The sequence below is a fragment of the Salvia hispanica genome, chromosome 4 (genome assembly GCF_023119035.1).
Source record: "Salvia hispanica cultivar TCC Black 2014 chromosome 4, UniMelb_Shisp_WGS_1.0, whole genome shotgun sequence".
NCBI lineage: Eukaryota > Viridiplantae > Streptophyta > Magnoliopsida > Lamiales > Lamiaceae > Salvia > Salvia hispanica.
This window is the reverse complement of record NC_062968.1, coordinates 18,637,743-18,709,361: the sequence shown is the minus strand read 5'-3', so window position 1 is coordinate 18,709,361 and position 71,619 is coordinate 18,637,743. Positions and strand designations below refer to the sequence as shown.

The window sequence follows — 71,619 nt, the reverse complement described above, 5'->3', positions numbered from 1 at the left end:
AGGATTTTATTTTAGAAGACACAAAATTAGAGGAAAATTTTATGCATTTGAGGTAGGAAATAACTATACATGAGTAAGTATTTAGTTTAGCTAGTTTATATGGAGTATATAACTGGATTTTTATATTCGCAACAATACATGAATGAGTATTAGAGCATCCACAATGGATATCCGATCTCACGCCCGCTCGCCCGAGATCGGGCTCGGGCGTCCTCGGGTATCCATTGCAGACGTCGGGCATGCCCGAGCGTTCAGTCGCAACCGATCTCTCGCCCGATCCATCGGGCATCCACTGCAGCCCCATGCCCGAGCCCGATCGGACGATTTTCCTTTTTTTAAATTTTTTTTTTTAATTATTTAAACCCTAAATTAAACCACTATAAATACCCAATTTTTCTTCACTTTTCACACACCAAGACCACTTTCTCTTCTCTATTCTCAATATCCACACTTCCAAGAATGAATCAGAGTCAATTTCCAAACCCCCATAATGTCGACGACGGTATGCCCATGTTTGGCGGCGGCGGCGGTGGCGCCCGGTGGCCCAGCCACAAAGACTACCGGGTCGAGACGCCTGGATCTGTAGGATCCACTTTCGTTTCGGACTCTGAGTTCGATCCGTTCTTCGACACCGAGGAGTATCGGGTTGAGGACATGGAGCCTAGTTGTGGGCAACCTCCTGCCCCTGCGCCGCCGCCGTCGAGGAGAAGGAAGAAGATGGCGCGGAAAGAAAAGGCGTCATCGGTCCCAGTCCCACTCCCATCCGACGAGCCTACGAAGAGTATGCAATAGGGCGTACTGACTACGAGTTCGAGGAGTACGTGAAGGTGGCTCAGTGTTGGGTCAACATATCAGAGGATTCGATATCCTCCAACAACCAGACTTCGGCAAGGATGTGGGATCGCATTGAGGCATGCTACAACGAGATGAAACAGAGGTGGGCGTTCAAGCGGAGCAAGGTTCAGCTGCGCAAGTGTTGGGATCGGATCAAGCTCCAAGTCAACAACTTCTGCTATATCTACAACAAGAACAAGGACGGAAGGCTAGCGTTGAGAGCATGGACGATGTCCTCAACAAGTCGCTGTCCGAGTACCAACGGCGGTTCGGACAGTTCAAGTTGTACAATGCTTGGCTGATCTTGAAGGACAAGTCGAAGTTCAACAGAGGGATATCGCTTGGATCCTCGGCTACGAAGTGGACGAAAACCACCGCCACTGGCGGTTACACGAGTAGCGACCCATCTCCTGTGGATCTGAACGCTGAGCCGAAAGAGAGTTCCACAACGCCTACGTCTACTTTTAGACGTCCCATTGGCACCAAGGCTGCCAAGGCCCAGGCCAAAGGGAAGGCGAAGGCGGGCGCGTCTGGATCGGCGGCTCCCCCGCAGGCTGCGCCTCCTACATCTGCTCAGCTCATGGCCTCCGCGATCGAGGAGTTCGGAGGTTTTCACGAGGTGGTTGAGTATAAGTTTATACTTGACGCCCAAAACAGCCTTCGTCAGGAAACCTATCCGGACGCCCGACAGAGGACTGAGAAGATGATCCAGAATTTGAGACAGAGAATAAATTGAGATGACTAGTTTGGTTTTTTTTTTTTTTTTAATTTAGTATTTTAGTTTTAATGTAGTTTTTTTTAGCTAAGTATGATGTAGTTTTTTTTAAAAAAATTAATGTAGTTTTTTTTTTTTTTTTTTTTTTTTTTTGCATTTGTGGTGTTTAATATAATATATTTTGGTATTTTAGTAATTAAAAACAAAATTAAAAAACAATGATTTAAAATTGAAATGAAAAGTGGATAAGAGATATGGCATCCACTAGGGCTCCACCATTGCAGAAAGTTAGGACATGCTGATGTGGCAACCACTAGGACTCTCATTAGGGCTTTTACTAGGGCATCCATTATGGATGCTCTTATATAGTGGATAAATCTGTATCATACTACCCATATAGAACAATCAAGGAATATTACTACTAATCACCACAAAATACAATCATATCTAGTTTATCCAATTTCCAAATAGGGCCATGTTTGGTTGCTAGGATTCTGTTTGGGAAAGTAATCTAATTCCTTAAATTTTAAATTTATGTGTTTGTTTCGGTTTTTAGTCAAATTGTGAAAGTAATCAGAATCCGAGAACAAGGAAAGTTAGTACAAATTTCCAGGATTCTGAATCCTAACTTTTTTTAAGTATTCTTTTTCTCAGTTTAAACAATATAGTATAGTTTATTATTATTATTATTATTATTAATTACAATATTTCAAAAATATTTTAAAATTATAAATCATACTCAATTTCACTATAATAAATAACTATAATTAAAATTATCATTATTATAACTATATTTTGTAATAAATCATAATAGTAATTAATAATTAAAATATAATTAAATAATATAAATTGTATAAATAATACTCCCTCCGTCCCAATAAATATGAAACGTTTGCTTTTTGGCACAAGATTTTATGTAGTGTTGTTTTATGAGTTAAAGAAGAGAGAGTAAAGTAAGAGAGAGAGAAAAGTAGAGATGAAGTTATTTCTATTTTAAGAAACGTTTCATTTTTAATGGGACAACCCAAAAAGGAAAACGTTTCATTTCTAGTGGGACAGAAGGAGTAATTATTACTCCCCCCGTCCCACAAAAGATGTCACACTTTCCTTTTTAGTTTGTCCCACAAAAGATGTCACATTTTTCTTTCTTTTTAAAAATTCTCTCTCACATGAATATAAAAGTTATATTTTCTCTCTCCAATTAACACACAAAACAAAACCTCCTAAAATCTCATGCCGTCCCACAAGTGTGACATCTTTCGTGGGACAGAGGGAGTATATTTTATAATTTAATAATGAATCAATAAAGTCATATTGCAATTTTAATTTATTATATTTATTCAATTAAAAATTCGTAAATTAACTTTTTTAGAAATAAAAATGCATAAATTCCCGTACGTGTGTCTAGAAAACCGATCAACTTCTTAAAATAAGAGTACTAAAAGATTACCGACATGTATATATGTACATGGGCTTCTATTTTAAGAGCCCACACCAACCTTATATCCAATAGACTTGGGGTGGACCCACCTAAATCGACAGGATTAGATCATGTTAATATTAGTGAGGGATACTTTTGGTCAAATTTTGATATTTTTCAAGAACTTTAAAATTAATGTACAATATCACAAATTTTGTATTTTATAGTGTTTTAAAAATCGGACCGGTTCGGCCGCGAACCGATGAGTGGTCCGGTCCGGTTCCCTCTGCAAAGCCGCCAGCATGTTGAGCCGCCGCGAACCGCCGAAACCGGTCGGTCGAACCGGTCTAGCCGGAACTGAAAACCGGTTTTCTTCATTGTATAAATTTTTTGTAAAATAAGTGCTTTTGGAAGGGGTCGAACTCATGACCACTCCACCACAAGCTTTTCTTGTTAATAACATGAACATTAGTTATTATTATATTAAAATAATTTTTTTTATTTACTCAAACTAATCATTCAAGTTTAAATTTATATTCTAGTGACTAGGTATTAATATGATAATACTTATCATCTAAAATTTACTCTTTTTTACTAAAAGTAACTATTATTTGTATAATATATGTACTTATGTAATATAAGTAGTTATACCTAAGGTTTATAATAAATTATTTACTATATAGTATATTTTCATCAAAACTAATTAATAATTCATATTTATTTATATATTTTGTCATATACTACCTCTGTCCCTGAAAATTTGATACAGTTTACTATTTCGGTCCGTCCCTGAAAATTTGATACACTTCACTTTTACCATTTTTGGTAGTGGACCTCATATTCCACTAACTCATTCCTACTCACATTTTATTATAAAACTAATACTTTAAAAGTAGGACCCACATTCCTACAACTTTTTCAACTCACTTTCCATTACATTTCTTAAAACTCGTGTCGTGGTCAAAGTGTAGCAAATTTTGGGGGACGGAGGTAGTAATTTTTTTGAATTATTATTAATTATCTTTTTTTATATCTAAAATAGTAAAAAGTTTATCCACACTAACTTGTAATTTGTACATTTAATTATATTTATTGATAAAAAATTTAATAAATTTTATCATTCATTTAAATTGAATATATTTTATATATTATATATAATTTGTAACAGTAAAACAGATCGACCAGTGATTGAACCGGTCGGACCGGTTGAACCGTGAACCAGTAGCCTCGCCGGTTCACTGGCTGGTCCGGTTTTTAAAACATTGGTATTTTATTTGTTACTTCCTATCTTAACTCAAATAAAATATCTTCACAGAAAAACTAATTCTACGTGGACAGCTGTGAAATATTTACAATATTTTAGATAACTTTTTAAGTTCTTGGTAAGTACTCATTCCGTCTGCGAATAGGAATATCATTTTTTCCATTTTAGTCCGTCCGCGAATAGGAGTCCCAGTTCACTTTTACTACAAATGGTAATAGGTAGAGGTGCCCACGGTTCAGGAACCGGCGGTTACGGTTCGGAACCGCTAGTTCCGATTTTGAAAATTGTTGAACCGGAACCGAACCGCGAGGGTGTTTCGCGGTTACGATTATGGTTCCAAAACCACCGGTTTCGGTTTCGGTTCCGAACTGAAGGTTTTCCGACGGTTTTTTACGATTTCACACGGTTCCGAACCGTCGGTTTTTTTGCGGTTCCGGCTTGATTTCACGGTTTTCCGGCGGTTTTTCGCGGTTCCGGTTTGAAACCGTCCGGAACCGACGGTTCCGGCACGCTTTCGGTTCGAAAATTTTTGAACCTGAACTGAACCACGGTTCAAAAATCGACGGTTTCGGTTCGGGTAAATTTTTACGGTTTCGGTTCAAAACCGTAACCGGCGGTTACGGTTTCGATTTTAAGCGTCAGTTCGATAAACCTTGGGCAGATCTAGTAATAGGTTCCCACCTTCCACTAACTCATTCCACTCACATTTCATTTAAAACTAATATATACAAGTGGGACCCTTATTCCAGTAACTTTTTTCCACCCACTTTTCTTAACATTTATTAAAACTCGTGCCACCCATGAATGAGATTCCTAATGGCGGACATGATGGAGTATGATAAAAGTCACGTAAAAAATCACGTTGATCTAGTGATTCCAAGTAGGATATTAAATGTACGTAAGTTAGTCGCATATGATGATTTAACTGCATGAGAAATATCAAACACAATGTAAAGTTTGTGATATTGTAGCCTAATTTTAAAATTCATAGAAAATACCAAAATTTGGTAAAAATTTATGATTTTAGGAACCGATATCTTTATTAACAATTTTAATTCAGCAATATAATATGATTTTAGGAACCAATATCTTTATTAACAATTTTAATTCAGCAATATAATGCCCCAATTTTATCTATATCTCATAGTATGCAAATAGTCGCCAATATCATAAACTAAAGGATTTTCTATATTTTTTTTATAAACTTCAAAATTGATTGCTAAAATCATACTCCTAACATTTAACCGATTGTGTTAATCTTTACAGCTCATTTTTTCAGCTATGAATCAATATTACCTGTCATTTTAATAATCCTATGTGGATTTGAGTCGATGCTAGATGTTCCGTGGCTAGATTAGATTGTCCTACTTTTATTTATTGTTTTTCTTTCCTAACTACGTTTCGATTTTGCAAATAAATATTATCATTATTTAAAGTTAAGTTTGTACTTACTCTGACCTCTATTAAATGTCGCATATTTTATAAGTCATAATTCTAATAAATACCTCATTCTACTTTTATAATTTTTTACAAATATTGGACCTAAGTTCCACTAATTTATTATACTCACAATTATTATAAAATATATAAATGTATGGCTCAAAATTCACAAACTTTTTTCCACTCAATTTTTTTAACAAAGTTAAATAATATTTTAAAAAGCGCAAACAGATTTATATAGAAAGGAAGGAGTATATATCAAACAGATTTATAGTATCTCTTAATTTCAACATTTCTGCAGGACAATCGATGCGTGTGGGCTATCGGGATATATTGACCTCCTCAATCTATATGTCACAAATGAAGATATTGTTTACATTAGAGTAGTATATTGCACAATACAATAAGGCATTATTTGAGATGACAATTTTATGGATTAGAACCAAAATTATTTGTTTCATTATTCCTTGACTATTTTTAGATGAAGACATATTATAAATTACGTGATCCTCGTGGTAGGGTGGCGACTTTGTGCGGTTTATTTATACTATATTTTAATCGGTATCTTCTTCGTGGCGACACAATCAGTTTTACTTTCATTTCTTAATCTTTCTAATAGTTATCAATAATATTCCATATAAAGTATACTCCTCTCTTCAATCCAACAAAGTTGATGCATATATTTTCGGTAAGTACACAAATGTATTAATTTTACTAATATTTATTAATTTTTAACAATATCAAAATAAGAAATTAAAATTTAATACTCCATCCGCCTCATAATAGATGCATATTTTCCTTTTTAGTTTGTCTAACAAAAGATGTTAGTTAGATTTCCTTTTTTACAAAAAAATTTCTCTCTCATTAATATAAACTAGTATCTCGTCAGATTAAGATATTTGAAAACATTTATTTTAGATTGTAAATTAATTAATAAAATTAGAAACAATATTATTATATAAAAATTGTGAACAAATATTATTATTATTATTATTATTATTATTATTATTATTATTATTATATAAAAATTATGATGTAGAAAACAAACTTCATATTTAAAGTAATAAAATTAAATATGAAGAACTGGGAATGTGAACAAACATTATTATTATATAATAAAAATCACGTAGAAACAAACTTTGTATTAAGCTAATAACCATAGAGAGTAAGAGAGTACTTGAAATTTGATCAAATCTCTGTTAAATGTTCAACAAAGAATATAATAAGAAAAAGATTGAAATATATGGATTATAAGCTATCAAATGCCATATATTTATAGTAGAAAAATAGAAGTTAATTTCTTTCAAAACCTTTCTCTTCCACCACGTTATAATTTAAATAAAAAGAATTAATTTTCTACAATCAAAACCTATAAATATGAAGAATAAAACCTCTCACTCACTCCACTTAATCATACATTTTAGCTTTTAATCAAACGTATTTAAATGACCTTTAACTATACATGGTAATCTTGTAAATTTCTCCAAAACTCCCCTTTTATATATTGTATAGATTACTATTTTCTCTCATCACTTAACACACAAAATAATAGTACTCATAAAATTCTGTACTATGGAATGAAGAGAGTACTATTAAGATTTTATTTTAGTAAAAAAAAAATTCCTTCATTTGTTAGACAGTTTTTATTACTCCTTGTATGTTTTTTTTATAAAATATTTATAAAAATTTTAAAGTGTTTTTTATCTACCTGTTTTTCCAACGATGCCTCAAAGAAACTGAAAATCAGAATTCTTTGTCTCATTAAAAACGAAAACAACGGTCCAATATTACTATATTAGGTGATCAATAATCCCGACTCTTATCTGTCTTAACTATATACATTGTTCGTAGACTCCATACTACCTTTTTACTCCATCTCTTAATAAAGAAACAGCATCCGCAACCCTTCATGTTTTAACCATTTCTTCTTTTAACTATTTATGATTCCCAATATTTTTCAATTATAGTAGACAGAATGATAGACTCATGATTATAAAAGATGAGGGTTTTAGCAATGATGTGATCGGAAGGTCGGCTTTCGGAAGGAAGTTGAGCGATTCAGAAAATGGGAAGAAATTCTTGGATGGCATGGCGGATTTGGTGGAGCTTTTAGGGTTGATCAATATAGGAGATTTTATACCGTGGCTTGGTTGGACTGGACGTCTTAATGGTATTGATAAGAGACTTGATGACACTGCTGAAAGGATTGATCAAGTTATTGAGAGTGTGATTCAAGAATGGCTGCATGAGAAGGGTTTCAACAAAGAAAGTGGACAACATTTTTTGGATATTTTGCTCGATATCTCTAATTCTATTGATCGGGATAGTCTCAAAGCGATAATTTTGGTAATAATTCTATCTTGTGCATTCTTCGATTCTCAATCTAAGTTTTTTTTTTTTTTTCATTTACAATTGAATTTTAACACTCCCTTTATGACTCACTTTGTGGTGTTAATTTTCTTTAAATTAACATTGGATTTTCATTGTAATTTTTATTGCGTCATTCAAAATTTGAATGACAAATCATAACTTTCAGAAATCGCCACTATTTCACTATGATTTTTTCAAGAAAAGCGATATTTAGTTAGCGTATATGTAAAATTTGGATAATATGGATGAATAGTGATACCGTATATGTACTAATACGACGATGTGTATGATTGAACGATTTTGTTTTGAGCCAACTTGCTTATCTTGACTCTCTCTCCACTCATTCATATCTTTCTCACCTACACGTTGGCACTTCTTGGTATAAACTTTTCTGTTCGTCAACTCATCTGCAAATGTCCCCAAATTTTATATTGAATAAAATAATTGTGAAGTTTTTCAAGGTTTATTAAAAATGCGCAAGATGTATAAATGGCATATTCTTCGTGAGTTTATATATATACAATTAGTCATTTTAATAATAAGTGTTGTAGGTCCATTACATTATAGTGTTTCTTATAATTACTCATTTTAGTAATAGTTGTTGATATGTCATTTTAATAAGAAGTGTGGATAGGTACATTATATTATAACTGTATTTTATAATTAGTCATTTTAGCAATAAGTGTCGATAGGTCTATTATATTATAGTGTTTTTTATTTATATATATAATAATTTAATCATTTTGCAGGATGTATTCGTCGGTGGAACTGATACAATATCCACAGCTATGGAATGGACAATGACAGAACTCTTACGAAACCCCAAAGTTATGAAAAAGTTGCAGCACGAAGTAAGAGGTATACTCAAGCATAAACAAGAGATAACAAATGATGATCTACAAAAAATGCATTACTTGAAGGTTGTGATCAAGGAAGCTATGCGTTTGCATCCGCCACTCCCACTGCTTGTGCCTAGGCTTGCAAGCAAAGATGTACAAGTGAAAGGTTTCGACATTTCTGCAGGAACAATCGTTATGATCAACGCGTGGGCTATAGGAAGGGACCTCGTCTCATGGGACGAACCAGAAACGTTTATGCCTGAGAGATTCTTGAATTCTTCTATAGACTTTAAGGGCCTGGATTTCGAGCTGATTCCGTTTGGGGGTGGACGAAGAGGCTGCCCTGGGATCACATTGGCTTCTGCTGGGATGGAGCTTCTTTTAGCTAATTTGGTTTGGAAATTCGACTGGAAATTGGCTAATGGTGTTGAACCGAAAGATTTGGACATGAGTGAGAGTCCCGGGATGACAGTCCATAGAGTTGTTCCACTTGTCGCACTTGCCTCCCCCACTACATGATTTGGAACACTATAGTATATCATTGGCGGTTGTTGCAATGAGGTTTCAATCAATACAAGCATATATATGTAGATTTTAAGTATTCACAAGTTTTATGTGTGGTTTTTGTCAGAGGGCATGCAATGTTTGTAAGTTACAGAATAAAATTAGTACTATTGACGTGTGTTTCTCTTTTATATATAATTGGCTTTTTTTCCCATCTATATGAATGATGCTTGCTAACAAGGGCGTAGCTAGGAATTTATAGCTATGCCTATGCTGCATAGGCATAGCTATAAATGTTTGCATATGCCAATACATAGGGATTTATAGCTATGCCTATGCCTATAAATGTTTGCCTATTTCTAGTTCATAACTATATTAGTACTCCGTTTTACGTGTTATGTGTACTGTGATTACCATAATTCTTCACAAAAATTCTCGCTATACTGGCTACATATTGCAAATATTATAAGAATAAAATGCATTATGCATAGCATTTGTCAAATATGTATAAGTATAATGATTTAAACGCCAATCTGCAGATCGTCATCTTCCTCATGATTAAATATCAAAAACTATTGCAGAAATTGACATCTTTCAAAACGAAAACAAGTAGAGAATCAAGCATATTGCATCAAATCAAATTGAAATAGAACAAAAAATCAAGCAGATCGCATATTCAAAACCTGTCTAGATTAGCTCCTTAGACACAATTCAAAACTTTCAATGATGATTGAAGAGCTAGCTCCTTGAATCGAGCCTAAACTTAATAAAGAAAAAACAACTCCTTGGTACTAGTCTAAAGAGATTGAAGGACTCCTGGATACGAGTATAAACTATTTTGTCAAAGTGAAGATCGTGCATGTTAAGTGTCGAAAAAAACTCGATACTCAACTTGATGGGGTGTTGGAATGGCGAAATCAATAAATTGGAGAAGAGGAAATCAAGAGATGAAGTTATGGCAAGAATAATGGAGGAGGTCAATTAAAGATTATGAAAAATTAAATCAAGATGATACTTGTAGAATTAGAATATACTTTTCATGTATAGCGCTAGAATTGGAGTCTATAAAAGGTTCTATAATCATTGGGAGATTTATTCTAGTTTAATATAATGTAGTTGATAAAGCTTTTCTTCTTTTATTTTCCGCATTTTACTTTTTAACAGGTATTCTATTACGGTTTGGGTCGAGACAGTCACCGATCTCAGAGATCGACACTGCTCTCTATTATCATGTTCAATTAGAATATATGGGTAAAATAAATATATTTCATTGCTTGATGATTCTTATTACTGATCAAGTCCCCTTTAAATGGGATTATAAAATACTAGTTATACAAAGAAAAAGAATAAATCTGTTCTTGGAGTATCATAGAAAATATTCGAATGAGATATGTTTCCTTTTCTAACAATCATGCATCATTTAACAAAGGAGTATACCGATTCTTGAAACGATCTAACAATGGCATCACTTCGTCTTCTCTAATGGACTTCATCTCTTCGGAGAGGCTGAAATGCATTATGATCGGCATGCACTTGGAAATGCGGGAATTTTTTGTGTCGATGGCCTTATTAATGCTAGTGTCAATGCTGCCTCGAACATTTTCGAGAGCCTCCTTTAACAGTCTCTCTACTTCCTTGAAGAGGTCATCCTGTCTCTTTGACTCCCAAATGTCCTTCACCATGGTTTCGAGAGAATCTAGTTCCTTAACCATCTTATCAATCTCAATTTTACATCGAGGTGAGAAGAGATCCTTATGCCCTTCCAACATCACCTTCATTTGCCTGATAAGTGTTTCCACTTCAGTCTCTTCCATCTGATCACCGGATATATGAGAGAGATTAAAAATGTTGTGTTGGTATTTATATATGTAGCTCTAAAACGAGATTTTGGGGTTGAAATATTGTATTAGACAATATTTTGTGAATTATAAATCGATATGTAATCGAGTTACAATGTGATTTTAGAGTCCGAATACTTAATTAGACAATATTTTGTGAGTTATAAATCGATAATCGAGTTGCAATGAGATTTTGGAGTTTGAATACTCTATTACACAATATTTGAGTTATAAATCGATTATTGAGTTACAATGAGATTTTAAAGTCCATTAGACAATATTCTGTTTTATAAATCGATTATCGATTTACAATGAAATTTTGGAGCTCGAATACTCTATTAAGACAATATTTTGTGTGTTATATGTATTAATAATAGAGCTACACTATTCGACAGTATAATGTGCGTTACTGCGTTATGCATGGATAATAGGGTTACAATAACATTTTATGGTGCGGATGATGTGTCTAGAAAATATTTGATCACAATGAGATTTTGTGGTTCAGTTTAGATACATGTATTTATAAAATATTTTATGTGTTATGCTTCTATAATAGAGTGATACGAGACATACGAGACATCAATATCTTCCATATATTTTAATTAGTTACCTTTTGATTCATAGTATCTTTATATATTTGTTTCTTATTCAATAAGTTAGGTAGTAGTATTCTTATATTATAAATAGGAGAGATTATATCATTTTATCGGCAATTAATGAAAGAAATATTATTTTGAGCCTAATTCTGCACCCTTGTTTTGGTTCTGAAGTTGCTACCCGACGGGAAGCTCCCGCGCACAGCCGCCCAGATCTTATCTCCTTCGACCCTCACGTGCGCTGGATTTCTCCTTATCATCTCCGCCGTCCCTCTCTGGGCACCGGTTTTGCCTGATATTGTTCATCACCGACCCTCTCCGGGCGCCGGTTTTATCTTATTTTATCCTTTTCCGAGTTGTCGGAACTGTTACGGAGTACGTCCGCAACAACTGGTGTTTTCATCGTGATCTCACCCTCCGCATCATCACCACCATCACAGCCACAACTCATCCTCCATATTTTGTCATCCGTAACCCAACAAAATCACTCAAAAAAAAAAAGACCTTTTCCACTTTCAAAAATCCACCGAACAGAAGCTAGTATTCCCTATTTTACACATATTCACCACCAACATCATTTTTTTACATTTGACAGAAGGTTTGTGGAGGAAATTTGTGCAGAAAACGTGATTCACTCTAAAGGGATTTTGTCATTCATCAAAAGTCTCTCCCTCCATTGATACAATGCCAAGATGGAATGATATCTGGACTGGTGAGCGCGGACCCCTGCTGGTGCAAAGTAATCGGATTTTAGCCGCCACAACGAAGTTGGAGAAAAGATGGGATGAGACTCCATCGGAGCAGGCGCGACGACAATGATTCCGGGAGTTGCGCCCACTCGATCTGGGACTGACCTATGGTATGCGTGACACCGAGTTGCTTTCGCCAAAGGAGAGCCGCCCCGGTCACCACAGCAACGGTGTCGTGATGCCTCCGCTAATGGGCTCGACGCCACAGGACCCCAGTATGGCTAAGTTGGATTATCTATGGACTGCCTCGGACAAATTGGAGTCGCGTATGGAAGCGTACGACCGTAGACTTGAGAGACTTGAGAGGCTTCGGTCACCTGCGCGCCAACCCTCTGGTTGGGATTCCCCGGCGCACTGTGCAGCCTGAAGATACTCGGCTTATGATCAACCAAGAAGCTCTACCTGCTGGGACCGACCACTATATGGATAATTGCCCTACACCGGCATGGATTCCTCCTACGCGCTGTCGAGGCAGTATACGACCTTGAAATTTGGGCAACCGCCCTATACGTCGGACGAGTCCCCGCGAAAGCCATATGCTGGATATCACCCGGGGCAGCTGGAATATCAGCCCACACCGCCCCCATACCGGCCACCGCGTTCACCTACATGTTGGGAGTCGTCGGCATACGTTCCACCAATCCCTCTCGGCTACCCGCTGCCTCACGATGCGGAATCCAGGCGCCTCTCGCGTCCTTCTTTCTGTCACGATCCATCTAGCACCTCGCTACTTACTGTGACTGTAATCCCGCCACCACCAGCACCGTCGTGTAGCCCGCCCCCACTGGCCCCAAGCTTGAAGCTATACAACCCAGATATTAGGGAAGATGAGGAGATATTGCTAGAAGGAAAAGTGGAGGTTGATCCCATTGAGGAAGTGAAGAAGGTCATCACATCTCTCGATGCTGCTCGACTGAAATCACAAGATGTTGTTGAGAAGTTTTTGGGAGAAAATGAAGGTGCGACATTGAGAACATTTTCTAAGGACTCACTGGGTGTTGTGTTTGGTGACAAGAGTGGTGATCTTCTTGATCCAACACAATGGGAGTTGGAGATAAAGGATGGGGTACGAAATGGATCTGCGTTTGCTCGAATAAAGCGACCGTGCACGTTTACATTTGATCCGGGAGGAGATAAATCGCCAAAGCTTCTTCTTTTTCAACTCTTCGTTGCTTCGTGGTTTCCACCTTGAGGACAAGGTGGATTTTAATGTGGGTGAGTTGATATGAGACCTACGAGACATCAATGCCATATCTTCCATATATTTTAGTTAGTTATCTTTTGATTCATAGTATCTTCTATATATTTATTTCTTATTCAATAAGTTAGGTAGTAGTATTCTCCTATTATAAATAGGAGAGATTATATCATTTTATCGGCAATCAATGAAAGAAATATTATTTTGAGCCTAATTCTGGCACCCTTGTTTTGGTTTCGAAGTCGCTGCCCGACGGGAAACTCCCGCGCGCAGCCGCCCAGATCTTATCTCCGCTAACCCTCACGGGCCCCGGATTTTTCTTTATCATCTCCGTCGACCCTCTCCGGGCGCCGGTTTTGCCTGATATTGTTCACCGCCGACCCTCTTCGGGCGCCGATGTTGTCTTATTTTATCCTTTTCCGAGTTGCTGGAACTGTTACGGAGTACGTCCGTAACATAGAGTTACAATAAGATGAATGGGTGATCAGGGCATAGGTAATGGGGGAGATGGGGGTGTCATTCCATAAGGATCTCAATTCGGTCAGTCCAAAGGAATGTCAATCGGGTCAGTTCAAAAGGTTTCAACTTTCAAGTCATACCTACTTGGACTGCCCTAACTTTAAACATTTGAGTGTTGGGATACTTTAAACGTGATTCAGTACTAATTTCAAACCTTTTGTTTTAGAAGAATTTTGAATTTTCTAATTTAGTGCTCCCTCCGTCAAGATAAGTCGTATTCCTTTTTTAGTTGTTTCACTATAGCCGATTTATTTTTTTTTGTGTGCAAAAAATAGCCTATTTCTTCTATGTTTCCTTATTCTTCTCTTCATATCTCTACATTTTTCCTTTCATACTTTATTCTCCCTTCACTTAACTCATTTTAAACATAATTTCTTAATCTCATATTGAAAAGAAACACCCCTACTACAAAAGAACGGAGGAAGTATCTATTACTATATTAATAAAAATCTAACATAAATTGTCCCACCCCAACCCCTATGACTTATACACTTACTATAAATAAATTCAAAAATTTTAAATAAATAATCCACGCGCCAAGTAAATGAAATGCACATTTTATATAATTTCAAAAACCAATATTTAACAAGTACATGTTTCAAAACATTCTAAACAGTAGTGGACCCTCTCACCACTCTATATACTGTACATTTATCTACATGCAAAAACGATGAGGAGGAGAAAGTTGCCAAAACGTGTCAGCCGCCGACCCTTATAATAACTGTAACTCACATCAACCCACGCATCATTGATATCTTATTCCTGGAAAATATTAGTGGTTTATATGAGCCACAACTCAACGACTCAGTGTATATAAATCTTACCTTTAATTCCACAGCCCAAACAATCAATTATATTCTTTAACCAATATATATATAACATATGTTCAACAAAATAAAAGATGATTCCATATAGATATGCATATATCACTCTGTTCAGTTTATTATTCTGTGACAGATCAAGCCTGACATCTGCCCGGGATTCCATTGTATCTGATGATGGAAAGAAGGATTCATACTTCCCAAGGATGGAAAAAGCTTGGAGTAAATCGCGCAAGAGAATGTGGATGGTCTAATATGCAGGAATCTTGCACAGAAGCCGTCTACAAAAGGGCCAAAAACCTCAAGACCTTGGGGATCTCTGTGAATTTAACCAACTTATTTGGGAAAAACTTCCTAACACAATTGAATCATCTTGAAAAGTTAAAGTTGGTGAAAAATGTAACTTTTGAGGCAACATCTGATGATGTTTTGTGTCTTCCTCATTTGAATTGTTTCCCGCCAAATCTCAAGAGGCCGACGTTAATGAAAACCTCCCTAGATTGGCAGCACATGCCCACCTTGGCAATGATAAGAAGCCAGGAGGTCTTCAACTTGAAAGACAATGCATTTGTTGGATTGTCTTGGAATGCTTCTGATTACAAAATCTACAACTCTTGGTCATCGCAAACACAAATTTGGTTCTCTGGGATGCCTCGCATGATTCTTTCCCGACCTTAGAGTTGTTGTGCTTAAGAACTGTGAAAGCCTCCTTGAAATCCCACACTGTGCGGGAAAACACCTCGAGAAGCTTGCTATAGAGCGTCTTTGTAAACCTGCTGCAGTCGAGTTCTGCCAGGAAAATTCGCGATAAAAAAGATGGGAAACCGCAAGGCAAGTTTGCGGTTCCGTTCGTTTTCGAGCAGTGCCCAGTGTGTGAGAATATGTGATCCACCGCAACAACTTGTTTGGTATCTTAAGATTACAGCAGCTATTGTCCAAGACAAAAAATGCAAAGACAAAGCATGGCAAAACCTCCATAAGTTAGAAAGATTGGTGCGCCAGAATTTTGCACAGAGGTCGTGGGTATCATAACATCTCCCATTAATGCCCCATTCAAGCTATTAAACTTTGCTACCTTTCGACTACTGCGATGGTACACTAGCCAAAGCTTTGGCCGGCAAGTTTGAGGGGTATCACATCTGAAGTTAAGTTGTAGAGGCTTCCCATGAAGAATTGTTTCTAGTCATATCTCAAGTGGATGGAACTTGATGATGAGTTCCGGTAGTAGAGTACGACGAAAACGAGTCGAAAGTAGTACTTATGACAGAATAACTTGAAATTTGCACAGTGCTTGCGAATAGAGTGCTTAGGTATCAAAGCCCTAAATCCCATAGTCCGTTCTTTCTTTGAGGAGTACTCCTTCTGCATTTATATGTTGCTAGGCTTTAGTGATTGTTGATGTGCGTGCATTTTTCAAGAACAGAGGTTCAGTCAATAAGCACAAAAATGAATGGGCATTTGTCCAATTTAATTGTTTAGAGAAGAAAAATGAAGGATTGAAATGAGAACTAAGACGATACAAGTTTTCTGGTTACCCTCAAGTGAAGACTCCATCACTTGTATCTGGTTACCCTCAAGTGAAGACCATCACTGTGAATAGAAGTTCCTCCTTAGCTTTATTAATGCAGAAGTCACGCATTGCAGCCTTAACCTGGCATATTTTCACTTGGTCGAGTATCATCTTTTTTGCAATTATCATACCCTTATCGACCAAATGTTTTACAATTTTCTCAGCTCTTTCTTCCAAGCTCATTGGCTCATTCGGGGGTATGAAATTATCTGCAATCCATAGCTGGCTTAATGTTGAAGTTGGAATATCATAATCTTTAGGAAACAGTCATGTATATAGCAAACAGATTTTCTCATGATATTCCAAATCTCTGTACATGCCTCCAACTTTGAGTTCACCCTCATATCAACTTTTCTGCAAGTTGGAATATCATAATAAATTATTTTCGAATATCATAACAATCATGTGTGTAAATCAATTCACAATATCACAAATCTAAATACTTCAATTTGACAAACCATGTCATCCAAAACTCAACCAATACAATCCTTTTGCCATCGAAAACCAATACCAATGTTTCAACAACCATTCTAAAAATTTAATATTGTCACATACATACATGCATATATACTACGTCATGTTAAAATGTACTTCTCTGTCCCATTAAAAATTGCAATATTTTCATTTTCGGATTGTCCCATTTAAAATAAAAGGTTTCCTAAAGTAGAATTAACTGTATCTCTATTTTTTCATTTCTCTAATTTACTTTCTCTTCATTAACTCACAAAACAACACTATATAAAATCCCGTGCTAATTTCCAAATGTTTCATATTTAATGCGACGAAGGTAGTATATAGCATCCATTCTACAACTAAGACTAACCCTACACCATTAGATCTTAAAATGAGTGAATGAGATCAAATCTCACGGGTTTCAAAAGTTGTAGATAAAATATCAACAAAAAGGTTAAATAATCAATCTGTTACAACATAGTTTTCATGATTTTTTTTATGTGGAAATAGTGTATATTACAAATATTGATATGAGAATTTCAACAAAAGTACCCGAAAATATCAACATAATTTTATTGATATTGTACCTACATTATATTTAAATTTTTTGATGCATTTACTGATACAAAATCTGCATATCAACATATACGAAAATTGAAATAAAAATTATAACATCTCATCATCCGATCATTGTTGAAACATATGCAATTGAAATCTCGTTAGAGTCCTTATGAAATCACCTTCAATTTGATATACACTTTACAAAATAATAATTTAAATTGAGAGAGTTACATAAATTTAAAATTTTAAGATGATTTTGATGAAAGAGAAAGTAGTTAATTTTAACTACCATATATAAGAATTGACATTAATGCCCTTAAAGTTTGTTTAATATATTTTTTAAAATTTAAAATACTTCAACTTGACATTATTTCAACCACTAGATCATATAATCTAATAGCTAAGATTTGGTCTTGATTTGAGATTGTTAATTAGTTAGCAATTGAACACATCCCTAGAATGCAATCCACAACTAAAACTAATCCTACACCATTAGATCTTAAAATAAATGGATGAGATTAAAGCTCACTGATAAGTCGTATCCTAAGCCTTGGTTACTGGTCAGTATGTCGTGAAATGCATGTATTATCTGCAAAACAGTTGCTCAAGTGTGAAGGATTAAGGGATCCAAGTCGGTAGGAGACGATTCAGGTGACGCAAGTGAAAAGGGCGCCGAGGAAAGGGTGCAATACTGACCCGGGATGCATGCCGGAGAAAAGGCTCGAGATGGAGAAGAAGGATAGGCTGGGATGATCATTAACAAGGGCGGAAAAGTCAAAACGTGAAGGAAGTCTACTCTAAAAGCAAGGGCAAGCCTCCCTATAAAAGAAGCCACTTGGAGAGAGAGAAGAGAGTTGGTTCCTTAGAGTTCGGTTAGGAGCTCTAAGTTCTCGTTTCTAAAAAGCACTTAGTAGAAGTCTCTCTAGAAGATTAGTCCTTCAGCGTTGTCCAACCTCTCGTTCCTCGCCACAGCCTATGGTCACTTGACGTCCAAGAGTCTGCCGGAGAAGTCATCGATCCACCGTTCCGGCCAGTTTTCGTAGTAGTATAGAAGTATCATCGCCCGGAGTGGCAAAACAATCGCTATTTTGCTTTCTAGTTTAATCTTTACCTGTTTTCGTCGTTGGTTTTGTTGCAAACACTCATCGTTGTTGCCTTTTGAAGTACTTTGTGAAGTTCCAACGTTTAAATTATGAAGTTTCTATTTTGTATGTCGCTTTGGTTCGAGTTTGCTTCATTCTGCCTAGGAAAGTTAGATCTAGTTGTTGCTTTTAATTTCTAAGTGTTTTCTTATCTGGAGTTGTCGATCTGAAGTTGTAGTTATGTTTTAGTCTAATCTTCGTGCTTGAGTCTTCGTTTTGCATTATAATCACCGCCTTGCATGTTAATCAATAGAAGTGGGTTGAGGAAACTTGTTTGAAGCCAGGTCCCGGTTGTCGTACCAACGACTCAGCTGGGTCGGGAATCTCTTCCTGATCAGTTGGATACACTCCAAATTACATACGTAAAACTAGGGAAAGAACCTGGAACCTTTCACTCACGTATTTCAATAAATAGTAGATTAAATATCAACAAAAGGGTAAAGTAGTCAATCTATTATAACATAATAACTTTCACGACTTTTTTATATCAATATAGTGTATTACATATATCAACACAATCTCAGTATAACGATAATTTTTGTGAAGAATGCTTGCGATCTAATCTTATCATATCTTATTAACATGGCCCTTGATATGCATAATACATTATTTGTATCCTTATAGTATTTGCAATATGTAGACAGTATAGCGATAATTTTTGTGAAGGATTATGGTAATCACTGTATTATAAATCATTATAATTTGTGATCAATAAAGAATGGTTTTTATAAAGTTGTGATCAATGTCGAACCAATTTTAAAGACTGAACTAGAAATCGAATTTTGGTCATTAGATCTAGTTTTTTGATGAGATGCGTTGTTGTGTACATTATTTCGGTCTTCATTACAAACCCATTTTACTTTATTGTATTAGGTTTATTACTTCATTCCGATATGTAATATCTTGAAACTACAGTATAATTTTACTTACTTTCAGTAGGTTTGAAATAATTGAACACATGCAGCTTCATTAGAATTGACCTGAGTTTTTACATTATTCACTTTAAAAATTACAATTTATTCGAATAGGTTCATTACTTCATTATAAAACATTAGTACTTCATTGGATAAGGTTTTTACTTCATTCCAATAGGACTTCAAATGTTTCTACACATACTTCATTCAAATAGTTTATCACATCATTCCATGTGCATATTACACCATTCAATTGGGCTATCATTCTATTTTGTTGTCAGTGTTATGGCAGCGGTGAGCCCGTGATAGAGATTGTAGAGAGAAAGAACTGTACGCGACAGCGAAACCGCCTTTACGTACTGGAATGAAGTAATAATTCTATTGGAATGAAGTAAAAAGCCACTGAAATGAAGTAATATATTCTGGAATGAAGTTAAATCCTCTTAATATGTTAGTATGACTTATTTGCCCCAGGCTGAAGTAAAATAGGGTCGTGATGAATGCGAAAATAATCTATAAACTCATCTCATATATAAAAACTAGATCTAAAAACCCTAATTTGGTATAGTTCTGCAGTTCGACAATAAGGAGTGAATTTGCATATAATGAAACTCTAATTTTTATAATTTCATAATATAAAATAATTCTTTGATCCCATAAATATTTTAATATATTACTAATAAAATCAATTTTAATGTTATACCCTTTATTATAGTAATCTATAATAGAAAATAACTCTTTGATCCAATAAATATGAAAATATATCATACTCCCTCTGTTTTATTATAAGTGAGGCGTATTCAATTTTAGGCCGTCCCACTATAAGCAAGACATTTCCTTTTATAGCAAAAAACAACACCTATCATCGCTCCTATTTTTTCTCTCTACTTTTTTTCACTCCTAAAAACTTATGCCCAAAAGAAATGTCTTACACGTAATGGAGGGAGTATAATATTAGTAAAATCTATGCTATATTCTAAAAATTCTATTCAATAATTAATTTTGTCATCATCCATTTCTCACGTGTTGCTTTTTATATTGGTCAGATTCGAGCTATTTTTGAGTTGTTAGCACATAACATAATCAACAAATTTAAAATTTTTAACGGTAGTGTTTGGGCCCCCAACTGTTAATATTCTGGCTCCGCCAGTGAATATCACGCAATTATTCCAAGTATTATTTATTCCATTACTATCGAAAGTTGGCAAATTATCAATGAAAATGATTCTATTATACGAAATCTAACTTGTTAATTACTTGAGTAAATTAGTTACCTGAGTAAATTAATTACTGAATATGGAATATTTTATATATATGCAATATATTAAATTAAAAAGAGCTCAGATTATGGGCAATCTCAGTTTGCATGAGGCATTAATTATGATAGTATGACTAATTAATAGGGAATTTCGAAACCTGTGAAGGATTGGGATTGAAAATTTCTTGCCCTATAAAATCTCCAATCCGATTAACCTAGCTATAGTTTTTGGTTTTATGCAATTATATTAGAAATTTGAAATACTGATGAAATAAATAGATAGTAGTAGTAGTATTAGTATGAGGATATGATAAGATTAGAACGCAAGCATCCTTAATTAACAAGCAACCATCGCATATTCATTTCATTTGTTTGTTGGAACAACAAGGAGATGAGCCCCGTCCAGGAGCAGCAGTCGTTGACGAACCAGTTCTAGAGCAAGAAGAGCCAGGGGAAGGGGGCTTGACGATCTAACCGACTTCAGCTTGGCCTTTTTTGGGGAGCTAGAGCCCTCAACCGATTCAGTGGATCCATTGTCCATATCTCTCCCTCTATTGCTCTCATTCGTTCATCGTTGGACGATTGATTTGGCTGACTTTGGTTTATTTGAATAGGAGGATGAGAGTTGAGTTATTTTCGATTAAATTTCTGATTTGCTCATTTTGTTTCTATCATGGTTTGGTCTAATACCATGTTGAATTATAAAATATGGATAAAATAAATGCATTTTATTGTTGATCGATGATTCTTATTAATGATAAAAGTCTCCTTTAAATGGGATTACAAAATACTTGTACAAGAGCAAAGAATAAATTTATTATAGGAGTATCATAGAAAATATTCTAATGAGTTTTTTGTTTTTTTCCCCGCAACGCTTTCGCTGCTACCAAAGCATACCGAGTCTTGGCATGTTGTAACAACGGCAACACTTTGCCTTGTTTAATGGACTTGGTCTCTTTGGAGAGGCTGAAACACTTGGTGATCGACGTGAACTTGGACATGCGAGAATTGGTGGCCTTGATGGCCTTGGTAATGCTACTGTCGATTCTGCATCGGACCTTGCGGAGAGCCTCCATCTGATCACCGGGTGTATATGATGACGATGACGGACAAATGTTGTGTTGCTATTTATATGATTGTAAAATGAGATTTTGGAGTTCAGAGGCTGTATAATTAGACACTATTTTTGAGTTATAATGAGATTTTGGAGTTCGAATACTTAATTTGATAATATTTTTGGAAATATAATTCGATAATCGAGTTACAATAAGATTTTGACGTTCGAATACCCAATTAGACAATATTTTGTGATTAATAATTGATAATCGATTTACAATGAGATTTGGAGCTCGAATACTCTATATTGTATTAATAATAGAGTGTTAGAGGGTCTCTTCCCTCACGTCTCAGAAAACACTCAAGAAACACAACCCGGGGTCGACGAGCGCCCAAGAGGTTTGGGTCGGCGTATTCCTCCGGCGATAAGGGTACCGTTCGCGAGAGAGATTCTCGTCGACGGCGATAAGGAAGGGTTTCTTGATGCACAAATAATTTGGGCCGATAAAAATGAATTTCATAGAATGGTTTAACAATGATTTAAAGGCCCTATTTATACTAAAGACCCTAGGGTTGGTTCGACCTATCCTAAACGTTCGGGAAAGAACCAACTAAGAAAACCCGAACGGGGCTTATAAATGCCCGACTCAATTACAAGAGAAAAATAATAATAACAATAATTCCATACTAAAATAAACATAAAATAAGCTGAGATTAACTATTGAATTCATCGCTACTTGGCGACGTAATTCGCATACTTCTGAGGCGCTTTGATTTGCTCCCTGGGTCTCAGCGTTCGTGCCGCCGCTTTGCTCTTCTTCTTCTTCTTACTCGGCGGAGTTGCTTCCGGGCTCGCAGCACGTTCTACCTTAACTTCTTTGGGATGCTCGTTGTTGATGTCGTGAGGGACACTCTTATCAACTCCCTCCCGGTTAACAGCCTCCTTGACCTCAAGGTTGAGACTTGGAAAACGCCTCCGAATCACTTCCACCGGCTCCCACGACGGCGAGTCGGTCCCATCCGACCAACGCACCAAAACATGCTCCACAGCCTTGCCATCATGCCACATTACCTGCGAATCTGTAAAAGCAATTGGATAAACAACAGGTCTATCTCCCACAAAGTCCGTTGGCAATGGCACATGAGGAACAGAGTCCTCCCCTGCCACAAACTCGCGAAGGAGACTGACGTGAAAAACGTCATGGATTCTGCTTCCCTCCGGCAAACGCAGACGATATGCCACCGGCCCCACCCGCTGCACCACTTCGAACGGGCCATAATAACGCCTAGCAAGCTTGGCAGACAACGGTTTCGCCACCGAGTGTTGGCGGTAAGGCTGGAGCTTAAGCCACACCATATCACCTTCCTCAAACTCAACGTGTCGCCGATGTTTATTTGCCGAGTCTTTCATGCGTTGCTGGGCACGGTCCAGATTATCTCGCAGCTCACGCAAGAGTGCCCCACGCTGGCGGATTAAGTCAGCCACCTTAGGAGGGGTGGCGGCGGAAGGCGGCGACGCCACTAGCAAGGGTGGTTCTCGGCCATAGAGTGCCTTAAAGGGCGAAGTTCCGAGTGCGGCATGGTGGAAACAATTAAGGGCAAGTTCAGCCCACGGCAACAGATTACACCACTTGGACGGCCTATCCGCGGCGAAAGCTCTTAAATATTGCTCTAGTCCGCGGTTGCGAACCTCCGTCTGGCCATCGGATTGTGGGTGATAGGCTGTAGAGAAATGAATTTTTGTGCCGCTGAGGCGAAGCATTTCTTCCCAAGTTGCGTTTAAGAAAACCGAGTCCCGGTCAGAGACCAAAGTCTTCGGATTAATAAAGAGGGTGCGCCACCCGTAAGGCATCAAACTTGGTAGGAAGAGGTGCAAAATGCGCGTACTTGGAGAGACGGTCAACTACTACCATAACCGTGGTATATCCTCGTGATGGAGGAAGACCGGTAATGAAGTCCATGGACACGTCTTCCCACACTTGCAATGGGATAGGTAATGGTTGCAGCAAACCTGCCGGTTTTTGGGTAGAATACTTGGTAGACTGACACACTGCACAGGAATCCACAAACTGCTTTACTTCCTTGCGCATATTTGGCCAATAAAATCCGGCAGAAAGCAGACGAAAGGTGCGCTCATGCCCAGGATGCCCAGCCATAGGCGTGCAGCGATGCTCTGACAACAGAGGCTGTTTAAGCCGAGAATTGGCGCTGAGGAGTATTCAGCGCTTGAAATAAACAAGGCCGTCAACGAATGACAGATGGGCTGGTGCAGTGCCAGCCTTAATTTGGGCGACCAGCGCACAGAGGTCAGGCAAGCTCGCTGTCTCCGCACGCAAGAGCTCCATAATTTTGGGAACCGGATGGCCGATGGCAGCCAGAAATGTTGGTCCATCCGATGGCCACTGCTCCAGGGGTTGATCACCTACACCGGTCAGCTCCCGTGGCTCGCCAGTGCCTGAGGAGTCCCCACTATCCTCACGGCGGGACAAGGCATCCGCAACCTTGTTGGTGCTCCCCTTTTTGTACTCGATCGTGAATCGATACCCCATCAATTTCCTCACATAAAGATGTTGATCTGGGGTCTGCACCACCTGCTGCAGGAGATCTTTTAGACTTTTCTGATCACAACGAATAATGAAATCTCGGCCGAGGAGATACTGTCTCCATTTCTGCACCGCCTCCACGATTGCATACAACTCCTTGTGATACGTCGAGGCTACCCGACGCTGTGGTCCCAATTTCTTGCTATAAAAAGCAATGGGGTGTTTATCTTGAAGTAGGACTGCCCCAATGCCAACATCCGAGGCGTCGGTCTCAATACAGAACTGCTTGTCAAAATCCGGAAGGCTCAAAACAGGGGTTGTAGTCATCGCTCCCTTGAGGGCAGTGAACGCCTCTTCCGCCACCAGTGACCACGCGAAGGCCTCCTTTTTGAGCAGATCCGTGAGGGGAGCTGCAATCATGGCGTAATTCGCTACGAAACGACGGTAATAGCCCGTCAATCCCAAAAATCCACGCAATTGCTTAACCGTCTTCGGTGGAGGCCAAGTAGTCATGGCCTCGATTTTAGTAGGGTCCGCTTTGAGAACCCCGTCGGAAACTAGGTGCCCCAGATACTCAACTGTCGTGCTGCAGAAGGAGCACTTGGAAAGTTTGACGAAGAACTGATTTTTTTGGAGCAAGTTTAATACTTCTGTCAAGTGAGAACAATGATCTGCTAAGGATGAGTTGTAGACCAGTATGTCGTCGAAGAATACAATCACACATTTCCTTAGCAACGGTTGAAAAATCGCATTCATCGCAGCTTGAAAAGTAGACGGGGCATTAGTAAGGCCGAAAGGCATGACCAAGAATTCAAAATGCCCGTCATGAGTTCGAAAAGCCGTTTTGAAGACATCGGCGTCATGCATCCGTATCTGATGGTAGCCCGACCGTAAGTCTAATTTCGTGAAAAATTTCGCCTGCCCAAGCTCATCAAAGAGTTCATCCGCTTTCGGAATAGGAAAATGGTCGGGCACTGTCGCTAAATTTAGAGCCCTATAGTCGATGCAAAATCTGAAAGTGCCATCTTTCTTCCTGATTAATAATACCGGTGATGAAAACGGGCTATGACTGCGTTGAATAATTCCCTGATCAAGCATTTCCCGCACCTGCCGCTCGATTTCATTCTTCTGAAAGTATGGATACCTGTACGGCCGCACATTGACCGGCTTAGAATTGGGTAGCAGGTGAATGCGGTGATCAAACTCCCGGCGTGGAGGCATGCCTGTTGGCATGGTAAAAACCTGCCTAAATGTCTCCAACATGGTTCGAACCTCCGGTTGAATTGTAGGAGGAAAATCCTCCTCCGCTGCCAGCAGAATTGCGTCCCCCTCTGACTCCACTGGGATGATCTCATAAAACTCGTGTGTCGGCGAATGGGAGGTGAGCATAGCTAGTGATTGCAACGAGATGAGGCGTGGCGCAGGCTGAACTCCGTGTATAGCCACTCGGACCCCATTTTGACAGAATTCCAAGGTTTTTCCTACAAAATCAGCGGAAATTTTTCCCAATGACTCCAACCACGCCATTCCCAACACAATATCCGGGCCGTGCACTTCCATGATGTGAAGATCTATGAGAAAGTCGACTCCTTGCACCGAAAGTTTGGTACGGCGTGCTATATGTAAGCAAACCAACGAGGCACCGTTGCCTACATACACCCGGAAGGGTCGAATAGGAGTTAAGGCCAACTGCAATTGCTCCGCCACTCTAGGGTGAAGGAAATCATGGGTACTGCCCGTATCAATGAGGATGCTGACAGGGGTCTGCCCGATTGTGCCAAAGACATTGAACGGTCGAGCTGTGCCGCCACCAGTCAAGGTGTGTAGGTGTGACAAATCGGCCCTGATCACTGCGTCATCCTCCTCGTAAAAATCTGAATTATCAGATTGGTCGTCATCGTCCTCGCCGATATATGATAACATTTTCTGCTTGCAAACGTGCCCAGGTATCCATTTCTCCGGACAGTGATAGCATAGCCCTTTCCGTGAGCGGTCCGCCTTCTCCGCGTTTGAAACTCGAATTGGTTTGAAGCTGGGCTTAGTGGCATCCTTGGGAGGCAGACCGGCCTGCCCAGCAGGCGTGTTCTGGGTGGCAGCAGTGTATCGCGATTCGCGGCTGCCCCATTTGCTGCGATTCGGCTGGGGGTGCCGTTCCTCGCGTGAAGCCGCAAGTCTCAGTGCTAATGCCATTGCCTCGGCCAGAGATACCGGTTGTTGTAACTCCACCTTCTCCTGGATGGGCTCTTTAAGACCTGTAATAAAAATTGGTATTAGTGCCTCCTCGGATAAGCCTTGAACCCGATTGAGATAACGTTCAAAGGCCTCATGGTATTCAGCGACGAATCCTGTTTGAGCAAGCTTGGAAAGTGGCCCAATGCTATTCCGAAAACTTTGTGGATCAAACCTGTGGCGAACGTCTTCCAAAAACTCGAGCCACGTCACATATGGGTTATTGTCTCGGTAATTAAAAATCCACTCAGCAGCTGGGGGCTGAAAAAGCATAACCACATAGTGTAGACGCTCAGAATCCGGCATTTGCAAATGGTCAAATAATATTCGACTCGTGAAATCCAATTTGAGGCGTCCGATCCATCAAAACGAGGCGCCTTCATGTTGAGATCTTTAGGTCGGTCTCCTCTGCCCGGTTGGTAAGTAGGCCGGGTCAGGGGAGAATCCCAAGACGTGGGCTGGCGATAGCCGTGAAAACCGCGGTCGAGATCGGGGGGATAACGATCGTTCGGTCTATCCCAGTTTGTCCTTTGTGTTGGGTAGCGACGATCGCGGCGAGGGATGGGGGGCGATGGCTGATATGGGCGGCGACCCTCGCGCCGGATTTTATCACGCTGCATCCCTCGTCGTTGGCGGAGGTCCCCACCACGAGCACGCTGGCCGTGGTTGAAAAACTGGGGGACCGGGCCATCGTCAGCCGAGAATTCAAGCCGATCACGATACCCCTCCAATTCGGCATCCTCAGAGAAATAGGGAGGGTCTGGATCGGGCAGCATCGGTCCCTCCAGATTATCCACGCGTTGATCGGTAGACTCCAATTGGAATTCCAATTTATCGAATCTGGACATAATTTTCTCAAAACCTCGGGTTAGTGGATCGTCTGAACCCCTTGTATCCTTTGGTTGTACGCTCGATTCCGGTTCATCGCGCGGATGAGGGCAAGGGGCGCCATTACGACGACGGTTACCCCCCTGAGTGGTGAGCGGTTGACCCGCCAATAATTCTTGCGCGTTGCCTCCCGTGAGCAAGCCCGGTGGTGGAATCGATTCTTCAATAATCTCCATGATGAGTACACAATGAAAGACACCAGTTTGTTAGAGGGTCTCTTCCCTCGCGTCTCAGAAAACACTCAAGAAACACAACCCGGGGTCGACGAGCGCCCAAGAGGTTTGGGTCGGCGTATTCCTCCGGCGATAAGGGTACCGTTCGCGAGAGAGATTCTCGTCGACGGCGATAAGGAAGGGTTTCTTGATGCACAAATAATTTGGGCCGATAAAAATGAATTTCATAGAATGGTTTAACAATGATTTAAAGGCCCTATTTATACTAAAGACCCTAGGGTTGGTTCGACCTATCCTAAACGTTCGGGAAAGAACCAACTAAGAAAATCCGAACGGGGCTTATAAAATGCCCGACTCAATTACAAGAGAAAAATAATAATAACAATAATTCCATACTAAAATAAACATAAAATAAGCTGAGATTAACTATTGAATTCATCGCTACTTGGCGACGTAATTCGCATACTTCTGAGGCGCTTTGATTTGCTCCCTTGGTCTCAGCGTTCGTGCCGCCGCTTTGCTCTTCTTCTTCTTCTTCTTACTCGGCGGAGTTGCTTCCGGGCTCGCAGCACATTCTACCTCAACTTCTTTGGGATGCTCGTTGTTGATGTCGTGAGGGACACTCTTATCATAGAGCTACGTACATTGAGATTTTATGGATCAGATACACTATTAGACAATATAATGTGCGTTATGCATTGATAATAGAGTTACAATAACATTTTATAGTTCAAATGTTATTTTTAGAGAATAGTTAATCACAATGAGATTTTGTAGTACAGTTGAGAATATTTTATGTGTTATATAGATATAATATAGTTACAATGAGATTTTGGGGTTCTTAGAGCACTCCCAATGGTGCCGGCTAAAAGTCGGCGTTTTTTCGCCGTCTATCGCCGAGTTATCGCCGACCAATGGAAGAGGTCGGTGATAATTCGGCGATTTTTCCTCCCGTTTTATCGCCAACCGGCGAAAAATCGCCGGATTATCGCCGAATTATCGCCGACCACTGTGGGCGATAATTCGGCGATAAATATATTTTTTGTTTTTTTTTTTTTTCTTTTTTTAATTTCCCCCCTATAAATACACACCTTCTCTTCATTCTCTCCCCATCCTCATCCCTTTTCTCTCTTCATTCTCTCCTCATCCTTTAATTTTTTTACTTTGAATTTTTTTTTCCATTCATGTACTGTTTTTTTTATTAATTTTCGTCGTTGTAATGTTTACCCGTGTTTAATACAACGAACTTTATTACTATTATTTGTTTTGTCTTATAAATTAAATTAGCTAGCTTTATTATATACAAAAATAAAACAATTAAATTAGTGATGATGTAAAAATGAAATGTTGAGTTAGGGAGAAATAAGGGAGAAACCATTGGAGCAGTTGGCTAAAAGTTGGCTATAAATTATGGTGCTGATGTGGCGCTGATGTGGCAGGAGTTAGGGAGAAATAAGGGAGGTTTTAGGAAAACTGTTGGGAATGCTCTTAGCATATATGTAATGGGGGATAGGGGGGTGCCACTCTTTAGGGATGTCATGGATCGGGTCAATTCATAGGGCTCCAGGTTATCCCTACTTGGATTGCACTAACTCTAAACGTTCGAGTCAATAAACGTTCGAGTTTTGAAAGTCTTCTGACGTGATTAAATACTGATTTTAAATTTGTTTCAAAATTTAAAAATTTTGAATTATAAAGTTCTAATTTAGTATCCATTTATATTAATAAAAATCTAACATAAATATATAGTAGAGTATTAAATATTAAATGGAAGGTTAAGTTTTTTGTATAGTTATTTTATTATTTATATTATGAACAACACTAATGAAATGTGAAAATAGTTTTCAAACAAGACGGAACAACAAATATTTATTACACCTAGGTCAACCCACCGGGTCAGTCCGTCCTGTTTCGAGTTAGCTTTATTTGGGTGCAGGTTAAATTTTTTTTAATTATCAACCAATTAATAAAATTAAAAATAAATAACACTGTAAATTACAAACCGACTTCATTAAAATTCTTAAAAAATTATACACCCTCTTCTTAAAAATAGAAACTCTTTCCTTTTTGGCCAATTTCTTGAAAATAGAATCTTTCCATTTCAGAAAACTCCTTTTTCTCTAAAGAGATGTTCTACTAGCACACTTTTTCTCTCTATCTCTTTCTTACTTTAACAAAAGTCAACGCGCTTTAAAGTTGGCAAGTAATATGACGAAATCTAACAAACTTCACGTTGGTAAATTTTCAATGAAAATGATCACACGAAATCTAACTAGTAAGAATTTATTCCAGTTTAATAAGTTTTGTTTCAAAACTTTAGCACTCTTGGAAAAGAAATTAACTAAGTAACTTAATTAATAAATACGGAATATTTTAAATATTTGTAATAAAAAATTTAAATAGAGCTCAATTATTGGTAATCCGAATTTGCATGCGGTATTAGTCAAGTGAAACCCACATAAATAGACTGGTAAATATAAAGGGTTTGGACTAAAGAAAATTCTTACCATAAAAAATTAAATATCCAACTCGATTAATTTAACCCATAGTTTTTGGTTTTATGCAAATACTATTATCAAATCTCGAAATCGATTAACCCGTAGTTTTGGTTTTATGCAATAATTATAAAAATTTGAAATAATGGTTTAATAAATTAGATAGTACAGTAGTAGTAAGTTATGATAAGATAAGAATGCAATAATCATTTGATCTTTTGTCTCTTGAAACGACCCTGTCCAGGAGCAGCAGTCGTTGACGAGCCAGTTTTAGAGCAAGAAGAGTCAGGGGAGGTGGGACTGGACGACCTAGCATACTTGGTCTTTTTTGGGTTGATGGGTTGTGTTGCTGATTGCGAAGAGGTCGGGGAGGCGTTGGGCGAAGAGTTGTCGAAGCTCGTGGGCATGGTGAATTCGGTGAATTCATTGCTTGCGGAGGGTTGGTTTACTGATGGTGAAGAGTCTGCGTGATCAAAGAGTGATGCTAGCACAGTTATTGTCCGCTCGCTCTGGGACGTGTTACCTACAATGTCAATGGGCACGGAGGTAGACTCGGTGTCGGTGGTGGAGTCACTGTCTGTGGAGCTGGAGTCAGCGGTGTTGTCTGACATGTTGGAGTGAGGGTCCGCACGGGGTGTTATTGGTGGGATAGCTATAATGACAAAGAAGCGAAGTAAGAGTAGAATTTTAATGGTCAAATATGTTGACCCGTAGTGTGTCCAGCCAATTATTATTATATTTAAAAAAAACGTTAAAATTGAGGGGTCAAAGTTGTACTGTTAGAGCTAAAAAAAGAAATAAAAACATCCACGTACTTACATACCCTTATTTAAATTTCACATTTCTAATTTACTGGGTATACGATTACTCTTTCATTCATTAATTCAACGCTCACAAAAGCATGCCAATCTTCCTTAATATCCATTCATAATTCTTAATACTATCATTTAGTATATTTTTATACACACAGCATATAATTTCAGTTACTTATATATCTTAAATTCACATATGACTTAATTTTACACTCAGTTCCACATCCTTTCTCTCGTACTCTTTTTTTTGGCAATACAAGCTCTTTGGGGCGTAGGTGTAAGAACAACAAATTGTGCGAGTTGAGTTGTTATCATGTCAACCTGATATCAATCCAACTAATAAGTTCAAACATGAACCCGACTCGTGAAGGGCACTCTGAATTTGAAAACAAACATGATAATTTCTGAACCCAGGGCGAATCTACACTTGTAGAAAGAGGGGCAATTACCCCGCCTCATATTTTCATATCCATGTATACATTGTATATTTTATCATTTATTTCTTCCAATTTCCCACTTAATGCCCCTCTTCAAATTTTTAAAATTTCCTCATATATAAATTTGCCCCTCTCCCTATAAATTTCTAGCTCCGCCCCTGTCTGAACCTGATACCTTCAACCTTGAACACCACCCGCACACAAACTAATTCATTAGCGACATGGTTCTGTTCGGGTTGACACGACATGAAAACAACATGATAGCGTCACGAACTTGACATGACACAACAACCACACAATAGCAACACGAAAACGATTGAAACACCATTACCATGATTAAAATTTAAATGATAATCTTATGATTAGTGATCGCAAACTTACAACCGAAGCAGTGGAATGAGAGGTTGCTTGACTGGAGATGGCGTTGGTTAAGGAAGACTCCGATGGTATGGATTATGGTTTCCGACTTTGACTTTTGGGATCATATATGGTGTACGAGTCTATTCAGTATAGATTTATATAATATCATTATCTCTGTTAATATACACAATATCCTTCGTAATATTGTTTTCTCTTACATAAATATCATTTTCTTTTTTGTAAACTATCATTATCTTTCTTAACATCGCAGAAAATAATATTTTGATGTTGAAAATGTTATTGTGATGTAATGAAGAATATTGTGAATGATATTTTGATTGACCAATTAATGACTAGAATTTATCATCTAAGATGGTGTTGTTAATCAAGTAACAGTTACTCCGTCCGTTTCGCTATAGTTGAGGCGGAACTTTTGGGCACAGAGTTTTAGAAATGAATGTAGGGTGTGTTAAATAAATAAATAAAAAAATAAGAGAGAGGAAAAGGTAGAGAGAATAAAGTATAAAGTGAATAAATAAAGTAAGAGAGTAAAGTAAGAAAGAGAAAAAAGTTACCAAATATGGAAATAACTCAACTATGAAGAAACTTTCCGAAATGGTAAAATGACTCAACTATGGCGAAACGAATGGAGTAGAATTTTGATAATAATATTACCAATTAATGACCAATAAGTTTAAAGATATATCTAATGGCTTAAAATAATGGCACGTGGATTTTCGATGATGATATTGTGATACGAATATAACCTGCATGCGGCAAGTTTTTGTGTTTGTCAATTCAATGCATTTTGCTCCAATGCATTTCAGCTTTTTCCATTTTTTTTTTATCTTCATAACTTCTCTATTGTGTGTTCCTAAATTATGTTGTGTTCGACGTATTTATAGGAGGGAACACTCATCTCCAATATCCAAATTATTCTCATTTGACAACTCCTTTATCAAGTATTTGCTTTTTTCTTTTCTTAATTTGAGAGTGAAGGAATGATGAAAACTGAATTCTATACCTCTAGCGTCTCCAAAAAGGCCATTTTTTTTTTCTTTCTATTTCTAAACTTTATCTTCTCATTTTGATGTACTATAGTTTTTCCACATCGACTAAATTAGTTCTATCTTCATGTGCCAAACTAAAATTTTCACTTCTTTTTTGCTGATATACTTCAGAAATTGTACAACTCTTATGGAAGGAAAATATAAAATAAAGCTTCCAGGAAAAAAAAAGTTGGATTTTGACATAACATAAAAAATTATCTGACCTCTTTGGGCTTACTCAAACCGGCCCAACTCATCAAGAATAAAAAACATGAAAATATCAAAGTCCAAGGATGGCAAATGATATTTTTAAAATTTAAAAATAACATGTGTACAACCGTCAAACACTAAAGTCTAATTAATGACTATTTTTGTAGTTCACTCGAGAAATGGATAAGTTGACTAACTTTTCCGATATTATTAAACAAAATTATTTAGTTCTAATTCTTTATTACATCTATGCGTCACATATATAAACAACACATTACAAAGATAGTGTAACCAAACAAATCAAAACACACTCTTATCATATAGTCTACTCATTTATTTGCTCAGAGAAGCAACTGCAATAAGAGGAATATCTCTATGGACAGTGATCCCCTGTCTCTCACTCATGTCCAAATTTCCCCCTTGACCTCCATTGTCCAATTTCCAGTCAAATTTTTGCACCAGAGAAGCTAACACAAACTCAATTGTAGCAACAGCAAATGCAGCTCCAGGGCAGGCCCTTCTACCCATCCCAAACGGGACGAGCTCGAAATTCAAGCCCTTGAAATCTATTGAAGAATTCAAGAACCTCTCGGGCTTAAACTCCTCCGGTTCGTTCCATGAGACACTGTCTCTCCCTATAGCCCACGCGTTGATCATCACCACAGTTCCGGCTGCCACGTCGTATCCTTTGATCTTCACATCTTTGCTTGCTACTCTTGGTACTAGCAACGGGACTGGCGGGTGATAACGAAGTGTTTCTTTGATCACGGCTTTCAGATAATGCATTCTTTCTAAGTCATCCTCTGTTATGTTTGAGCTGTCTTTGGCTGTCTCTCTTACTTCATTTTGAAGGTTTTGCATAACGGTAGGGTTTCGCAAGAGTTCTGTCATGGCCCATTCCAGAAACACCGAGGTAGTATCTGTTCCCGCTGCAAATACATCCTGCAAAATCAATAGAATTTCAAAAAGAGACTTCCATAATAAAAATGAGTATTTGCTTGTAAATTTTGAACTTTCGCTAAATTTTTGTTTTTAATAGCAACTTTAAATTTCGCGTATAAATTACCAAACTGTCGATTTGACAGACTATATGATACAGCGATAGTGGAATGAGTAAGAGAGACGGATGGAAAAGGTCGTGGAATGAGTGTTAGTAGATTGTGGGGTCCACATTTAGAATGATGCGTAGGGTTAGTATTTGTTGAAAATTTTCCTTTTTGAACTTTGTCTATATTTCGTGGACAAACCAAAATGACAAAATTTGTCTATTTTTCGCGGACACGGAGTCACGAGGCAGTAGTTAATAATACGACTTATAAGTGGAAAGGGAGAAAAGAAAAAGATGAGTAAGAAAAACTCACCAATAGTATTGCTTTGATGCTCTCTGTGTCATCAACCGAGACTTCACCATTGCTATCACTGTAAATTCCAAGCAAAATATCAAGAAAATTATCTCCTTCCTTCCCCTCCGAAAACCCCTCTCTATCACCCAACCGCTCACGCATCACTCCCTCCAAAAACTCATCCATCTCCCGAGCAATCCTATCGACCTTCCCATCAAAACCACTAACACGATCCATCCAGCTAAGCCAAGGCAGGAATTCCCCGGCTCGAACCGCCCCGATCACCTCCGACACCTCTCCCACAAGCTCAAGAAACTTCCTCCCACTCTCCGAATCGCTGTATTTCCTCCCAAAGGCCGATCTACAAATACCATCGTTAGTGAACTCCGAAAACATCTCACTCAAATTCACCGGCCCCGAACATTCCAGAATCCTCTTCACCAAAAGAGCCGTTTCTTCTTCCCTTATCAAGCGGTAAGATTGGACCCTTTTCCCGCTCAGCAGCTGCAGCATTAGTACGCTCTTCGCTCTCCGCCAGTACTCACCATAAGGCGCGAAAACAACGTCTCTTCCGTTGTAGGAGAGTTTCTGGCTTACCTTGTTGAGGGGGCGGCTGGCGAAGATGAGGTCGTGGGTTTTTGTGATCTCGCGGGCTGCGTCGGCTGAGGAGGCGATGAGGACGGGGACGGGGCCGAAGTGGAGGAGCATGATCGGGCCGTGTTTTCGGGCTAAGGATTGGAGGTTTTTGTGGGGTAAGGAGCCGAGTTGGTGGAGGTTTCCGATTAGTGGGAGTTTAGGGGGTGATGGCGGTGGATTCTTGTTTGTGTGTGATAGATTCTTGATTGTTATCCATAATAAGAATAGGAAGATGAGAGATGGGAGTATGAATTGGATTTGAGTTTCATCCATTTTTGTAGTTGCATGAGCATGTTTTTGGATTCAATGTAGTGAGGTTATATATAGTAGTAGTAGTAGTAGCTTGGCATTCTAATTTAGTGTTATTGATTGAGGAGGTGAACAAACAGCATAAATTGCGTAATGCTAGTATATATCCTTATCGCATTTACAATGATTATCAGAAGAATTTTAAATTTAATAACAAAATTATATGAATTTCTATAAAAAGAAATTCGTTAGACGATGGAATAAATTTTATCTCTATTTTTAATCATAGGAAGAGCCTTCTTTTAAAACATTTGGTTTCTATTATGTCCTTATTTTTAGAAATAAGGTAAGAGTCCTATTGTTTTGTGCTTCTTGTTCATGTCAAAATTCATACAGTATCATAATTTGGTTGCAATCTCAATTGCTTGCAAGAAATCATCATATCATTTGCTTCTAGAGTCTTAATTCTCTAAAATTCCATTCGCTACCATGTAATTTAGCTTCTGGAATCAAAATTGAAGCCTTTAACTTCAAATCCAATATTTGGCACCATAAATATTTGGATTTGGAATTGAATCACAATTCAAGTTCCTCTCAATTCCATAATTGGTGGTGCACTATGATATGTACTTAGTAGTTTAGTGTTCACGTGAAAATAATTGCATGCCATTAGCATAATGGATAGCACGAGAATGCCTTTTCTTTCCAAATTTTTTGTCTTGCCATTAGTTATTCTAGTCTCCAAAAAACATCAAAGATGAGCTAAGAAAAAACAAAGGATCTCAACAGCAGAGCTTGCATAACTTAACTAAGAATAAATGGAAGTGCAAGGCCTAGGCAGAAGCTTTCCTAGACATGTTTAAAAGGAATGAAGGATTCCCCAAACATGAATGGTCGAAGAGCCTCTGGTATCTCAACCCCGTCCTCCTTTTGGTTGTTCTCGAGGAGGGCGCACATGGTCCTCTGAATCGCTGTCAATGTCGAGTTTAACATGTGGGCGTACTCTTCAGACTTGCCCTGCAACAACTCAATTGAGTCAATATCTTTACCAATGATTCGGTTCCCAATCACGAATTGACATAGCTATATAGATTTAGACCATAACACAAGAAGCACAAACCAGTAGGACTCTTACCTTTTTCTGTCCAAATCGTATATTTAATCTCCTCGACTGATAGTCAGTGCAATTTGAACAGGAAACAAGTTCTCTATAAGTTTTCGATGCTGGAAACCACCCTTCCAAGTCATACTTTTTTGCAGCAGCGTCAGACGATAGATACAACTTTATAGGGAATATTTAGCTGCAAGTTTAATTAGAAGCATCCAACTTAAGGGACAATCTTAAAGTAACAAATTTATTGTGATTATACTATCAATCAAAAGGAGGGAAAAACATATACCAGCTGGTAAAAATCCTCTGAATTTTTGAGCATTTCTTCATGCATTTCCCCTGAATCATTTCCATTTGGACTAGTAATACAGAACTGTTCAACCTTTTCAAATTGGTGAACACGGAAAAGTCCTGAAGTATCGATACCATGCGAGCCAGCTTCTGTCCTGAAGCAGGTAGAAAATCCTGCATATCTAAAAGAAACCATAACGCCCATCAAACATAAATAAAAATACCAGAGAAGGTGGAAGGTTTTGAAATAGTATAGATCTCAGACCTCAAAGGCAGTTGGGTAGGATGAATCCGATCGTCCATATGATACCCACAAAGCGGCTGTTCGGAAGTAGCTATCAGATATTTGTCTTCTCCTTCTCCAGTAACCTGTTAGACACACAAAAGCCAAGATGTTTAAGCATGCAAAGTTCAGGTGCACAATATATTGCACAGGACTGTATCATTTTAATGTGGTATCTTCTCTCTAAAGTTAAAGACTGTATTAAGGTACAAACTCTGAACAATCATTTTAAGCTATTCGACAATTAAAAAAAGGTTACCTTGTAAAGCTGATCATCAAATTCGGCCAACTGGGCAGACTTTTCCATAATACCTTTCCGCATGAAGAAAGGAGGCTCCAACAACATGTATCCCCTATTCTTCAAAAAATAAAGACCAAAGTTGCTTAGAGCTTTGTTAAGCAATACTCCATCCCCTTTGAGATAGTAACCTCTGTTTCCCGCAACATTTGAACCTGCGAATGTCGAAACCCACTTTATATCAATAAACTAGTTATTGCTATGAGTATAATAATTGAAAAGAAGCCAAGGCTAATAAAATTTGACAAAATATGAAATTTACTAGCTTGTCCTGCTATGCCAAGCACAAAGCAGCTGCCATTTTACTTGCACAATTTCTTAAACATTAGTTTTACTTTTCAATTTCAAGTGAACACCTTTCTCCAAATCTGCAATTCCAAGAAGTTTAACAAGCTCGACATGATTCTTCAGGTTTGGCTCCATCCTCTTCTCTCCCCATGACCGTATAACAACATTATTGGCCTGAAAAATGTCACGATTTATTGAAAAGATTATCCAAGAAGGCAAGAAGTCCTCGAACTCACTTCATTATTATCAACCGGAACAGAATCATGCACTAGGTTTCCAATGCTTCCTAATTTAAGCCGTAATGCTGTTTCGGCCTCCTTCACCTCGGCCACCTTCTGTGCAATCAGTTCTCTGTTTTCATCTAAACTGCCTTTAAATTCATTTACATCTCCTCCGGACTTGCAATTAAACAAAAAGGAAACATATACAACTCAGTTACATCATTGTTTAGACTTTAATAAGTTCTTTTTCACTTTTGCAACATTCAAAGGAAACAATGCAACTAGAAAGCCATCCCAATCTGATATTGGTTGGCATTTTCTCTTCTTTTTTCTTTTTTTGCATATTTTAGATGATTGCAAAATCACAATAAACTTAAACAGGAAACTCACGATTTTGATCTGGTTGCTCATCTTGTTCCTACAAGCATTCAAACCATCCAACTCAAATCGGCCTACATCACCATTAATTAAGTTTAATAAAATCCACAAAAAGACTAGTAACGTATACTCCCTCCATTTCTTCATAGTTGAGTCATTTTTCAATTTAGGGAAGTTTCTTCAGAGTTGAGTCATTTCCATATATGGTAATTTTTTTCTCTCTCTTACTTTACTCTCTCTTACTTTTTTCTCTCTACTTTATTCACTTTATACTTTATTCTCTCTATTTTTTTCTCTTTCTTACTCCCTCCGTTCCTTCATAGTTGAGTCATTTTTCCATTTCGGGAAGTTTCCTCATAGTTGAGTCATTTCCATATATAGTAATTTTTTCCCCTTTCTTACTTTACTCTCCATTACTTTATTCTTTCTACTTTATTAACTTTTTACTTTATTCTCTCGACTTTTTTCTCTTTCTTGCTTGTTTTATCTATTTATATTTAACACACTCAACATTCATTTTTTAAACTCTGCGTCGAAAAGTTCCGCCTCAACTATGAGGGAACGGAGGGAGTACTTCTTTTATCTATTTATTTAACACACCCAACATTTCTTTTTAAAACTCCGTGCCGAAAAGTTTCGCCTCAACTATGAAGAAACAGAGGGAGTATAAAATTAAAATGAGATAAACAAGGAGTAGAAACTGACGCTTCCTCCAAGCTTTGTCAAGCTCAATAACCTCATCAACAATTTCAACATTTGCGAAACGACGGCGCTGAGACTCACTTATTTTCTCAGGATCCCCGCCCTTCTCATCGCGAAATAGATTAAGGTCCAACATCTTTTAGTCTTCCCTGATATGCAATTTCCACGCCCAAGCGTGAAGAGGCTGTATAGCGAATTATGGTATACCAAAGTTTATGGAATAATTTTAATACTACCGAGCGACGGCGGGCTGCGAGGCGTTAATCGTGATCGTGGTGGTGATATTTTGAGTTTGACTCCACTGTCTATTGTTTTTATTGTATATATATAACTGAAGAATAAAGGAATAAATTTGTGAAATTCACGCTATAATCTTAATCAAAACACCTGAACCTTTTTATACTAATTTATGGAATTGATTTTCCATATCAACCCATTTTCAAAACTTTGCCCTCAAGTCATTGCTATAATTATACTACTCCAATTAAAATTTCAAAATTTAGTCAAAACTTTGCCCTCAAGTCATTGCTATAATTATACCAATTAAAATTTCAAAATTTAGTTTGATCGGTCAATCATCAAAACTTTGCCCTCTAGTCATTGCTATAATTATTTGCTTAGAGGAGCGATTAATTGATGACTAATCATTTAATTGTTAACTACAACTAATTTAAGATCATATGATTTTGGAAATCTCGTGGTTTACAATTTGTAATGTGTAATTTCGTTTTTCATTTTTTAATATTAAAATGATAATAGCAACTATCAAATTTAGGGTGTAGAAATATAATGTCAATACAGTGTATGAAATACATCAAAACAAATACATGACAATGTCTACAAATTCATATTGACATTGTACAAGCATAGTATTGACATATTATGTGTTGTATATTGTTATAAAGCTGTTAACAAAATTTATGAAAATTTTTGAATTTTTTTCAAATTTTGACATCGGAACATATGCAAGGGAGATTTCGTTAGAATCCTTATGAAATTACCTTTAATTTGATATATGTTATGCGAAAAAATAATTTAAATCGAGAAAGTTATATGCGTTTTAAAGTTATGGAATATTTTTCAATAGTTAGTTACAACTAATTTGTTGTAAATTGACCTTAATAACCTTATTAACATTTTTTTTATCGTATTGACATTCTGTAGCTAATGATCTAGGTCATTGATTTGAATATCTAATATCTACTCCCTCTGTCCCATTAGAAATGAAACGTTTGCTTTTTACACATGTTTTGAAAAAATAATAATAAATAGTTAAAGTGGAGAAAAAATTAAGTAAAAAAGAGAATAATATAAAGGGGACTCTCCTCTACATTATTCTCTCTCTTACTTTATTTTTTCACCACTTTAGTTATTTATTATAATTTTTGCAAAATAAGTGCGCAAAAGTAAACGTTGCATTTTAAATGAGACGGAGGGAGTATTATTTAATTGTAATTAGCAATTAAGTATTGAGTTAGCAATACAACACTCTCCGGTTCGTTTATATGTCACGTGGTCAAATACATACCACGTATTGGATTCAATAATAATTTTATTTAGAGAATATACCATATTAACCACATTGTATCCGGAATTCTTTTTCCTGATGTTTTCAATAAGGTTCCAGGGTAAGCAAACCAATTGTTGGGGATGTAGCTCAGATGGTAGAGCGCTCGCTTAGCATGCGAGAGGTACGAGGATCGATACCCCGCATCTCCATCTTATTTGATACTCCCTCTGTCCCGCTTTAGGAGTGTCGGACACATGTTTATTGTAGTGGAGGTTGAGACCCACTTTTAACACTTTTTTATTAGTTGTAGTGGATATAGAGACTCACTTTTAACACTTTGTAGGCATTTTTTATTAATTCATCTTAATCGGGACTCCTAAAACGGGACGTCCAAAATTGATCAATCGGGACTCCTAAAGCGGGACGGAAGGAGGAATATATGTAAGTTAAATTTTGCATGTATACAAATTAACGGTACATGTAACGCAAATATCTTATACAGAAACTCAAGCGTTGAATTTAGTAGGAGTATATAAAAAATCAACATACACAATATAAAAGTTTCGGTTTGATGGATGATTATTTCCAGGAGGCTACCTTTGTATGAGTTTCCCTGGGCCAAAATTAAAGCGGGATTTCACCATGCACCATCATAATCCTCTTGCGCCACGAACATTGCATGATCCGAAAATTTCCCACTATATAACTCCCCCCACCATCAAATTACAAAGTAAAAAAGCCTAATCCATCATGGAAGAATTGTACAAAGCAGCATTAGCCATTGCCTATCTGCTGCTCCACAGTTCCTACATCGCCGGAGCAGCGTTGCTCGCCGCCTCGCCCTCACCCTCCCCCACCGCCTTGTCCTCCGCCTCCGTGGCCAGCCCGCCTGGCCAATGGAAGCTTCTCCGAAACAACACCGGAGTGGTGGCCATGCACATGGCCCTCACCCACTACAACACCGTCCTCATGTTCGACCAGACCAGCTCCGGCCCCTCCAACTACCACCTCCGCCACCGCTACGACGGCCGCCGCTGCCAGAGGGACCGCCAGGATTTGCTCGACCCCTCGTGCTACGCCCACTCGGTCGAGTATAGCATTTCCACCAACACCATCCGGCCCCTCTTCATCCAGCCCGACCCCTGGGCCTCGTCCGGCTCGTTCTTGAGCAATGGCACGTTGCTCGAGACCGGCGGATTCGGGCTCGGTGCAAAGCGGGTCCGCTACTTCAGGCCGTGTAAAAACGGCAACTGCGATTGGACCCACGGCCGGAAGCATCTCTCTGCACAGAGATGGTATGCTTCCAGCCTCAGGCTACCTGACCACGACGACCGCGTGGTCGTCGTGGGCGGTTACAACGTGACCTCCTATGAATTCATACCCAAGAGACACCCAAATGAGGTAAGTTTCAACCTACCATTCTTGAAAAAGACTTATGATAGCAGTGAAGGAGGCAACAACATGTACCCAATTCTACACCTCTCTCCAGATGGCCATTTATTCATCTTCGCCAACACCGACTCGATCCTCTTCAACTACAAACGCAACCAAGTAGTGAAATCATTCCCTCGAATCCCGGGGAAAGGCTCGCGGACTTATCCGAGCTCGGGTTCGTCAGTGCTCCTCCCGCTCGACCTCAACGACCACTTTATAAAAGCAGAGGTCATGATATGCGGGGGAGCGGCCGCAGGGGCAGTCCCCGCGGCCGCACGAGGCCAGTTCCTCAGAGGCCTGGGCTCGTGCGGCCGGATGACCATCACCGGCAACAACCACAGGTGGAAGATGGAAACCATGCCCGCCGCTAGGCTGATGCACAACATGATCATCCTCCCAAACGGCAACGTTTTGATCATCAACGGCGTCGAGAGCGGCAGCGCCGGCACGAACAGCGCTGCCCGCCCGGCGCTTCACCCGTACCTATACAAGCCGAAGAAGCGGCTCGGCCTCCGTTTCTCTCTGTTAAGGCCGTCGAAGGTCGCGAGGATGTATCACTCCTCGGCAGTTCTTTTACCCAGCGGGAAGGTTCTCGTCGGCGGCAGCAACCCGAACAGCCGCTACGCCTTCCAGAACGTGGCGCACCCGACCGAGCTCCGGCTGCAGGCGTTCACCCCGCCGAACATGGAGGCGGCGTTCGACGACAGGAGGCCGAGCAACGTAACGGTGGAGCAGGACGGGGGAGTGGTGTACGGCGCGACGTTTACGGTGAGTTTTATGATGAGGAAGAAGGCGTGGCACTCGGCGCACGACGTCGTTTTCACGGCCTATGTGTCGCCGTTCAACACGCATTCGCTCTCCATGGATCAGAGGCTGCTGGTGCTGAGGGCGGAGAAGGTTACGGTGGACACGGCTAAGGGTATGGTGGGGAAGCGGTTGGTGAGTGCGGTGGTGGAAGCTCCGGCTTCGGCTATGGTGGCGCCGGCTGGTTATTATATGATCAGTGTTATTTATAATGGGATTCCGAGTGAATCTCAGTGGGTTAGGTTCATGCACAAGTGAGAGAAGAAGAGCAACACGCACTAAATAAATCCTTATGATCGATAGTTTTCCTTTTTTTACCTTTTTTTTTTTAATGTTATACGGTTGAAGATTATCACATGTCCAACTTTGCTCATTTAGTTGGACCTTATCTAATATGTAATGTTTTTCTCAATATGTAATGTTTTTCTATTTCTATTGTTGGGGATTCTACTTGAAGTGTCTCATGTCATATTTTAGTCAGTAGTAGTTTTTATTTTAATTACCTATTTGGATTTAGAAAATAGAAATCGTGGGATAGGATACAATGAAGGTCATGGTCGATGTTGTATATCGTCTTTAGTTGAAGAAGCCTTTTATGTCTTTTTTAAGTTATGTGTCAAGTTTGATCCGTTTTATCAGTGCTGGTAATACCCGAGATAAAATTGAGGAACACCCGAAAAATAAAAGAGGTGATGCCAAAGATGGCGCCGCAGGCGACCTACGTCCTGATAGAGAATAGGTAATATGGATATGACCGATGTCAACCACTATTAAAACGCAAATCTCCTTGCTAAGCATGCCAACAAATACTTATATAAATGAACTCATAAACATTGCATAAAATCCCCACATGTTAACATCAACGCTTCTGTATTTGAGTATTTTGGAGATTTTAACCCAAAAATCTCTGAAGGGATTGGAGGTGAGAAATGGTGATGTGGGTGCCGCACTTAGGACGGATACACAACTTCTATGTGATGGACGGCACGTCAAGAGACTGAATTTAAGAGCATCCACAACGCTGCGCGATGCGGTCTCGGTCTCGTCTCGAGACGAGATGCCATCGAGACAGCGTTGCGGCTCCCGTCTCGTCTTGACGCCCGACGCGTCCCGGCGAGGCCAGCCTCGAGCGGGCGAGACACGCGCCCGGCGCCACGTGGCGCGCGCGGGCGGCTGGCGTGACGCCCACTCGCCGACCCGCGAGTGGGCGTCGGATTTATGACGTCATAATTCAATTATTTTTTTAAAAAAATCAGATTTTTCGAAAAAAAAAAAAATTTTAAAAAAACGGTAATATGACCGTTGAACGGTCATATTTTTAAATTTTTTTTTTTATATTCTATATATACTCTTCTCCATTCTCCATTTTACACACAAACACACATCTATTCTCTCATCTCTCTTTCTTTCCTCTCCAATCACTTCTACAAAATCATTCCTTTATTTTTTTCTTCTCCCAAATTTAATCAATTATGGATCCATTTGAGCAAATGCGTCGAATAATGGAAGAATCGCTAGAAGAAGATCGACGTAGGGAAGAGGAAGCCGTCGCGCCTCCTAGGAGACGCCGGACATACATCCATCGTAACCGGGAGGAAGCCGCCGCAAGGTTGGAACGTGATTACTTCAGTCCGAACCCGGTGTGGGGAGATATCTACTTCCGTCGCCGTTTCCGTATGTCACGCTCGCTATTTTTGCATATCGCGAGTACATTGGCGGCACGGGAAGAGTTCTTCAGAGAAGGGTTCGACGCTGTTGGCCGTCCTAGCCACACGACGCTCCAGAAATGTACTGCGGCGATCCGTCAGCTTGCTACTGGACAAACGGCGGATGCGTTCGACGAATACCTGCACGTCGGAGAATCCACTGGGCGACTTTGTTTGTTGAACTTCTGCAAAGGCGTCCGGGCAGCCTTCACCGCCGAATTTCTGAAGAAGCCAACCACCGCAGATTGTCAGTTTCTGCTCCGTCTTCACGAACAAGTGCACGGATTCCCCGGGATGCTCGGGAGTGTCGATTGCATGCATTGGCAATGGAAGAATTGCCCTGTGGCTTTGAGGGGGTCATACACGAGCGGCCACAAAGGCACCACCCCACCGTTATACTTGAGGTCGTCGCCGACTACCGGCTATGGATTTGGCATGCGTATTTCGAGGTCCCCGGCTCGAACAACGACGTCAACGTGCTCAACAACTCCGACCTCTTCGCTGAAGTTCTGAATGGTAAAGCGCCGGCCATCAACTCCATCGCTAACAATCGCCAGTATAAAATGGGGTACTATCTTGCCGAAGGCATCTATCCGAAGTGGCCAACCTTCGTGAAGACGTTCAACAGGCCTGTGGACGAAAAGCAGTCTCTTTTTGCGCAGAAGCAAGAGTCTGCTCGCAAGGATGTGGAGAGAGCGTTCGGGGTTCTCCAAACTCGATGGAACATTATCAAAGCCCCGGCTCGACAGTGGTTTATGGAGAATATGGTCGACATCATGTATACATGCATAATCTTGCACAACATGATTGTCGCCGACGAAGGACCTGAGGCGGGAAATTGGTTCGACCCTGAAACCCCGGGAAGCTCAACCGCAAGTAGTCCGCCTCGAACGGGAGTGCATCCGTCTTTGCAAGAGCGGTTGTCTATTCGGGCAAGGACACGTGATTCTACCGCCCACGCCCAACTCCAGGAGGATCTAATGGAGCACATTTGGGCAAAATTTGGCAACCGTTAGATGATCGTCACTAGAGAACTCCTTCTTCTACTTCTTTGCCTCCATTTTTTTTATTTGAGTTTAAGTGTGCAATTTGTAATTTCTAGTTTTTTAATTATGTCTTTTTTATTTTTTTAGGTATTTAAATTGTAATTTTATTTTATTTATAATGAAGTGTGTTTTTTATTAATTGAATTTGTTGGAATTAAAAATAAAAAATGAAATTGAATGAATAGTTAAGAGATGGTTAAGAGATGGAGGGATGCAGGTGTTGTCTCTTAGTTAAGAGATGAACTGAAAAGTACAGTAGGGCCCATGAATAGTGAAGAGATGAGACAGTTAAAAGACGGATAAGAGACAGCGTTGCGGATGACCTAATGAATTTTTATAGAACTTGTATGTAAATGTGGAATCAGGCACCCCCACCTATATTCGCCCTTGTGTATTTAGATTCCTAGGTAGGGTTGTTGAATAAAGAAAGATGGTACCGTCTATGAAATAATATCTCAATTTGCTATTTTGGAATATCTATAGTTTAAAGTTTGCTTTTATTTTATTTTATTTTAAGTAGTGGATTGTACGGTCCATTAAATTCTTACACCACATTTTACTATAAAGTTAATGCATATAACTTTTTCTTCATTTCCTTTACATTTTTTAAAACTCATCTGAGCCAAAAATACGTTTATATATCGCGAACGGAATGTAAGGTATTATCCGAAAAAGAAAGAGAAGTTTTCGTGGGGGTGATTGGTAAATATTACCACTATGATCATTTTTATAAAATGATCATAAATACAAATAAAATTTTCTAATTCTAATTCTAAAAATTTAAATAAGGGTAAACAGTCATTTAAATCACAAGTTTGGTCAAAATTTGGTTTATCACACAAAGTTTGAAATGCTAATCAAATCACGGAGTTTGAAATTTCTAGTTTATCGCGTGAGTTGAATTTTAGGTGGAATCTTTATTGGCGTGGATTGAGATTTAAATCACGAAAAATATGCATGTATAATCCAAAGTGTAGTTACAAGGAGCTTGATCTTAAAGTTAAATTGAGATTTCAAGATGATTTCAACGTAGAGATGCAAAGATTCCACCTAAAAATCAATACATGGGATAAACTAAAAAATTAAAACTTCATAATTTGATTACCAAAATTCAAACTCTATTAGACATACCAGATTTTGACCAAAACTTCGACTTATCCTAACAATTCAAATTACTGTGTGAATGAATTCAATCGTCGGTTTTTTTTTATAAATAATGTGAAAAACGTTTTTTTTTTTTAAAATAATTTTGTCAAAGCAAAATCTGATACCCCACCTCACGTGTTCCCAATCGCCACTCCTCAGTCCTCCGATCATACTGTTCCTCTACAGCCCGCCGCCGCCGTTATCTCCGGCTAACTTGCAACCCTAACTTCTGGTGTAAGCGTTTGATATATACTTGACTCACCTAAATTAATGGAAGGTCTGTATGTGTTACACTCAAGAGCAAATTCCTCCGCCTTATTTTCAGCTCAAAAATCTCATGCTCTTCAGCTTTTAAATCCCATACCCCAAAAAATCACATATTTAAGGTCTATGCCGCAAACCCACAAGCTGAATCACTCTTCTCACAAGCAACTTTCGATTAAAGCTCAAATGGTAAAATCGTACTAGGAATTTTCTCTTTCCTTTTTCCGTTGAATTAAGTTGCTATTCTTGTCTGTTAGTCATTTTGGAGTTTGTGGGATTTGATGGGTCTGCTTTGATAGTTGAAAGTTGCAAGCTTTATTGGATTTCCGTGTAATTGCAGTACTTTTGTATTTTTGGATTTGAATGAAGGGCAATATATTTTTAATTGAAGAAAATATTTTCAGAGGTATTTTCGTTGATTGTTTGATATTTACAATGATGTTGTCATTGTTTGTCTAAAATTAACTGCAAAAGCTAGAAATTTTGGAGTGGTATTTCAAGAGAATATGTTGCATAGGGGCATGAGATCTCACTATGAGTTTCTTGAGGTAAACTAAGGTTCTTGTTATGCCAGGTTGAAATAAATGTTGGATTGGCTACAATGTCTGATCCTACAATTTCTAATGAAGATTTGCTCAAAATTAAAGAGTGGGAAATTGGGATGTTGCAAGGTGAACTTGCTGCCAGTCAAGGAATAAGTATCAGGAGACGACCTCCAAGTGGACCGCCTCCTCACTACGTAGGCCCTTTTGAATTTCACCTGCAAAACACGGAAAAGACTCCTTTTAACATTCTTGAAGAAATTATATGGTACAAGGATGTGGAAGTCTCTGAGGTACTTTTATCTTTGGGAATGTGTAGAGTTTGTCGCTTCTGTGAATTCATTAGTCATTGAATGTAGATGAAGGAGAGGAAGCCGCTTTCAGTGTTGAAAAAGTTGTTGGATAATGCTCCGCCTGTTAGAGATTTTGTTGGAGCTCTTAAAGCTGCAAATTCGCGGACTGGGGTTCCTGGTTTAATTGCTGAAGTTAAGAAGGCCTCTCCTAGTCGAGGGGTTATGAGAGAATATTTTGATCCTGTAAGTCGTCCGTTTCTTCTTCCTATTATATACCGCTTCACGCTCATCAATAATGTGCCATGCCAACATGAAATGTGACAAATTTAGTAATTACACTTTTCTGCTACATGTGACAACCACTTAAAGAATTTATGATACCGGTACTGTTAAAGTTAGTAGTGATTGTGATTTTCTAATTTCTCTCGACGCGAATGTATACGATTTAGTTAGCAGATATTTCAGACCGTTCCCAGAGTAGGTAATGTAAGCATCAAGAATTCAAGTATTGAGTTTTTATAGCAGGTCTTTTGACCAACTAGATGTCGAATTTTTAATTCATCCTTAGCTCCTAGTTCAACAAATACATCCCTGACCTCATCCTCTTCTTAACTCTTAAGAATGGCATCTACCAAATCCATTGCAGATTAACAGAAGAAAAAAAATTGGAATAGTATACAGATTTGATCTAAAGAAACATATTTTAAAATTCATTTCCCAGTTTGATTTCCTTTGCTATTACTGAAGGTGAAAACACTCTCTACAACAAATTCTCAAATCTCTTTCGACTATACTGCATGGATACTAGTCAAATGTTACAATGTACCAACTATTTCATGGTTTTCATGACAGGTTCTGATTGCTAAAGCCTATGAAAAAGGTGGAGCAGCTTGCCTTAGTGTTTTGACAGATGAGAAGTTTTTCCAGGTTTTGCCTGACTCTATCTTTCTGTTGGTTTGCCACAAGATATGTGTCCGTTTACATGATTCTCATCGAGAAGGTATTTATTGTTGGGACTAATATAGGGAAGCTTTGAGAACTTGGAGGCAATAAGGAATTCCGGGGTTCAGGTATTTCTGATCCATGGTGTTTTTTCTGTTGGATATAATAAAGAACTCAACATTATCTTCCCTATATCACTGATGAATTCTTAAAATCTCTCAATTTAGTGCCCTCTGTTGTGTAAAGAGTTTGTAATAGATGCTTGGCAAATCTACTATGCTCGAGTTAAAGGTGCAGATGCGGTTCTGTTGATTGCTGCTGTTTTACCCGATTTAGAAATCAAGTACATGGTTAAGATATGCAAGTTGCTAGGCTTAGCCGCACTTGTGGAGGTTCGTTCTTCTTTCCCTTTTTAAAATCCTCATGTATCAACTTGCAATGGTTTCCCAGCTCTCTTGTCTTATGTTATTTTTAGGGTGAGCACAATATTGGGGATCCGAATACCCGAACCAAACCAAACAAAAATATTGAATCAAGTTTTGATTTACTGGATTTTCAGTTTGGTTGGTTTAGAATCTTTGTTACATTTTGGGAATATTTGGTTCAGATTTTTTAATTGCAAATTCGTTTCCGTTTTGGCAAAAATCCGAACCTAAATCTGAATACTCACTCTATTTGTTCTCTGTTTTGGTCCTCCATGTTCTAGGTACACAACGAGAGAGAGATGGATCGTGTTTTAGCATTAGAGGGCATTGAACTAGTTGGCATCAATAACCGTGACCTAGGTATTTCCCTCACAAGCATTATTCAAAGTTCTACTGTTCAGCTCTAGCTTAAAATTTGGTCACTTCTACTCTTCTCAGGAACATTCAAGGTTGATATTAGCAACACTAAGAAACTTCTAGAAGGCGAGCGTGGAGAAAGGATACGACAGAGAGGAATTATTGTAAGTATTTCGTGTGATGGTTTTATCCCACCAGTTTTTCTCAGTTCACTATGAGTGCTAACTTTTCAATGCATGCGAAAATCTTCAGGTAGTTGGGGAATCAGGACTTCTTACTCCCGCTGACATTGCTTACGTGCAAGGAGCCGGTGTAAAAGCAGTATGTGTTGCTTAAAACAGTTGAACTCAAAAAATATGCACCCTTGAATAAGCGCGCATTGATGTGTTTTCCTTTGTCTTTATCTTCAACAGGTACTGGTTGGTGAATCGATAGTTAAACAGAATGACCCTACTGCTGGAATAGCTTGTCTGTTTGGTAAAAATATCGCTTCGTGATTGTATTAGCTAGCTTTTGTGATGCTGCTGCTGGTGAGGTATGAAAATTTTGTTAACTTAGCAGTCACAGCTGTAGAAGATCATGGAGGAAAGCCAGAAAAGGTGGCAGTCACAGCTGTAGAAGATCATGGAGAAAAGCCAGAAAAGGGAGTATCAATAATAGAACAAAATCAGGGATCATAGAGTGATCTCAGGGATTGCCTCAAATTTAATTTATTTCCTTTCCATAGTTTCCTTTTTATTCCTTGTACAAACGTTCTGAGATCTCTATTTAAAGAGAGTCACATCAGTAATAACATCATCATTTTAACACAGCAAAAAATATATTGCATACCTCTTTTCTTGCTTTTCCTTTATGGTATCAGCGCATAGGTTTTCCTAGGCCTGATTTTTTTTTCCGCCGCTCATTATCCGAGCAATGGGTGAAACAGAGGGAACCATTGTTACTAGGGCTGATAGTTCGGTCATCGGTTAGTCGGTTAACCGATGACCGAACCGAACACCTCGGTTCTCGGTTAACCGAGAACCGCTCCATTCGCCCAATTTCGGTTATCGGTCATATTCGGTTCCAATCTGCTCGGTTATCGGTTCTAACCGATAACCGATCGGTTAACCGAATAGTCAATTATAGAACCGATTAAGGAGTATTAAATTATGTTTACTTTTATTTTTATTATTAAAAAAAATATAAACTTAGCAGAGAAAATAAACGGAGCCCTAACTTGTCTTACTGTCTTGTAATTTCAAAAGCGGCTTGGCGCTCCTCCTTCAATCTTCGCGGCGACTCCTCTTCCCCACGAGTCCACGACCAGCGGCGCTCCGGCGGTTTCCGTCAAGCCCGGTCAGCGGTCAGTATTAATTTTGGATTTTTAGTTGGTTTTTATCCAATTTTGTGAAGCTTTTGTGAGGAATTTTCAATTTATGTTTTGAATTTGATTCTGGGACAGTGGGATTATCATCAATTCATCATCGTATAAATTTATCATTCTGAAGATTGTAGTATAGATTAATACAGTATAAATTGTAGTATAAAATCTGGACATCATCATCGTCATTATTTGGTTTTTTCAACAATTCTCCATCTGTGATGGATGGTTTCTTCATAAACAATGTTAAATTGTTTGTCTATGGTGGCATAGTTGTAGTAATATTTAATTTGTTAAGTTTCTTTGTAAAATTGTAATTTTATAACACAATTTGTGACAACCATTTTCATATCATCGTTTTAGTGAAACTGTGGTTTCTGAAATTGAGATGCTGTGGTTTCTCTATGGCTTGTGGCATTCCTCTGGTTTAGACTTTTAGTAGTACAATCTATGCTACCAAAAACCCATGTTCCAGTTAGTTTTAAATTACTTTGTGTGTTTCTTTCATAACAATTGTTTTTGTTCATAGTTGTAGTTGAAGATGTCAAATTCAGAGTCTTGCACCCAAAACATAGGGAGCAATCAGTCACCTAAAGATATGCTTGAAGATATTGAAGTTGAAGAACTAGGGCTCGAGGGAGAGGAAGAGGAAGAGGAAGAGGGGGAGGAAATGGTGCCACCGGCATCAAAAAAGCGTAAACAAGCAGTAAGATCGGCTATATGGAAAAAATTTGATAGAGTTTTGGAAGATTCAATTCAAAAAGGGAAATGCAAACTGTGTGGAACATGTATACTTGCTGATCCGAAGCACAATGACACATCCGCTATGTGGAAGCATCATGCTTCATGTTTGAAGAAAAATGAAGGGGAAAAGAATCAAACACCACTCAGCCAAGATGAATTGAGGCAAGATATCCAAGAAAAGGGCAGATACGCATTATGCAGGATGATTGTTCTTGATGAACAACCATTCAGATTGGTGGAACGAGAGGGATTTCGTTTATTTTGCCGTGATATGGTACCAAATTTTAATATCCCGAGCAGATACACGGTAAGATCGGATTGTGTGAAGATGTTTCTAGAGGAGAGGGAACTGGTGAAAGTGGTTTTCTCCAGACCAGGCATGAGTAGAGTATCAATCACCACCGACTGTTGGACTGGAGTCAATAACACAAGTTTTATTTGTGTTACATCACATTTCATCGACAAGGAATGGAGGCTGCACAAGAAAATAATCAGCTTCTTTGACATTACTAGTCATAAGGGGGATGACATTGCTAAGGTGTTGATAAAGGCCCTTACGAACTGGGGCATTCAGAGGCTTTTTTGTTGCACCATGGATAATGCTAAAAACAATGGTGTAGCAATCAAGGAAATGAAGTCCACCTTCAATGCAAGAGGCATGCTTGTTGCCAATGGGCAATATTTTCATCAGAGGTGTGTTGCACACATACTTAACTTGGTTGTCGAAGAAGGCATGAAACAAATAGGCATGGCAGTTGTACGAGTTAGAGAAGCCGTGAAATGGATAAAGGGTTCATCCACAAGGTCTAAGGCCTTCAAGGATATTGCCAAGGTATGTAAGGTTGATACCAAAAAATTCTTGTGTCAAGATGTACCTACTAGATGGAACTCGACTTACTTAATGCTCGAGGCGGCATTGCCATATGAGCCGGCTATGAAGCTGTACAACAACGTCACTCCCAGTTTGGTAGGGATTTGAGAAACCTGAAACACAACGACCTCACAGTTGGCGTACCTGGAGAAGAAGATTGGATTGAAGTGAAGAAGATGTGTAGTTTTCTCCGATCGTTTTATGTTATGACTCGTCTGGTCTCTGGCACCACGTATGCCACATCACATTCATTTTTAATGGAGATGTGTGACATATTTCTTATCATAAAAAGGTTGGAGGATGATGAAGATGCTGAGGTTAGATACATGGCCAAGAAGATGATGGAAAAGCTTGGTAAGTATTGGTTGGAGGAAGATGAGCTTAATCCAAACATGAACAAAATTTTGTACATTGCTGCAATGCTAGATCCTAGACAAAAGATGAAGCATGTGCAGTCATTGTTTGAAGACGTTGTATGGTGACGCACGGAGAAATGAGTTGGCAGAGGAGTTGAGAAAGTCAGTCTTTGACTTATTTGAGTTGTACAAGAAAGAATTCACTCCAGTGGCTGACCAAACACAACCACGAACAGCTTCAGCTAGCCAAATGTCGAATAGATCGACTAATCTGCGATTTCTTGGTAAAAGTTCTTGTAACATTCTCTGTGTTGCTAGTGAGGATGATGATGATGAAGATGGAAGCTCAGAGCTCTCTCGTTACTTCGCAGAGAGGCAATACCCGGCAAATAAAGATGATGATTTTGACATTCTTATGTGGTGGAAGACATACGGTATTTCCTATCCTATTCTATCAGAGATGGCTAGAGATATCCTTGCTATTCCTATATCAAGTGTTGCTTCTGAGTCGGCATTCAGCATGGGGGGGTGTGTGCTGTCGATATTTAGAAACTCTTTGGCACCGGAAATGGTAGAAGCTTTGATATGCTCCGAGGATTGGTTGAGGTCTAGTTCTAGTTCTGCCGATCTCATGGAAGAAGAAGGAGAACCAATATCATTTTTGCAAAAGCAATACCATGAAAGTGAGTATTCATTGCTATTTACTAATATATTTATTTATTCTTCATTTTGAACTCATTTTCTTTAATTCATTATTTTTTAATAGTGGTTGGGGAAATTGTTACAAATATGCTCTCTACACAACAACCTTCTCTCATTCCAATATACCTACATAACAACTCAATCTCTGTGAAACTTTCTGAAACCAATTACCTAGTTTGGCGACAACAAATCATGGCAACCGTTAGGGGATACGGGCTCGAAGCCTTCCTCACCGGAGACCAACCCATACCACCTCGTATGCTTCCAAAAGAAGGAACAACACAACCTACTTTGAACCCAGATTTCATTCAATGGGATCGCCAGGACCAGCTGTTGGCCTCCTGGATCCAATCGTCTCTCACCGAGAGTACTATGGTTATGGTTGTAGGAATGAACTCCGCCCAAGAAATTTGGGAGGCTTTGGAATCGAGCTACTCGAACCAGTCGAGAGCCAAGATCATGCAACACAAGTTACAACTGCAAACAGTAAAAAAGGAATCCCTCACAATGAGAGACTATTTAACCAAAGTAAAGTCACTCTGCGATCTCCTAGGGGCTGCCGGCTGTAGAGTTTCCGAGGAAGACCAGATCCTCCACATCCTAGGAGGATTAGGGATGGAATATGATCCCGTGATGGTTGCCATAACCTCGAAAGGTGACACGTGGTCTGTACAAGAAGTCGGAGCTCTTTTGATGAGTTTCGAGTCCAGACTGGAGGTGACAAAACCTTCAACAATCAATACAGATGGTTCTCAGGCAGTAGCTCACCTTGCTCAAACTACTGGCCAACGCAGAGACAATGTGCCACACTACAAATATGGACAATATGACACCCATGGAAGTGATGGAATGAGGGGTGGTTTTCGCAGCAGTCGCGGTGGTCGTGGAGGTTCCCGAGGACGCACAACTGGAAATAAAATCATCTGCCAGTTATGCCAGAAACCGGGCCATTCAGCGGATAAATGCTGGCACAGGTATGAACAAAATTTTGCTCCTCAAGCGCCCCGCCCACAACAGCAAAACATTCGCCAGTTGCAACAACCACACCAACCCTCTGCGAACATTGCTCAAGCTAGAAGTGTTTATGCTCCAACTGAATATCTCAGTGAGAGTGTTGTCTCCTCCTGGTACCCAGACTCGGGCGCCACTAATCACGTTACTAATGATTTCTCAACCTTGAACACCTCATCTGAATACCATGGAGGTAACCTTCTACAACTTGGTGATGGTCACGGTCTTGGTATTGCTCATGTGGGGCAGTCAATACTTAAGCCCTCTTCCTCTCCACAAAATTCATTCTTGCTCAATAATCTCCTACATGTCCCCAAAGTCACCAAAAATTTGCTAAGTGTCTCACATTTTGCTCGTGATAACAATGTGTTTTTTGAATTTCATCCATCTTATTGTTTTGTGAAGGATCAAATCTCCAAGGCCATACTCCTCAAAGGTCATCTTGACAACGGCCTCTACAAGTTTTTGCTTCAAAAATCTCCCTCAAAGTCTCCCAAGCCTTCAAGTTCCCCTAAGAGTTCAAGCTTAACTCATGCTGTTTGTTCCTTAGCACTAGGGCCTTCAGCTTTTTCCGTTAATTCTGTTGCGTCTTTAGATCTCTGGCATAGAAGATTTGGCCATTGTGCTTTCAATATTGTAGAGAAGATTCTCAAAGAATGTAATATCCCCTTTCATTCAATGAAGTCATCTTTATTATGTCATTCTTGCTGCTTGGCTAAGAGTCATCGCCTACCTTATGCCTCTTCTCAAACTCAATACACAAAACCTTTTCAATTAGTTCACAGTGATCTTTGGGGGCCTGCTCCAACCCCTTCTAGGAATGGTTTTGTTTATTTTGTCAACTTTATCGATCAATACAGCAGGTACACTTGGCTTTATTTGCTGAAATCCAAGAGTGAAGTCCTTGATGCCTTCAAACATTTCAAGGCCAATGTTGAAACACAATTCAACTCCAAGATCTTATCTCTCCAATCAGACGGGGGTGGAGAATATCAGGCTCTTACCTCTCTTCTTCAAAATGAGGGGATTCATCATCGGATTTCTTGCCCATACACTCCGCAACAAAATGGGCTAGCCGAACGCAAGCATCGTCATGTTGTTGAGACGGGGCTCGCTCTTCTAGCCCAAGCCGGCCTCCCTACATATTTCTGGGATGATGCATTTACTACCAGTGTACACCTCATCAACCGGATGCCCACTCCTATTCTCCAGTCCTGCTCTCCCCATGAGAGGCTCTTTAAGTCCCGACCTATCTACACTGATTTAAAGGTGTTTGGGTGCTTATGTTATCCACATACTCGGCCCCTGAACAAGAATAAGCTCCAATTCAGGTCTGATGCAGCCACATTCCTTGGTTACAGCCCTAAACACAAAGGATACAAAGCTCTCTTATCTAATGGAAAGGTGATCGTATCTCGGGATATCATCTTTGATGAGAATTCTTTCCCATTCAAGTCTGTTCAATCAGCTCCAACTCCAGCTCCTCCAGTTTCCACAGGTATCTCGTTACCATCACACTCTCCACCTATTCACATTCTTAACAACCCTCCTCCCTTACATTCCACTACACACATCATCCCAGAATCTGCCTCCCCCACATACTCTCCTGCTCCACATCACACTCTTAGAACTTCGACCTCTTCTCCTGTTTCTTTAACATCCCAATCTCCAGAAAGCACTGCCTCCCCAACTGAAATGCCCGCCAACTCTCATGATAATGTCCCTTCTCCTTCTCCGTCATCTACGGACTCCGAAAATTGTGCTATCTACCCTTCCACCGAAAATTGCCCTGCTCTACCTCCGGATCCTCCTCCAAAATCATCACATCACATGACCACTCGCTCTAAGGCAGGTATTTTCAAACCCAAACTATTCCTTTCTTCAGCTACTGCACCACACCTCACCATTCCCAAATCTGTCAGCATTGCCCTATCTATCCCGGTCTGGAAATTGGCCATGACAGAGGAATTTCTTGCCCTCCTACGCAACAAAACCTGGATACTTACTTACCTCCCACCGGGTAAGAATCTTATTGGTTGCACCTGGATATTCAAAATCAAGAAACTTGCAACCGGTGACATAGCTCGACACAAAGCTCGTCTTGTTGCTCAAGGTTTCTCCCAAGAGCCCGGCTTTGATTTCACCGAAACCTTTAGTCCTGTTGTGAAACCCACCACAATTCGCCTTATTTTGAGTATTGCAGTCACCATGGGATGGTCCATTACCCATTTGGATGTCAATAACGCTTTTCTCAATAGTGATCTTAAGGAAGACTTGTACATGCGTCAGCCACCAGGATTTGAACAAGGCCCTCCTGGCCTCGTATGCAAACTGAATAAGACCCTTTATGGCCTGAAACAAGCTTCTCGTGCCTGGTTCTCCACCATCACCAGTGCCCTTCTTCTTCTCGGCTTTGTTCAATCTCGTGCTGACACTTCTCTCTTCCATCGGCGCACCAAATCCGACATTACCTACTTGCTCCTTTATGTTGATGACATGCTGATCACAGGGAGTTCATCTGCTGTTATCCGTCATGTTATTCAGCAACTCAATTCAAGCTTTTCCCTTAAAGATTTAGGGGAAGTCACCAATTTCCTAGGCATTGAAGTCTCTCGGACCTCTCAAGGATTGCATCTTAGCCAAGGTGCATACATCAAGGAATTATTGAATAAGGTTAAAATGCTTGACGCCAAGCCATTCCCAACTCCCATGACGTCTGACTGTAAGTTGAGTAAAGATAATGGAAATCCTACGGTGGATGGAAAATTGTATAGAAGTGTTGTAGGGGCTCTTCAGTATGCCACAATCACTCGGCCAGAACTTAGCTTCGCCGTGAACAAAGTGAGTCAGTTTATGGCCTGCCCTCTTGATGCACATTGGAAAGCTGTAAGGAGAATTCTACGCTACTTGGTAAATTCAGTGGATTATGGTCTTCATGTTAGAACAAGTGATTTTGGATTAACTGGTTTTTCGGATTCTGATTGGGCATCGGATGTGGATGATCGCCGATCAACTACTGGTTACTGTGTCTTCTTTGGTAGAAATCTGGTGTCATGGTGCTCGAAGAAGCAGAAGGTGGTATCGCGGTCGAGTACTGAGGCTGAATATAGATCACTTGCTCATGTTGTTGCAGAACTTTCGTGGGTGAGCTCCCTACTAAACGAACTCGGAATCAAGTCCAAGAAAAAGACAGTGGTGTGGGTAGACAACATGAGCACAATTGCTCTTGCATCCAATCCAGTTCTTCATGCGCGTGCCAAGCACATAGAACTGGACCTCCACTTTGTAAGGGACAAGGTTGCTGGACAGGAAATCGACCTAAGATATGTTCCTACTGCTGATCAAATAGCCGATGTCCTGACGAAGCCATTGAGCAGCCAATTCTTCGTGAGGCTCCGAAACAAACTTGGGATTTGTCCGTTGTCCTCCCTCGAATTGAGGGGAAGTGTTAACTTGGCAGTCACAGCTGTAGAAGATCATAGAGAAAAGCCAGAAAAGGTGGCAGTCACAGCTGTAGAAGATCATGGAGCAAAGCCAGAAAAGGGAGTATCAATAATAGAACAAAATCAGGGATCATAGAGTGATCTCAGGGATTGCCTCAAATTTAATTTATTTCCTTTCCATAGTTTCCTTTTTATTCCTTGTACAGACGTTCTGAAATCTCTATTTAAAGAGACTCACATCAGTAATAACATCATCATTCAACACAGCAAAAAATATATTGCATACCTCTTTTCTTGCTTTTCCTTTAAATTTAACTGCTCTAAACCATTTTGGTTTAATGTTTGCAAGCCATGTCTGTGAGTTAGTGTTAATCCCATTGTTCGGTCGGTCTAATGGTCAAAGATCGCATGTTTGGATATACCAATGTCTGTTTTGTGGGATTTGCAGTTACTGTCACTGAGCAGGATATTTTGATGGGATTATAATAATTTAATCGTAGAGTTTCGTCAAATTCTAGTAAACTCGATAAGATTGAAAATGAAATAGTACTTTTTTTTTGCAATTGTATAGTCCGTATATAAAACGACGTTGTATTGTTATAATAAGTAAATAGGAGTATATTTTTATTCTTATTTATGACTATCATCCCTACTTTGATAGCCATGTACTGAATAGGAGCAGTTTACAACCATTTAAGTGGCTTTCTATAAATTCATATGCTAAAAAATTTCCTCTCTCTCTCTCTCCAATTGTTTAACATTTCTCTTTAGCAAAAAATTCTCGAGTGCATATATTCAGTCGATGGATAATGATGAATTAGACATCGATTTAGCTTTAGCATCTCTCCCTAAACAAAAATGGGTGGGAGATGATCATCTTGTCCAATTTGGAGGCTTTTGGTTTGTGCCTCAACACATCAACCTAAACATCGGTGGGGAGAGGATTGAAATAGTTTATCACCTTTTTTATATCTTGGCTAGTTCTCCCAAAACAGGCACCACCTGGCTCAAATCTCTTCTATACTCCATCCTCAATCAATCCTCTAAACATAAGTTGGCCTTCAAACACCCGCACGAACTTGTTCCCTTCTTGGAAGGTCCGGTTCTCATGCTTACCAATGAGCTGCCATTTTTGACTTCTTTGTCAAACACATGCCGGTTATTCAGCACGTACATCTCGTACCAGCTCCTAGCCAAAACCCTAAATTCGTGTGAGTGTAGGATTGTGTACGTCACATGAAACCCCAAGGACACTCTAGTGTCCTTGTGGCACTTCATGAACAAGAGGAGGGGACATCAAACATGGACCATCGATGAGGCTGTTGATGCGTTCTGCCATGGTGTCACCCCGTACGGTCCCTACTATGATCATGTGATTGGGTATAGAGCGATGTACCTAAAGAGGTTGGAGAATGTTATGTTCGTGACGTATGAGGAGATGAAAGAAGATCCACATGGCCATGTCAAGAAATTGGGTGATTTCTTGATGGGGAAGAAGAGGTGGACGAGATCGTGAAGAATTGTAGCTTCGAGGTACTAAGTAGTCATGAAGTTAACAAATCCGAGCAATCTCTGATAAAGAATTTATTTCCGTACAATTCGTTCTTTAGAAAAGGAATAACCGGAGACCATGAAAACTATCTTAGCAATGAGGTCATTAAACGAATTGACACTCTTACTAAAGAGAGATTTCATCCGTTAGGCTTCATGTATGGGATTTAACTCCATCTCTACCCAAACTAATCTCAAGGAAAATGGTAGAAAAAATATATTGTCCTTTTTACCATTTCCCACCCTTTTCACATGTTTTGCAGGGTAAATAATGAGTGAAAATTACTTCTTTCGTCCCTTGTTAAGCAATTCGTATTTCATTTGAAGATGTCTCATGTTACTTTAATGAGACATCTATCTCAACACTTTTAATTGTCAATTACTTTGTTCTTTCTCATACTTTTATTTTTATTTCTACTTTATCTTTTTTTATACTCCCTGAACCTAATTTTCTTAAATCATGTGCCATAAAAAAATTTCTAACTTAATAAGGGACATGATATTATTTGATAAAAGCGTCCACACATCCTTTAATAAAAGTGGCTATGATCTCTCTCTCTCATAAATACTCTTATCCGTCTTATAATAGATGTCACACTTTCCTTTTTAGTTTGTCCTACAAAAGATGTAACATTTTCTTTTTTTAAAAAAGTTTCCTCTCACATTAATATAAATATATTATTTTCTCTTTCCACTTAACACACAAAACTACACCTCCTAGTGTCAATTCCCAAGTGTGACATCTACTATGGGACGGAGACAGTAAGGAGATGATTAATGTGGCTGCCAACTTGGAAGCTTTTGGTATATGATTGATGATTCCATCAACTTCGCCATTTTTTGTCTTTGTTTTTTGAGGGATGATATATAAGTCCATCTAACTCCTTCTGACCTTCATAATCTAATTAATATTTGAGACTATGATATATTCCTAATTAATCTTCATAATCTAATTAAGTGAGAAAGAAGAAAATCACAGCAAACCCATTTCATGTTTACATGGTCATACTAACGTACGTAGATTTCTTCCTAGGTCGTTAATTTGAGATATAATAAAAGTATTTGAAGTTCAATTTTATGAAGGAATGTGCATGGTGCATGCTTGTTGTTCAACAGCTTAATCCGTAGTCAGATGACTTGATTAGTAGTAACACTGAAATAAAATAATGATGATAAAAAAATGGCAAAATTAAATAATTCAATAGAATAACCTTCTCTAAATGTATAAATATGGTGAGATCAAGAAGTTATCAAGAAGTCGTGATGTGGTTGGGATACGATGATAGAATGAATAAAGTTGTGATGCACGTTTATAGTGGTTGGGATGCGATTATGTGCAAACTTATGGACAAAGAGTTATCTAATAGGTTAGTTTTACATATGAAACATATGTTGAGTGTCATCCATATAATTAGTGCACACAATGGCTTCGTTTAATATTCTCATATTCATCATCCACCTTCTCTAATCTTCTCTTTCTAAACTTTTCTTCACCCTTCATGGAGAAGTTTAATCCAAACATGGATTTATCATCTCTTCCAAGAGAAAAATGGTGGGGGGATGAATATCTCGTCCAACTTGGAGGATTTTGGTTTAGACCTCAACGTGTAAAGCCAATCAAAAGAGTGATCAATCATTACAATCCACTTCCTAGTGATGTGATTTTGGTTACTTCTCCTAAAACCGGTACCACATGGCTCAAATCTGTCCTTTACTCCATCCTCAATCGATCCTCCAAACATAAGTTGGCTGTCAAACACCCTCATGAATTTGTTCCCTTCTTGGAGGTACAAGTCTTTGCAGAGGCCGATGAGCCGCTAATTCTAGCGGCCCCATCAGATGGGCCTCGATTATTCGCCACACACATTCCATACCAACTCCTTACCAAAACCCTAGATTCTAGTCAATGTAAGGTTGTTTACTTGACAAGGAATCCAAAGGACACCCTCGTCTCTTTGTGGCATTTTGTGAATAAGTGGAACATGGAGAAGCCAGATCAGTCATGGTCTCTCGATGAGGCAACTAACAAGTTTTGTCGTGGGATTAGCCTATATGGGCCTTACTATGATCATGTGCTTGGGTATAGAGAGTTGAGTTTGAAAAGGCCGGAGAACGTGTTGTTCGTGACATTCGAGGATATGCTAGAAGATCCTCGTGGCTATGTTAAAAAATTGGGTGAGTTCTTAGGATGTCCATTCGGTAAAGAAGAAGAAGATGAAGTGGAGGAGATTGTGAAGAATTGCAGCATCGAGGTGCTGAGTAGCCATGATGTTAATAAGTCTGAAGAATCTCCAACATGGTTTCCATTACCGTATAATTCATTCTTTAGAAAAGGAAAAATCGGAGATTACAAAAACTATCTTAGTAATGAGTCTATTCAACGCATCGACACACTTACAAAAGAAAGATTTCATTCCTTAGGCTTCATGTATGGGATTTAGCTCCCTCTTGCTTTTGCTATTTTTCTGTGTAAGTCCATACTTACTGAGTGTGTAATTTGCTTTCACTACTATTGTATATTTCATATCACATTACATGTTTGGCGAGATTAATCATATTCATAAGTTTCCTATATATGGAAGTCCAAATTTCGAGTTTTAGGGAGTGGGGCTCACAACACCATGGCCACATAACATTCCATCTCGAGTAATGTGAGTAAAGAAAATTTCTTGCTATAAGACTACTTACTGTACTTGCAATATAAAATATTTAAACCAATATAAATGATACGAGAAAAAATATCAATAGATCGGGCATGCGTCGAATATTTATTTATTTAATATGCGTATAAATTTTGTATAACTCACTAAACTGATAAAATAATTTAATAACACAATTTTTATTCAGGCACCATCCATCTGATAATCATCAAGATATTGTACTAGGATTTATGAATATGAAATATTACATTTGACTTTTGTATATATATTAGATTTCCAAATATAGTCTTATCTTGAGTCTAAAATATCACATTTTTTTAATATGAAAACATAATCCACAAGAAGAGTGCCCTCGCCGCAAGCAGAATCCCAAGAGTGTTGAGTTGTACGGTGTTCGGTTTGCAAGATTGTATCCGGGATTAAATTTGTAGTGTGTTTAGTTCATGAGATTTAATCTCATAACTCAATCCTAGATGAATAATCAATCACTTAAATTTTCACGATAAAAGGTGATTTTTCGAAAAAAGGACAAAAGAATATGGGTGGATTTGAAGCATAACCACGGTGATTTTTCACATTACTTAATGTAATGTGACAAATATTTTTACTATATTGGGTGATGGTTTGTCTAATTATAGTAGAAACGTAACAGCTGTAGAATGCCAATACCTACACTCAATATATGTACATTACAAAATGGCTGTGTTTGCTAATCCTTATCCTCGCTCCCTCTCTCTCAAAATTATTGCTTTGCACCTTCAATGGAGAAGCCTAATCCCGACATTGATCTATCATCTCTCCCAAAAGAGAAGTGGTGGGGAGATGATTGTGTCGTCCAACTTGGAGGCTTTTGGTACATGCCCCAATTCATCAAGCCAATACAAAGAGTAATCAATCATTTTAACCCTCTTCCTAGTGATGTGATCTTGGTCACTTTTCCTAAATCAGGCACAACTTGGCTCAAATCTCTCATCTTCTCAATCGTCAACCGCTCATCTAAACACAGATTGGCCGTCGAGCACCCCCATGAACTCGTGCCGTTCTTGGAAGTGCAGATCTATGCGCAATCTGACGAGCCGACGACACCAGTCGGCTCGTCAGATGCTCGCCGAATATTCGGCACACACATCCCTTATCAGCTCCTGTCCAAGACCCTAGACACGTGTCAATGTAAGGTTGTTTACTTAACGCGGAACCCCAAGGACACACTTATTTCCACGTGGCATGAATAGATGGAACATGGGCAAGCCAGATCAATCATGGTCACTAGATGAGGCCACCGACAAGTTTTGCAGTGGTGTGTTTCCATGTGGGCCATACTACGATCACGTGCTTGGGTATAGAGAGTTGAGTCTGAAGAGATCGAAGAACGTGATGTTTGTGACTTTCGAGGAGATGTTGGGAGATCCTCATGGCTATGTCAAAAAGTTGGGTGAGTTCTTAGGGTGTCCATTTGAAGAAGAAGGTGAAGTGGATGAGATTGTGAAGAATTGTAGCATCGAGGTGCTAAGCAGCCGTGATGTTAATAAGTCTGAGGAATCTCCAACATGGTTTCCTTTACCATATAATTCTTTTCTTAGGAAAGGAAAAATTGGAGATCATAAAAATTATCTTAGTGATGAGTCTATTCATCGTATTGACGCACTCACTAAAGAGAGATTTCATTCCTTAGGATTTATGTATGGAATTTAACTCCATTTTGTATTATTTCTTTGGTAAAATAGTATGTTTGTATATAATCCTGTTTTGCAGTGTTTTCTTATTTATATATGTATGTGTAAGTTTTAAATGTTTTCTTCAAAATAAGTTATAAACATTAATCATGTGTGAAAACAAATTTTTAACTACTATAATGGTGAAAGAAAGCCCCCCCCCCAAAAAAAAAACCGAAAATTCTTAGTTTAACACTTTCTTATTTTTCAAATACTTGTAAATAGTATACTAGGGAGATGATCAAAACAAGTATGTGTTTAAATCCAGAAATGCAGCCCAAATCTTGGGCCTAGGATTAGATGATCTAATGGTCAATAATTAATCCAAAATACGGAAGGTCATAATTAAGTAGTTTTAGGTCATATTATAATATTTGAGTTTATGTCATATTAAGATCATTTTAGGTCATGCTTTGTTAGCATGACCTAAAAATAAACTAACTATGACCTAAAAATGCCCTACGTATGATATGGTTCTGCGTTTCTGTATTTAAATCTGGTTTTCATAGATCAAAACCCTAGTTATATATCAATTTGAAGAAATGATTTTTACAGGAAGATTAATTATAATTTATAAGCAAAAACTTGGCTGCGGCTGTGGGCCACTATTTTATTTACTAATAATCAATCAAAGATGAATTAATTTTAAGCATTAATACTTTTTCCTTTCATGAAAAAGAGTCATATTTTTCATTTTAGTACATCTATTTAAATTTATCTTTTTACTTTAATTTCTTCAGTAAATAACTTTTTAATTTGCTCTGTTATAGAATCGGATCTAAGATTGCCCATGAGAGCAAGCACCGCCACAGGCCCGTGAAGATAGTAGGGCCGCCATTGGTAATTCGATTTTTTTTTTGGAGGTCAAAGTTTTTGCTCATTTAATAATTTGATAATTCATAGGGTTACTAACTAATGGTAGTTTTTATATTTCAAAGTTAGGGGGATCTGGATAATCCCCTCTCCCTATATGTTACTCATATAAAAATATGTACATGGTGTCTGATCTCTAGATAATGTCAGAAATCTAGATAATTGGTTTAAAGATAATGTATATAATGTCTGAAATTTAGATAATTTCCTCAAGATAATGTATATAATGTCTGAAATCTAGATAATTGGATTAAACTATGTGTCTGAAATCTAGTCATTGTACCTATCGTTAAACCAAATGGCAAGGCTACAATTAAAATCTCAATTTAAGTGACACGCCTCCGTAAATGATTTTGGCCTTGTTCTCATTCATATCTAATAATACCATTGGAATGTACACCACAATATTTTGGATCTAGTTATCCGAATTCATGAATATATTATATATAGATGTTAATGCTACACTAGTTATTAAAATCATAATAAAATAATTCGACTCAATATTCCAGATAATTCGACTCAATATTCCATTTCGGGTCGTCCCACATAATTTGTCCCACTTCACTTTTACCATTTTTGGTAGTGGACCCCATATTCCACTAACTCATTCCTACTCACATTTTATTATAAAACTAATACTTTGAAAGTAGGACCCACATCCCACCAATTTTTTCAACTCACTTCCAATTATATTTCTTAAAATTCGTGCCAGGTCAAAGTGTCCCGAATTATTGGGACGGAGGGAGTACATTATAAGGAAGTAGCATTGTAGTAAAAGAGTTCCAATCTCTAGGCATGAAATTTAATTTTCCCATACAAAATTGTAGAAACACTATTTTTTTTATGTGGACGAACTTTTCTATTTAGAGTTATTTCCATTCCATCCACCAATACATATATCCTCATCCTATCTCTCCTTCCAAATTTGTAGCATTTTTCACTACAATGGATCCTCACATTGATATTGATTTATCCTCTCTCCCAAAAGAAAACTGGCAGAGAGATGTGCATGCCGTCCAACTTGGAGGCTTTTGGTTTATGCCTGAATCCATCAAGCCAATTCTGAGAGTCATCAATAATTTCAAACCACCCCCTACCGATGTGATTTTAGCTACTTTTCCGAAAACAGGCACCACATGGCTCAAATCTCTCCTCTACTCCATCGTCAATCGATCCTCCAAACATAACTTGGCCATCCAACACCCGCACGACCTTGTCCCCTTCTTGGAGGTGCAAGTGTTCGCGGAGTCTGATGAGCCACCAATTCTAGCAGTCCCCTCAGCTCCTAGCTATAAACCTAGATTCTTCGGAATGTAAGGTTGTTTACTTGACACGAAACCCTAAGGACACCCTTATTTCCATGTGGCATTTTGTGAATAAGTACAAGCCAGATCAGTCATGGTCTCTCGATGAGGCAACAGACGCATTTTGTCGCGGAGTTGGCCTATATGCGCCTTACTATGATCATGTGATTGGGTACAGAGAGCAGATCTCAAAAGGCCAAAGAACGTTATGTTTGTGACTTTTGAGGAGATGATGGAAGATCCACGTGGCTATGTCAAAAAATTGGGTGATTTCCTAGGATGTTCGTTTGAGGATGAAGATGAAGTGGAAGAGATTGTAAAGAATTGTAGTATTGAGCAACTGAGTAACCATGATGTCAATAAGTCCAAGGAAACACCGTCGTGGATTCCATTGCCGTATAATGCTTTTTTTCGAAAAGGGAAAATCGGAGATTATAAAAACTATATCTTTGTGATGAGTCTATTGAACGTATTGGCACGCTTACACGAGAGAGATTTCATTCCTTAGGGTTTATGTATGGGATTTAGGTCTGTCTTGCTTTTGTTGATTTCAAATTATGGAGTATGTTGCATTGTACTTTACCCTTGGCCTTTGGGTCATGTCATTGTTATTGCATCCTATCTATCCCATGCTTCTTATATGTTTGAGTCTCGTGTCTTTCATACATGGTGTTATTTCTTAGTGAATTAGATATATAGTGTGCAACACACCACTGCAGGCCTGCGTAACACCTGGTGTCACACCCAGCCGCGTCGCCCGATTATATATAAAGTTTGATACACTACAATAAAAACATCCGCCGAGGGCATTTTTTAATGCAATTAAGGATGAGTTTCTAAATATACCATCAACGGTTCAAAAAGCGTCCATAGCATTAGCGTCCCTACTAAAATTAGAGGACGCATATGGCAGCGTCCTAGAAAACAAAAAAGATTAAGTTAAATTGTCTTTAATTTAGGATGTTTTCTTTTGCATCCTAAATTATTGTTATTTCTTAATATATTTCAAACGCAAATAATTGTGTCTCGATGTATCCTTAAAAATACTCCATTCGTCTCTCTACAAGAGGCGTTTCTTTTCGCTATCGGATTTATGTAATTGTGTTAAAATAAGTTAAGTGAAGGAAGAACAAGTAGAACGGAAAAAAGATGGAGAGATGAAGAGAAAAGTAAGAGAGAGTAAAGTAGGAGAGAAAAATTAGGTTGCATTTGCCGAAGGAATTAATGGTCAACTATAATGTGTCAATCCAAAAAGGAATACTCCTTCCGTCCCATGTTACTTGAGGCGTTCCTTTTTGACACAAGATTTAAGAAAATTGCGTTTAATAAATTAAATAAAGTAAAATAAAGTAGAGTAAAGAATAAAATAAGGGAGTGAAGAGAGAATAAAGTAAAATAAAAAATAAAATAGGTGTGATTAGATGTTTTGTTTTTAGTCAAAAAAGGAAATGACTCAAGTAACTTGGGACGATCCACAATAGAATACGACTTAAATAACTTGGGACAGAGAGGGAGTATGAGTGGGTCGATACGATATACCGTATCGAAAATTTTGTATCATTATCGTATCGAAAATATCGATATGAAAGAATTTCATATCGTTACCGTATCGAAAGTTTCGGTATGGAAAAAAACTATAACGTTACCGTATCGAAATTTCGGTATATCGTACGAAACTTCGGTATACTGTTCTGAACGGTTTATCAATAAATATTTTTTAAATATATAAATTAATTAATGAATATTTATATATGATTTTAAAATTTTAAGTTTAAAAAAATAAATTATATTATTATTATAATCAGTATAACGGTATGTATCGATAATTCAATATGTATTAAGTTTCGATATATTTCGGTATACCAATAATATCGATATATATCGTATATTCGATATAAAATGGTATACCGCGGTATAAGAAAATTCATATCGTTATCGTATCGAAAACTTACGATACGGTATTGTTTCATACTGAAAATTTCGTTATACCATAAATTCGATATTTTTCGGTACGATACGATAGATATACCATTTTTTCGGTATATATTTACTCAGCCCTAAGTACGACTTAGCTAATGATGTTCGGAAGGAGTAAGTTTTTTGTAGTGATAGTTCATTTCAATTAAAGATTTGATACTAGTTTATATGCTAAAAATCTGCATTGTAGTTAAATAGATTTGAAGTTGTGAACGACATACGCACGCCCAAATATGAATAAAAGACTGCTCCCTCCGTACTATAATATGAGTCACATTTGATGTGGACTTACATTTTAAGAAATGTAAAGAATAATGGGTTAAAAAAGTTAGAGGAATATTGAATCTATTTTTTTATTTTGGTTTTATAATAAAATGTGAGTGAGTGAGTTAGTGGAATGTTGAACCTACTTACCATTTAAAGTAAAAATGAAATATGACTCTTGTTATAGGATAATATTAATAGATCGAAATGACAAAATGTGACTCTTATTATGGGATAAAGGGAGTAATATGCATACCGCGACAATAATAGTAGTAGTAAAATTTACCACATGTTACAAATTTTATGCATATACTAAAAGTAGTGCCTTATATGAATAAATTCCTTTCGTGCCTTATATGTTACTAAAAATTATCATCAACATCAGCATAAATCACGCACAAATATGAATAGAATCATACCTTAATATTTTTTAGTTGGAGAATAATAATATCGACCACATGTTATAGATAACATGCATATATATACACTAATAGTGCAGTTCAAGAATCAATTCGTTTCAATCCTTTTATGTTAAAAATCATTATCAACATTAATCATGCACAAATTATATAATGAGAAAGATGCCAGGCTCTAGCTTTCTCAAGTGAATAATGTCCACTATGTGGAATTTCCTTATTTTATATTTATAGGTAGTTTGTTAAATATTCTTAGATTTCAAATGAAGATTCTTCATTTTAAAATGAATGAACTACCTCCAAAGTCTCTAATTTTTTGGTTTGTGACACTGCAGGTTCCTAACAGAAAAAAATATCGCCAGATGATCCAAACGTTAAACATAATCACGAATCATGTTTTTTAGCCACTTTTTGGATCAAAATGCCCAAATGGCTTGAAGGGTATTTTTGGCAATCCCTAAATTCGCTGACATATGAATTATGTAACATTTATGTCAACAACTTCTTATGTGATATTCTAATAAGTTCTGATACTTCATACGTGATTAAAGTTTTGTCAATATTGTACACAAAAAAAAATTCTTATATTCCTCTATTTCTAGTTAGTGGTAAAACGTCATTATATTATTAGCTTGAAAATTAAATGGGCCGATAAGAGTTAGATTCCAACAAGCAAGTCTGTTACAATACCATATTCCCATTTAAGTGTTAAGACTATAACGAAATCAAGAAATATTCTTCATAATTAGACAGAAACGAATTGTAAACGTATTTTAAAATATTGATTGCATACAACTATTGTAAAATTAAATTTCAGGAACTTATCTTGGCAATCAAAGTCGATGTTGTCTAATAAACTATGATAACCCAATGTATTTATCCAAAATTTCAAACCTAGTTTAGCTATAAAACATCGGCGAAGTTAAAAGCTATAATTAATTAATTTAATTGGATATAATTGTAAGTTGACAACCGTTTTTTCGAGAAAACATGTCATCATCAGTTCTAGGGGTGTTTAAACGGTTCTCCGGTTCTCGGTTAACCGGAATCGAAACCGAAACCGGCCGGTTTTTGGTACCGGTTCCAACATTTTAAATAAAATCGGTTCCAGTTCGGAACTGGAACCGACCGGTTCTTAACCGCGAACCGAATCATAATTTAATTTGTTTTTTTATAATTTAATATACTAATAAATCTAATTTAATTGAATTAATTTTGAATTAAAGTAAACTAATACTATGAAACATTGAGTGATTTTTAGATTTAAACAGTGTTAGATTTGCGAGCTCTGTTTTCTAAAGTATTTAAAATGTTTAAACCGTGATACTTTTAATCTACAATTATTTCCCCAATCCATTTTTTATGAATTAACTACAATAGTACGACATCATATGTTTGTTTTTAATTTCCAAAAGAACTTATACAAATACAATATCATTTCATATGAATGAAATTTAACTTTATAACAAATTTATGTAACAATTCATTTAACATACGATTTTAACCAATTTGATTAACTGTTCCGTTATAAACCAAAAAGTCCAACAAGATCAATTAGTATTGGAAATTTCATTGAATATTTATTTAGCCAAAAAAAAAGGAAAAAATGGTATTCAAATTTAAAACTCATTTTTTAAAAAAATTGCTAAAGTTTAGAACTCCTACTATTTTTTTATAAAAAAAGTTGTTAACATAAACTAGTCCGACCTACTACACTTGGCATCACTCTTATCCATATATTATTGTTGGTTTGTATTTTTTGTGTATTTATTTGAATTTTAGGTATTATTTGTTATATTTCTAGATGTTGGATATTATTTTTTTAGTATTGAACCATTTAAAATTAAAAATAAATTCGGATTAAAATTACACAAACCTTGCATATGAGAAATAAGTAGGTAGGAAAGACCAACACTACCAAGTAGATTAGGTGAGGCATCTAAAATGAGACACTAACTATAATTCCATTAACTTAACTACATTAATAGTATATAACAGTTATAATAAACCAAAGTTTATTTATTTTTCAGAAATAGACCATATTGGTATACCAATAAAGACGTTTATTGGTCTGAGAAGTTATATTTAACCCTTACAAATACTCCATACCGTTTTAATTTACAGCAAATTATTAAAATAAAGGTTCATTATCCTTGCAAACTAGCAGGGACGGAGTCAGAAATTCTTAGTATGAGGAGCAAAAATATACCTAAAGATAATTTAAACGTTCAAGAAGGGATAATTAGTAGAAGATTGATATAAAAAATTATATAGCAAGTTATATATATAGGGGCATGTTAGGGTGCCACCACCCATTAAAATAACACCATACCACCATTTCTAGCCAATCATTTGTACACGTGAACGAATAATAAGCTGCCACGTGGCAAAAAAAAAAAAAAAAAAAACTGCGCAAAGCAATATGTTGGTCTTTGTACAACAATTTTTCTTAAACAAATATCCAATTATCTATACGAAAATCTATAGATTTTCAGTAAGTTTGTAATATTGTTTGTAAACATATAGCTGTATGTCGTTGTCACGTTGTCATTTTAAGAGGGGTTGTCATTTTAACACAAACATATATATATATATATATATATATATATATATATATATATATATATATATATAGGGATGTGATCAGGTCCATAAGTGAAATTCTGTCAAAAATCAAAGCAAATCTCAACCATTGGATCCTGTAATGTAACCGTTAGATTAATGCCACGTGTCACCTAATAATGTAGATCGTGTAGTCTAATAATGTAGCTCGGCTAATAATGTAACACGCTGTAGTCTAATAATGTAGATTGTGCAGTCTAATAATGTAGCCTAGTTAATAATGT

At 38.1% G+C, this 71,619-nt stretch overlaps 6 protein-coding genes, 1 non-coding gene and 3 pseudogenes across 9 annotated transcripts; 7 read left to right on the top strand and 3 right to left on the bottom strand.

Annotated features, from left to right (window-relative positions):
• Positions 1–7,659: 7,659 nt before the first annotated feature.
• Positions 7,660–9,574, top strand: LOC125220550 (cytochrome P450 71A8-like). The gene is made up of 3 exons (XM_048122711.1): positions 7,660–8,019; positions 8,793–9,474; positions 9,507–9,574. The coding sequence occupies exons 1-2, from the start codon at positions 7,660–7,662 to the stop codon at positions 9,399–9,401; spliced, it is 969 nt and encodes a 322-aa protein (XP_047978668.1). The 3' UTR covers positions 9,402–9,474; positions 9,507–9,574.
• A 14,706-nt stretch (positions 9,575–24,280) lies between these two features.
• On the bottom strand, positions 24,281–27,897 carry LOC125220549. The gene is made up of 2 exons (XM_048122710.1): positions 27,166–27,897; positions 24,281–27,094 (listed from the first exon to the last, which is right to left on the bottom strand). Exons 1-2 carry the CDS (start codon positions 27,895–27,897, stop codon positions 24,281–24,283), a joined length of 3,546 nt encoding a protein of 1,181 aa, XP_047978667.1.
• Positions 27,898–33,545: 5,648 nt separating this feature from the next.
• On the bottom strand, positions 33,546–35,533 carry LOC125218192 (cytochrome P450 71A8-like). The gene is made up of 2 exons (XM_048119816.1): positions 34,619–35,533; positions 33,546–34,199 (listed from the first exon to the last, which is right to left on the bottom strand). Exons 1-2 carry the CDS (start codon positions 35,507–35,509, stop codon positions 33,591–33,593), a joined length of 1,500 nt encoding a protein of 499 aa, XP_047975773.1. The 5' UTR covers positions 35,510–35,533; the 3' UTR covers positions 33,546–33,590.
• A 753-nt stretch (positions 35,534–36,286) lies between these two features.
• Positions 36,287–39,193, bottom strand: LOC125220548 (annotated as a pseudogene).
• Positions 39,194–40,703: 1,510 nt separating this feature from the next.
• Positions 40,704–40,776, top strand: TRNAA-AGC. Its single transcript has one exon. It is a non-coding gene; the product is annotated as a tRNA-Ala (tRNA).
• A 506-nt stretch (positions 40,777–41,282) lies between these two features.
• Positions 41,283–43,115, top strand: LOC125217751 (aldehyde oxidase GLOX-like). Its single transcript, XM_048119276.1, has one exon. It carries the CDS (start codon positions 41,318–41,320, stop codon positions 43,061–43,063), a length of 1,746 nt encoding a protein of 581 aa, XP_047975233.1. The 5' UTR covers positions 41,283–41,317; the 3' UTR covers positions 43,064–43,115.
• A 3,732-nt stretch (positions 43,116–46,847) lies between these two features.
• Positions 46,848–50,335, top strand: LOC125221800 (indole-3-glycerol phosphate synthase, chloroplastic-like). 3 transcript variants are annotated; one of them, XM_048124062.1, is made up of 11 exons: positions 46,848–46,937; positions 47,542–47,802; positions 47,869–48,045; positions 48,655–48,729; positions 48,828–48,872; positions 48,972–49,136; positions 49,451–49,529; positions 49,608–49,690; positions 49,779–49,847; positions 49,940–50,003; positions 50,088–50,335. In XM_048124062.1, exons 2-11 carry the CDS (start codon positions 47,569–47,571, stop codon positions 50,204–50,206), a joined length of 1,110 nt encoding a protein of 369 aa, XP_047980019.1. In that variant the 5' UTR covers positions 46,848–46,937; positions 47,542–47,568; the 3' UTR covers positions 50,207–50,335. The 3 variants fall into 3 exon arrangements, with proteins under 3 accessions (XP_047980019.1, XP_047980016.1, XP_047980017.1); XM_048124059.1 differs by lacking the exon at positions 46,848–46,937 and adding an exon at positions 46,945–47,156; XM_048124060.1 differs by lacking the exon at positions 46,848–46,937 and adding an exon at positions 46,945–47,156 and having other exon boundaries at positions 49,940–50,132.
• Positions 50,336–61,087: 10,752 nt separating this feature from the next.
• LOC125220547 (cytosolic sulfotransferase 17-like) lies at positions 61,088–62,008 on the top strand. The gene has a single exon (XM_048122708.1). It carries the CDS (start codon positions 61,088–61,090, stop codon positions 62,006–62,008), a length of 921 nt encoding a protein of 306 aa, XP_047978665.1.
• A 909-nt stretch (positions 62,009–62,917) lies between these two features.
• On the top strand, positions 62,918–63,966 carry LOC125221802 (annotated as a pseudogene).
• A 1,772-nt stretch (positions 63,967–65,738) lies between these two features.
• Positions 65,739–66,727, top strand: LOC125221801 (annotated as a pseudogene).
• The last annotated feature ends 4,892 nt before the right edge of the window (positions 66,728–71,619 follow it).

Coding starts and splice junctions, on each gene's coding strand:
- LOC125220550 (XM_048122711.1), top strand. CDS start 7,660: ATGATTATAAAAGATGAGGGTTTTAGCAATGATGTGATCGGAAGGTCG. Junction 8,020..8,792: donor GTCTCAAAGCGATAATTTTG/GTAATAATTCTA, acceptor ATCATTTTGCAG/GATGTATTCGTCGGTGGAAC.
- LOC125220549 (XM_048122710.1), bottom strand. CDS start 27,897: ATGGAGATTATTGAAGAATCGATTCCACCACCGGGCTTGCTCACGGGA. Junction 27,095..27,165: donor CCTCAAATTGGATTTCACGA/GTCGAATATTAT, acceptor ATGCTTTTTCAG/CCCCCAGCTGCTGAGTGGAT.
- LOC125218192 (XM_048119816.1), bottom strand. CDS start 35,509: ATGGATGAAACTCAAATCCAATTCATACTCCCATCTCTCATCTTCCTA. Junction 34,200..34,618: donor GCATCAAAGCAATACTATTG/GTGAGTTTTTCT, acceptor TTGATTTTGCAG/GATGTATTTGCAGCGGGAAC.
- LOC125217751 (XM_048119276.1), top strand. CDS start 41,318: ATGGAAGAATTGTACAAAGCAGCATTAGCCATTGCCTATCTGCTGCTC.
- LOC125221800 (XM_048124059.1), top strand. CDS start 46,974: ATGGAAGGTCTGTATGTGTTACACTCAAGAGCAAATTCCTCCGCCTTA. Junction 47,157..47,541: donor TTTCGATTAAAGCTCAAATG/GTAAAATCGTAC, acceptor TTGTTATGCCAG/GTTGAAATAAATGTTGGATT. Junction 50,004..50,087: donor TGGAATAGCTTGTCTGTTTG/GTAAAAATATCG, acceptor TTAACTTAGCAG/TCACAGCTGTAGAAGATCAT.
- LOC125220547 (XM_048122708.1), top strand. CDS start 61,088: ATGGATTTATCATCTCTTCCAAGAGAAAAATGGTGGGGGGATGAATAT.